The 72,089-nt window shown below is 44.1% G+C and overlaps 1 protein-coding gene and 1 non-coding gene across 2 annotated transcripts; both read left to right on the forward strand.

Annotated features, from left to right (window-relative positions):
* The first annotated feature begins 11,237 nt into the window (after positions 1–11,237).
* ONECUT2 (one cut homeobox 2) lies at positions 11,238–55,312 on the forward strand. Its single transcript, XM_090037178.1, has 2 exons — positions 11,238–12,249; positions 54,472–55,312. The coding sequence occupies exons 1-2, from the start codon at positions 11,238–11,240 to the stop codon at positions 54,756–54,758; spliced, it is 1,299 nt and encodes a 432-aa protein (XP_089893304.1). The 3' UTR covers positions 54,759–55,312.
* Positions 49,832–49,934, forward strand: LOC149868039 (U6 spliceosomal RNA). The gene has a single exon (XR_016441530.1). It is a non-coding gene; the product is annotated as a U6 spliceosomal RNA (small nuclear RNA).
* Positions 55,313–72,089: the final 16,777 nt, after the last annotated feature.

Consider the following 72,089-nt stretch of genomic DNA (forward strand, 5'->3'; position numbering starts at 1 on the left):
GCTAAGAAATCCAGTAGAGAAGGAAACAAAATGGGATGAATGGGGAAAATATAGGAGTAACCAGGTCAGACCTGGTTAGTCCCAGGATGTCCATCAAATCCTGTTTGCTGCCTCAGGCATTGTCCAACACCTGATGTGTCAGAGGAAGAAAAGATAAAGAAATTGTACTATACCTAGCAGTTGGCAAGGAGGGCGGGGTGGGGGGCAGGGAAATCCTCTTTACATGGGAGGAAAAAGGAAGGGGATGAAGAAAGAAAAAGGTAATAAATGGGATGGGTTCCCCAGCTCCTGCAAAAGCAAGAAGAAAAACCTCTGGCAAATTCATCCAGGCAGCAACAAAAACCCCTCTTCCCATGTGGCAGCACAAAGCTTGTTAGAGTCTCCTTATTCTGGGTTGAAAACACCACTTCCTTCCTGCCTTGCCCCACACTCACTGTCTGTGATGCTAGCAATGCTCCCAATATGCTGAGGAGCTTTACTGACTAGAAACCCTGGACCATGTTTTTAAACACAGGCTGGGTACTGGAGCAGCTGATGCTGAGTCAAAGTCTCAGGAATATAGGTGGGTTCATACTGCCCTTACATAAGGCAAGTATCACAACTCGGCCCTAAGTATGGATGGATAAACTAGTCCCTAATGGCTTGTCTACACAAGGAAGCGTAACATATATTGACTAACACAGTGCTAAGCACAATTTAGCAGTCATCATAGACAAAGATTGTCACATTTACAATCATGTCAGCTGAGCAAACTGTGATGCAAGTGACGCTCCTGTATAGGGTTTTGCTTCCTTTATTGTTGCTTAAGGAGAACTCAGTGGATGGCCTTCCAGAAGCCCCTACTGCACCTGTACTACTTTTGGGAATATTGTTAAATCAATATCAGTACTTTGAAAAGACTGCAGTGTCCACTCTGGGGACCTGGGGAAGCCTCACTGGTAGGATTAAGCCACCATTTTTGTAGGACCTACAATTTTTCATCCCAATGGTAGTTGTTACCACCCATACCCACAACCATGTGAGAACACGTGGCAAAAATCTGCCTCTTAGCACAGGTCATTGAAGTCAATTGACTTAAACCATAGAAAGATCAAAGAGCATGTTTTTCGTTAGAACTGAAATAATCCATCATATCTGTCATTAATCTCAAATCTGCCTCTTGGAGTATAAAAGAAGATATGAGCACTCTGCTTGCATCTACTAACTACAGACCCTTACAAAAAAATTGGATGTTTCTCCAGACTAAGGATGGGAGATAGTTGGCACCATGATCCTGAAATGTCTTGAGGTATAGCTCTTCAGAAATAAAAAAGTGCCCAGAACCAACAACGTAAAGGAAGCACAGTTAAATTTGTTTTTTTCCTAAATTGTTTTCTTTCATTTAAATTATACAGCATGCATTATTATAGTTCTACCAAACTATGGAAGAAACTTTCTTAATCATCTGTTGAAAAAAGTATTTGTTTGCAGTCTGTAGAAGCAGAACAATTCAAGCATCTTGCTACAGCTTCTGAAAAGTGAGCTCAACCCCTGCTCCAGACTTGTGCAAAAAGCCCTCCCTTCAACTCCAGCTATAAATAGGTACCTGGTCATTGGGACTAGGGGGACAGGTGTCTGGATCTTATGCTAGTTATCCAATTCCCTTGTATGCAGCTGGTCCAAAACCACTTTACCCTTTCTAGTTGGATGAACTGTTAGCCTTGGAAGAACTGTTGACCCCTGGTCGGTAGAAGAACATGCAGGGACTGTGAGTACCTAATTAACTAAGAAAACAAGTATTTATAATGTTGCAGCAGGTCAAGTGTATTTTTAGCATTCAGACAAATAATTCACCTTTTGATAACAAAGCTGAGGTCTTCAATCAACTTGTTCTTTTTATAGGAAGTCATGAGTATTATTGACTTAGTGGCCTTAAGTTAATCAGTTTTATAAGTCTTAATTTTCATGCAACTATGATGCCATATGCTCTGAATGAGGAAATTGTCCCAATGAAATAAATCCCTTATACTCATGCTTTGTGAGAGAGCAATCCCACTGTGGCAGCTGAGAATATTATTCAGGGAAGAGAATATTTGATCTGAGTCATCCCCCAACCGCAGTGGTTTTCATTTGTGGTGATGGTAATTAGCACAAACTAGACGTCACAATCTCTTCCTGAGATTTCCTTAGCTTTCTACAATGCCTCATTGCCAAAAGTCATCATGTTTTCTATTCCCATGTCATCATGTTTCCATGAGCAGTCTGTGTTGAAGTCCATTGCTTCTCAGAAAAAAATTGGGATTGATGCTGTCCTCATATCTATTTTAATGTTGTTGGATCTGTGGAGCTTTCCAGCTCAGCCCCCTCATATGGTGAACTGCTGTCTTGTTAGGCTTTCCCTGAGAGCACTGTGGGATGGGGGAGGGAGGCGGGGGAAGTCCCATACCACAGAACTCCTCCCCAGCTCCACAAGACAAAGTCTCAAAAAAGTGTTTGTCAAACAGAGAGGAAGAAGCCTGGCCCCACTGAAGTCAACTGGGAGTACACAATGGGGCCAGGATTATCTCCAGGGAAGCCATGTGGATAAGCATGGGTTGGCTAGCTAGCTAGCTAATGCTCTAACAGGCGTTGACGCCTCTTATTCAGATATTAAATAGAGTAATTATTGGCTCTCTGCATGGAGCCCCTAATTGTTATCCTAAGCGATTAAAGCTTTTTGCTTTCCGCCGTACAACTGAGGATGAGCTGCCTTTTTCCTGGCAGTCATGCCAGGGCACAGTTTGAGAACAGAATGTCACCCTTGCTCTTAGGAGCTGGGAGTGGGAGATTAGAAATCTCTCCCAGCACACACAATGTGCATAAAGTGAACTTTGTGGTGGTACGATATTAATGCAATGAACACCACGGATTTGTATTGAAAGGCTGATTCTTCACTAGTATAAAAGTTTTGTTTTAATGCAATAAAATTATTGATGCTGTTGCTCTGTTTTTTCTAGTTTCTTTTGTTCTTACTACAAATCAACCTTATTTATTATTAATACTTGTTTCTAGTCACAAGTATCTATTATTTATCAATAACAAACTGAAGTGTAGGGGTAGTGAATTTTTAATCCAACAGAAATCTATATAAAGATAATACTTTTTTGATGGTGAGTCTTGAGCACTTCCCTTAACCTCCTAGTTAAGGAGTTAATGCATTCATTTTCCTTCTCCCTGCTGCTTTCCTGAAATGAGAGCCCCATGCTAATACAAAGGCCAGTGCTGACCAGGCCTGGAGGTGCTGACCTTTGCTTCCCTCTGCCCTGGAGTCGGGGCGGAGGAGGAGAATCTGGCAGTCCATGGATCAAGCAACCTCATTAGATTGCCACCTCGGAAATGCAGCAAAGAGCCCTGAGCACAGCTCAGTGCTTCCTTTCCCATCCTGCCCCTCCTTTTCCAGAGACAGGGGGATATTCCCACTAAGGGTGACAATTTGACTGACATGAGTGTGTGCGGGGGGTTATATCTGGAAAGAAACACCCCCTTTATCCAAGCACCCTAACCAATGGGAATTTTTATACAGCTGCTGTGAATATCTCATAGCATGCTAGGATCTATCAAGAAATTTCCATTGGGGACAGCAGTTCCTGATTTGAAACAAAACAAATCTGCTTGTTGTTCATTGTCTCTGCCTACATATATGTAGGCATAAAGATATATATATTACGCACACACAAACACACACGTATGTGTATGATTTTAGCTCGCTCTCTCTCCAAGCCAGGGACCTTTCAAATATAATCTTTTCAGTGTATACACTGGGTGTGTATGTAGCTGTGTATTTCCTTAATGTGTTTATGTATAGATAGAGATAGTTGTTTTCAGTCTGTCTGCAGTCTATATATATAGTTATATCTCCCTATATATATATAGATATCTATCTGGGGTTGTACCTAGCTGTATGATTCTTGTGTTTATCTCTGTCTCTTTCTCAAGAATGGATATTTTAATATAAAACACATCAAGAATCATGTAGCTGCATACAGCCCCAGATATATAGATACACACACACATACATACACATACATACATATCAAGGAACACACAGCTAGATACATGCCCAGACATATCTGTGTATATGAAAATATGATATTTGAAAGGTTTCTGTCTTGGAAAGAGAGAGTTAAAATCATACGTGTGTGTAATATATCTTTATGCCCACATATATGCACATATATATACACACACACAGACTTTTTATATACACATCCTTGATGTGTGTGTATGTATATGTATATGTGTGTGTACGTATAAACACACACACATCAAGGATTACACAGCTAGATACTACCCAGATATATGTATGGGTACAGTATAGTATACTAGTATACATCTGCATACACACCCAGATATCTATGTGTGTGTGTGTGTGTGTGTGTATTCAGCTGTATCATGTGTTTCATGTGTTTCTATAACCAACAGGGATTAAACAGCTAAACATGCAAATATATAGATATAGATTATTGTTGTGTTCATACCATATACACATGGATCTGTGACACTTGTAACAGGCCTTGTCACTCTGCAGTTGGGCTTGATTCATCAGGCACCTGACACCAAGACCCAGAGGATGGACGCTTGCCCACAACACATATAGGCAATACATGTATCAGATATTTAGGCAATATATGCACCTCGATATATGTACGCATGTCTCCAGGTGTATAATCCTGGGTGTTTATATATGTCCAGCCGGGCGTCCAGAGCTGTGCACGCACACGCCCGCGCACACACGCAGGGCAGGACGGACGGGGAGCAGCGCCGGCGGGCGCGAATCGCCTTGCGCTTCCCCGGTGAATTTTGCCGGAACGAAATCCCCGCGGGCGCCCGGGGCCCGGGGCCCGGGGCCGCGGCGGGAGAGGCGCTGCCCGTGCCCGTGCCCGTGCCCGCCCCGCTGCCTCCTGCCCCTCCGCGGGCGCGGCTGCGGGAGCACAGACCGCGCCCGCAAGGCCGGGCCGGCTGCCCAGGGACGCGGGTGCCCCGGGTCCCCGCTCCCGGGGGGCGGCGGGGGCGCCCAGAGCGGAGCCCGGGGCAGCTCGGGGCGGCGACGCCAGCCCCTCTCCCGCCACCGGCGGCGCGCTGCGGGGCCCGGCGGACGGGGGCAAGAAGTACCAGTGAGCATGAGGATGCTCATCTGATGCGGGACGTGGCAGGCAGCACGGCGTCCTCCTGTTAGTGAACAGGACAGCTGAGAAGAGAAGAGAGCAGACAGGGCCGGCCGGGACCACGTCCTGCGACACACTGCCTTTGGTTCAAGGCCCCTGCGGCGCGCTGCCCGCCGCCGAGCCGGGGCCTGGGCAGCTCGGAGCCCCGGGGCCGAGGCTGCTTCCCGGCAGGGCCGTCCGCAGCCGCGCTTGGGCCGCCCTTCCCCGCCCGGGCGAGGCGCAGCGCTTCCCCGCCGCGTCCCGGCCAGGTCGGCAGCAAGTTTTGCCTCCCCCCCGCAAAGGGCACGGGCAGATTTCATGCCTAACTTGAGCCGAACAAAGGGGCCTCGCGCCGCTGTTCCTCGTCTCCAGGAGCGCCGGGGAGAGGGCCGCGCTCGGCGGCCCCGGGGAAGCAGCGCCGGAGCCGGGGCGCGGAGGGCGCCCGCAGCCCCTCGGAGAGCAACAGATGCCAGGCGCGGGGCCGGGCCGCCGAGCCGCCGGGGGCCGGCCGGGGCCGCGGGGCAGGGGCTTGCCCCCGGCCGGCAGTGCGCGGGGCCGCTGCAGCACGAGCACAGGGGGAAGTTGTGAGCATCGCCCTGAAACTCCAGACCGTCATCCCACGAGGAGAGGCTCGTGCCGCCAGCCGCCCGGCGGGGCCTCCTCGTGCCCCGCTCCCCCGCCCGCTCGCCTTTCCTTTGCCCCCTTTTTTCTTCGTTCCTTTCTCTTCTACTCGCCTATTTTCTTTTTTCTTTGTCTTTGTCCAGCTTTTCTTCCCTCACCCCTTCCCTCCTCTTCCTTTTTTCTTTCTGTCTTTCTTTCTTTCTCCTCGTCTTTGACTTGGTCCTTCCTTTTCCATTTGCTCCTCTTTTCTTTTCCTGGCCCGGGCTGCGCTCAGTGCCCAGAGCAAGCGGAGCTCTCTGCGATCCCGCCCCAAAGGTGACACTTTCACCTGGGTCACAGCAAAATTAAAAAGGGAGAGAGAGGGAGAGAGAGAGAGAGAGAGAGAAGAAAGTGGATGCCCGCTTCAAAAAAACACCAAACAAAAAAACCCAAGCAACGCTACTTATCAGGGCCCGAGATCAGAGGCACAGAAACACAAGGACAGCGCCGCGCCGAGTTATTTGCCCTCTGCGTTACTGATTAAAATGGGGGGGGAGGGGGGGCACTGCAGGGCACTGGGACTGGGCAAACTTGGTCCCGATGCAGGCGGGGGGCGGCGGGGGCAGGGCCGGGAGCTCCCAGCTTCTTCCTCCCTGATTCTCCCCTTTTGCCCCTCCTTGCCCCCCACCTGCCTCCGTGGCAGAACCACTCGGGCTGCTTTCAGCTCTCTCTGCCCCCATGTATCCCCCTCCCTCCCCCCCAGGTGCTGGCAAAATCCCACCGGCGGCTTTAGGAACCTCCCTGGGGGCACAACGGGAAAAAAAGGGGGACCCACGCTTTTGGCTAAAGAGACGATCCGGCAGGGCTCGGGGCAGAGCTGGACGCACGTTTGTCTGTGCCGGACTGGCCTTATTTCTGGACTTCGCCTTTGAACGGTTGCACATCTCCCCACCCCGGGCACGTGAGCCTCCCTTGGACATCGTGTGCGTGCCTGCAGGGGTTTGTGCACCCACACATCCAGCCCTATGCCACCTATTTCCCACTCTAGTTCCCCGGGTAAATAATAACCCCGGGGATAAAAGGAAGCCCTGCATTTGCCTGCAAAACTGGGATTCTTCCTCTCCTAAACACGGCTCCCCTGCAATAGGGAAACTGCATTTGTTTTCAGATGACTATAAACGCTTGAGGCCTTTCTTGGAAAGCCCCCACTATGCACTGGCTAGGAATAAAACGCCCGCATTCCTTACAAAGCAGCCCCAGAAACTTTCCACCCAACCCACGGTAAGAGGACGAGAAAGGAAGAAGATGGACTTACCCCGGAATGGATGCTTACGTTGGGGAAGGGGGACTTGGGGGGAAGGTATCTGTATGGGAGCTGTACAGACAGATGCAATTCATAGGCGAAGCTGATTGCCAGTAACGCTATAGATTAGCATGGGGTCTTTGCTGCACACGGATGCTGATCAATACCCCTGCACTCACATGCCAGATGGTTTTGGTGAGGACAAAAATGAAATAGTTCAAATCAACTCACGACGATTATGCCTTTTTTGTGCCTCTCTGAATCACCCTGTTTGGAGAATAAATGTGTTTCTGCGGGTCCGACATGCAAAGAACGAGGCACGTCTGAGCCCTGGGAAAATGGCTCGTTCTCTCCCATAGATTTTCTGTGTGTGTTCATGGCAATACTCCCCCGGCCGGGTGAAAACACCTGAATGCAGAGGGGTTTTTTTTTAATTTGTAAATATTTCCTATTGCTGATTAATTTGTCTTAATCGTGTTTGTTTTTCGCCAACATTTATTTTCTCATATTTTTAATATAACTGATCAAACAAATAAAGGGCTTTCCCCCCTCTGTCATGATTTTTTATCTGAAAAAAAATAGTAAAACATGCCACACCTGGCTTTTTTTTTAATTTATTCATAAAATCTATAACTTTCTAATTTCTCCCTTCGGCACACGTTACCCAGCCTCGGCTTCTTCTGTGTCGTATTTGAAGGGGAAGAGTAGAGTGAATTGTGTTGTAACACCGCAGCAAACTACCCCAGACAGGATGGCTTGACTAAATCATACTAAAGAACAAAAATCTGCCGGTCCCCGCTCTTACCTTCCGCAGGGTTTTTTCCCCCAGTTGCTCATTCAAAGAGAAACCAGTCGCCTGAACCCAGGGAGTAAAACTCGGAGCTTTAAGTTACTCAAAGTGCAGTGTCCGCAGTGGCAGCTGGACTTGCCCTTTGCAATTTAAACGTGAACCACGAAAGCAGCTTTTTAGCTATTCTTTTTTTTAAAAAAAAGGAAAAAACCCCTATTAGACAACTAAGCGAATTGTCAGTGCATGCAGGGCTCTGGACAGGAACAACCCCACCGCGTATTTAGGAAGGAGGGAGGACGTGGTGTGCACACAGTGCCTCTTCCATGTGCTGCGTGCAAAATGCCGAGAGCCCGGTGCCTGCCCGAGCCACCCTGCTCCCATCCGGCCCAGGCACACGAGGCACAAAGGGAGGCCAGGGACTGCAGAGAAGCCCAGGACTGTATTGATCAGGAGGTGGGAGCCAGCTACGACTCACCTTTAAACTCCAGCGCACGTGATCACTCTCCAGCCGGAGGTGCCGCTCGCGGGGTAGATCTTCATCGGGACAGAAAACGGGTTGATTTTTTTTCAAATCAAACCTTCCCCCGCTCCAGGGACCTCCCCCCACTCCCCAGCTCCAGCCCAGAACCACTCCCAGGGAAAAAAGGAGAGCGAATTAACATGCTAATGTATCGATGCAAGAGGAGCTTCTTATTTGTCAGTGCCTTGAGACTTTGGCTGTGAAGCTGGGATCGCAAGGGGCATTCATTGCACCGCGTGCCACAATGGCTCTTGACCAGAGCCGTGTCTGGACAAGTGCGAATCTGTTCAACTTCAGCACGGGAAGGTGCCGCTTCCTCTGTGTGCAGAGGCCAGTTGAAGCGCAGATTCCTAAGTGAGTTTCCCGAGAGAGAAAGCTAGGTATGGGGGGGGTATACCAGGGGGTCCCCAATTTTTTATGCTGCGGCCCAGCAGTCAGAGCCCACCGCGGCCGGAGAGACACCCCGGGGGACTCTTGCAGGACGGCGTGTCGAAGTCCCTGGGTCGCAGAGAGCACAGCAAAAAACCAGGGACTGGCAGAAGCAGCAGCTCTTGCCGTGCCAGACCAGACCAGACCCCAGACGTATAAAGGAGGAGGCACTTGACTAAGCAGGTTTAATGCACCAGGAAGGGAGAAAGAAGGGGAGCGGGGGGCGGGTGAAGGAGGGGACCCCAGTGCCCTCTGTGCCTTTCACGAGGTCCCTGGACATTCATGTGGCAAATCTCCCCGCAGACAGCGAGGGCAGGGCAGGATCCGGGGGTTTGGTTTTGTTTTTTTCTGAATGAATTAACCCTGGGTCTAGTCAAGATGGCACCTCCAGTGTTGCGGGCACTTTTCCTTGTTTTCTGATCAAGTTTTCTCTAACAGCTGGAAGTGGTTGGAAAGGGGCAGTCTTAAGAAGACCCCCTGCTCTTCTTTTGACAGCGGATCAAAAGAAAATAGGTCACGCTTTTCAAACTTATGTCCACCCTGTCCTTAATTACTGTCTCTTTAAACAAAGGCAACATCTGCGCAACCTCAGCCTGTTCAGAGCTTCGCGGCGGCGCAGGGAGCGACCCGCTCCCCGGGAACCGGCCCGGTGGGGGCCGCCGGCTGCGGGCACCCCGTCCCTTCGCCCGGGCTCTTGCTTCCCGCTTTCCAGAGGACGCAGAGCAGCCCTGGAGCGGGGCTGTGGGAGCCGGGCAGGAAAGCCCAGCCCTTGCCCGGCTGCACGAACCCACCGATCCGTTTCGGACCTGGATTCAGGCCAGGCAAGAAGTTGCCTGCGCTCCGGAGCGGGGCGCCCCGCGGCAGATGGCAGCTGGGGGCGCCCAGGGCGGAACTGCACTTCCAGGGGGGGACGACAAGTCTCCGCAGCTTTTTACCAAGTCAAATGAGCCCCGAGCCGGCTGCTCCCACGGGCGCTGCGGGGGCGCCCTGCAAACTTCCCGGCCCCGGGGCGGCAGAGCCTCAGCCCGGTGCCTTGCTGCCGGCCCGGCCTCCCCCGCACCGCCCGGGCAGAGCCCCGCAGGCAGCGCTGCTCAGCCTGTACCCATGCACCCCCCACCCCGGGGCCTCGCGTGCCTGGGACCAATAACGGGTGTCGGGTGTGCGTGTTGTCTTTAGACGGCTTAAGGCTGCGATGGAAAGCTGATGATAGAGGATGTACACACACACACACACACACACACACACACACACACACACACACACACACACACACACACACACACAGAGCCTTCATAAAGTCCTTGTGCGCAGCCTAAGGTATTGACGTTTAAAAGTGAACAAGGACTTTATGGCCCTGTATGTGTGTATATGTATACATATATGCCTAGCGTTAGGGGAGGGCAACCAGGTGACCACTGGTGGGCCCACACTTTAGGAATCCCAGTTCTTTTTTTTTTTTTGCGGGGGGGGGAGAGTTTTTGCAGGGAAGTGGCTCTATTTGCATTTTACCACCAGACTAATCCTGTAATCCCCCCAAAGAATATTAAGAAAGGGCCATGATACTGTGGGGGTTAATACTTAGCCGAGTACATACAGGTGTCCCTCACCAACCTTGGGGCTGGGCTCCTGAGCCTTCCCCTGGTGGGCAAAACCGTGGCTGGCAAGACAAAAGGCTTATGGGGAAAAGGGCAGGTGGTGGGCTGATGCGCGGCCACCCAAAACAGTGGTTACTCAAAACCGTATCCCGCGGTAGCCAAAATGAATATGAAGCGTGGATACTCGCAAGCGTGGTTGGCAAAACGGTGGTTCATGAGGGAAACCTGTACCTCCAAGGAGCCCCAAATGACTCTCGTAATACCTCCCCAAATCCCTACCTCCAAGGGGCCCTCAGTGACTCTCTTAATACTACCCCGAGTCCATCTGGGGCCCCCAGTGACTTTTGCCCAGCGCCCCAAATGCCACCACTGGGGGGAGGGGGAATTTTAAAAAATCTCCCCCTGCCGCGTTTGTATCAATCACGTCGGCCACATGGAGCCGAGGGGCTCTCGCCCTCCATCCCCCCACCTAAAAAGAAAAGGGGACGCGGCTCCTTTAACCCCACCCCCACCCCCGCACCCGTTGGAACTCAACAGCAAAGAGAAAGAAGCCCTGCTGTCTCAACCAAACTTGAGGGGGCCCCCAAGCCCCGCCCCCGGCCTGTCCCCATTGGCGCGCACCGCCGGCCTCCCCCCCGCGTGTGGCGGAGCCGCCTGTCCGTGTGGCGGGGTAGGTTGCGCGCCAGCCAGCCCCACTCTGGACAGCTCCGCGAGCCGGGCAGAAGCGGCGGCGGCGGCGGCGCGGGGCGGCTGCGGCGCGGGGCGGACATGGCGCGGCGGAGCGGGCGGCGCGCGCCGGGGGGAGGCCCGCGGCGGGGGTGAGCGATGCCGCAGCGCCATGAACCCGGAGGCGGTGACCATGGACATGGGCAGCCTGCACGGCGCGCCTGCCGGCCATGAGCAGGAGCTGCTGGGCAGCCCCAGCCCGCACCACGCGGGGCGGCGCGAGCTGGGCTCCCGCATGGTGCCCGGCATGGCCTCGCTGCTGGACGCCGGCGGCGCCGGGGACTACCGCGACCTGCCGCTGCCGCTGCACCACGCCATGAGCATGCCCTGCGAGGCGTCGCCGCCCGGCATGGGCATGAGCAGCACCTACACCACGCTCACGCCGCTGCAGCCGCTGCCGCCCATCTCCACCGTGTCCGACAAGTTCCACCCGCACGCGCACCCGCACCCGCACGCGGCCCCGCACCCGCACCCGCACCCCGCGCAGCGCCTGCCCGCCAACGTCAGCGGCAGCTTCACCCTCATGCGCGACGAGCGCGGGCTGCCGGCCATGAACAACCTCTACGGGCCCTACAAGGAGATGCCGGGCATGGGGCAGAGCCTGTCGCCGCTCGGCTCGCTGCACGCCCCGCAGCAGGGCCTGCACGGCTACGGCCCGCCCGCCCACGACAAGATGCTCAGCCCCGCCGGCTTCGACGCCCACCCGGCCATGCTGGCCCGCGGCGACCAGCACCTGCCCCGCGGGCTGGGCACGCCCCCCAACATGCTGCCCCACTTGAACGGCATGCACCACCCGGGCCCCCCGCCGCCCCACGGGCCCGTGCTGCCGGCCGGCCGCGACCGGCCGCCGTCGTCCGGCTCGCAGGTGGGCGGCTCGGGGCAGCTGGAGGAGATCAACACCAAGGAGGTGGCGCAGCGGATCACGGCGGAGTTGAAGCGCTACAGCATCCCCCAGGCCATCTTTGCGCAGAGGGTGCTGTGCCGGTCTCAGGGCACCCTTTCCGACCTGCTAAGGAACCCTAAGCCTTGGAGTAAACTGAAATCTGGCAGGGAGACGTTCAGGAGGATGTGGAAGTGGCTGCAGGAGCCGGAGTTTCAGAGGATGTCGGCGCTGAGGCTCGCAGGTAAGTCCTGCCCGGCTCCTGAGGCTCACTTGCCCCCGTCCCGCCGCCCGGGCTGGGAGAACTGGCCTCGCCTCCAGCTCCTCGGGGGCTTCCCGCTCGCCGCCGCCAGGTCGCGGGGAGAGAGGACAACAAGTATTTCTGGCCGTGGTGAGAGGACAAGGAGTATTTCTGGCTACGGCGAGAGGACAAGGAGTAGTGCGTTTTGTGGGCAGAGCGGGGGGCTTGCCCCTGGCTCTGGCGCCCGGGAGAGCTCCGAGCAGCGCTGCCCGCGAAGGGAACGGTCCCCGGGGTTGAGGCGCGGGGCAGTGCGGGGTCTCCGGCTCGCAGGTGTGGCCTCTCCGTGCGGGGAGCGGGGGGAAAGAGGCATCGGATGCGGTGGGAGTGCTGCAGAGGAGTGCATTTGGGGAGCAGCAGGCAGGACTCGTGGCCGGAGGTGATGATATCTGTTATGAGGCCAGCGCGATGTTTGCAAAACAATTCAGTGGGGAGAAGCTGGTTTCAGCGGAGCTCTTCCCCGAGCTGTGACCGCGTCTTTTGCTCCTGGCTTTTAAACCAGGATGACGATGATTCCTGCCAGGACCTTCCCTTCCTGGCAAATAAGGACCCCCCACGCCCTCGCCCTCGCCCTCCCCCTCCCCCAGCGGGCACTGCCGTGCAGAGCCCACCCGGGCCGCGTGGGAGATGCCGGGCGGAGGAATGACGCGGCTGGAAAAGTGCGAGGCTGCCGGGCGAGCGGGAGCCCGGGCAGAGCCGGCCGCGGCCGCACGGCGTCCCGGGAGCCGGGGCCCTCCCTCTAGCGGAAGCGAGGCGCACGGCGGCTCTCTATTGTTCTGCGAGGACAAGAGATCGCCCATGGAGGGCCGAGACTGACGAGACGGACCGCGAGCGGCCCGGCCCCGGGGGGAGGGGCGCGTGCCCGCGGAGGGGGGCAGGGCACGCGGGGCTCTGGGGAAGCCCTGCGGTGTGCAAGGCAGGGCAGCCCTTCCCACGCGGCAGGGCAGGAGCCGCGGCGGGCGAGGACGAGCGTCTGCGCGCCCGGCCGGGATGTGCTTCCTCTGCGCGGGCAGAGGTGACTCCCCGGCGCTGTGGGGGCGGCTGAGAAACGTGACAGCGCCGGGTCTAGACCCCCGGGGCTGGGCGGGGCACGCCGGGCCCGCCTTGCCCGGCCCGGCCGTCGGACGGGTGCCGCCGCGCAGCCAGGCAGGTACAAAGCAGGACGGGCCCGGGCCCGGGCCCGGGGCCACGTCTGGCTGCTGCTGCGGTGGTTCCCTCCTCCTCCTCCTCGCATCCGTAGCCCCGGGGGGGGGGTGCTGGACCGCCCGGCCGCCCTTTGTGTCCAGCTGTGCGCGGACAGATGTGCTGCAGCTGGGGGCCGCACTCCGCGGGGTCCCGCGGGGCGGCCCCCATCCCCGCGCAAGAGTACGCGCCGTGGGGGGGGGCTGATCCTCCCCCGACCCCGGGAGAAGACCCCTCCCGCCCCCCCAGCCACGCCGGGCTTTGCACCGCGCCCCCCCGGGCCCCGCTGCCTGCATGGGGACCCGGAGCCGGCTCTGCGGAGACGTGTCCAGCCTTGATGGAGGCCCTGTCTCGCACACGCGGACGTGTACACACGCACAGAGAGGCCCACGTGCACACATAGGCAGCACGCATGTAACCACGCACACACAAGGGAACACAAACAGGCACACGTGTGCAAACACGCAAGTGCGCGCACGGAGGCTCGCACCTATACACACCGGTGCGGGTCCCAGGCGATCCCGGCGCTGTCCGGCGGGGCTCCCGCAGCCTCCCCCCGTGCCCGGCCCCGGCCGGCGAGCCGCGGGCAGAGCCTCGTGCTCCCGGTGCCTTTCTTCTCGCGTTCAGCCCTTGGCCGAGGCGAGCACCCGTGCCTGTTCCCCAGAAATCCCCGCTTGTCTTGCCCCACACTTCTGCTCAAATGCATGTGGTGCACCTCTGAGAAGGCAGCTACCTTTCCTTCTGAAGGAAAAGCCCTGGCAGGCCCCTCCCGTTGCTGTAGGTGTGTGGATACACATCCACTCTTTTTTAAAAACATTATAAAAGAAGTCCACTAGATATGTCACATCACTTTTTTAAAAACATTATAAAAGAAGTCCACTAAAACAAGTCCGTGCTTGAATGATCACAATGGCTTAGCAGCTTGATATGGCTTTCTGGGTAACCTCTAGGCATGAAACGCCATGCAGCGTTTGCCCAGCTTGTGCCCAGGTATGAGGAGCTCTGGCCAAGAAGTTTTCAATCAGGATCACTGATTCCTTTAGCTCCATGAAGATAGCTAATCTATCTATCTAGATATATGTATGGCTTGCCATCCTTTAAGATTGATTTTAGACGGCCGAGATTTGGCCTTATAAATTATTGTTCATTAAATGGCTGAAAATACAAGGAAAAAAATGTGTGTTCCCATTGTCTACTGTGTACGTACAGCTCTTTCCAAAAGATGAAGATAGGATGTGTATTACAATGACAAAGCTTATTACAATAAGACAGTAAAATCCCAGACAAAAGCCAGAATCTTTAATCACAGCGTAAGACACCAACAGCTAGAGTAGTTTTTACAATGCGTTGTACACAAAGGGCCCAATTTGCAGCCCTAAAATAACACTAAGATAAAGCTCCTCAACAGGATTTTTTTTTTTTCTTTTTTGCTTTATAGCAGTTACAGGATTGGGCCAAAAATATTCAGAAGGACAAAAAATATCTGTATTCATCCAGGGCTGCTCTATAGCATTTTCATATGAATTAGTCTAAAAAAAACCCACCCAGACTTTGGGTTATAAGCCTACCTCCTCTGATGTAATTTAATCACACTTGGATCTTGGTGCATGTAATTGAATATACATATACTTTCTTCTGCAGGAAGAAAATAATGTAAATGTATAAAGCCTGTATTGACTTTGAACCATGTCATAAGTACCAGTCATCTGAAACTGTGAAAGGAAGAGGCAACATTAAGGAAAAGAAGATTTTTTTTGAGGACAAAATACATATATTTGTTTTTAGTAAGAAGGGAATGCACATTCCTGTCATATCTAATTTTTCCATGTCTCTTGTTCAGAATCTTTACATGGAGGTGCCCATAATAAATTCATTGCTCTTATTATTTTGTTGACCGTGAACCTGCAATCTTTACTCAAACACAAGTTCCACTGAAGTCAATGGGAGTCAATGCCTGAGTAAACAATTCAGGACCAGGTCTTATGAATAATAAAGTAGCCATTTACAGTTGGAGTCCTGCCTGTTCAAAGACTCTGGGATCCAGAGTGGCCAAAGTGCTGGTTCTATCGTGCTATCCAGCAACTTCTCTGTTCACTTGCTTTTTTGATTTGGATCCTGTAGGTACGATTCAAATCTCCGTTACACCAGGTTAATGCAGGAGTCACATTGCTAAAGACAATGGATTTAAATGGGTATAAAACAAGCACGAGAACGGATATAGGCCTGGTACTTTGCTTTTAGCACTCAGACTGTCACTGTTCCTTCCAAAGTCGTTGCCAAAACTTGAGTCCATTTAAGTAGGAACAGGAGCACAAGTGGGTTATTTATTTAGCAGTTGAGCATTGCTACCTTATTAGAAATTTACTGCTTTAAATACACTTGTATACAGTGCCACCTTTATAAAGTGAACAGCCAAAGTGAATGTATAAAGAAAGCCCATTATTAACATTTTTATATTTAACGTGTGTTGATTGTACCTCACATTTTCCCCTGTCTCTGACGGTATGTCCACATTAGAGATGAGGCAGCAGTATCAGCCTGCTCCATTTTATGCAATTTGGATGTAACCCTGGAACTCCTGGCAAATCTCCAATTGAGGCCCCTCAGCTGGGCAAAGTTTTTACATCTCAGTCCAAATTGGCCTTTGCTAAGTTGAGTCTGTTAGAAAAATCTGTTGTAAACACGGATCCATTGATTTGCATTTGTCAGAGAGGAAAGCTAAACCAGCGAAAAGAGAAGCCTTTGCTGTTTTATGCAGGGCCAGGGAAACCTTTCATATTGATCCCATTGATCCAATCTTTCCCTTTAAGGAAACCACATAGTTAAAGACCCCGGTCAATAGATTTACCCTTCATGCTCTCAATATTCTTTTAAATGATCTCATCTAGGGGAGCGTGGTGGCATTAAACCTCAGGTCCAAGCAAAAAATAAGAAAAATACTGTGGAACCCTAAGCATAACCAAAGTAAAGGCTCTGTGCTGCAGCATTTGCTCCAGCAAAACTCCCACCAAGGTCAACATTGAAGTCAGCGGGGCTTTTTACTAAGAAAGGGCTTGCAGGTCAAGGACACAGTTACTGCCAACATGCAATTATTTCCGTTTAGAAAATAATATTTGTATTGAGTCTATATTGTATATTTGCTTATGGAAAGTATATGCGCAAACACCAGTGGACGGGGGACAGTTGCAGTAATACTTTTTAAAAACCTATTTCTAAGCCCAAATTCTGGAGTGTTCTAGTTATGTATAATTGAATACCTCGAAGCTAATGGATTTGCACCAATTCACATGGTCTGGTCTGATGAGTTAACGTATTAAAATAATGAAACATTTTAACATTAATGACTATTGGGGGCTGTACGGATTTTAAATAGGATGTGGGAATAGGGCAGAAGTCTATAAGAATAAGGTTGTATAGAACAGAGCTCAAGAATAACTGCTACATTTCTAGAGTGACAATAATGCCTGTGTTAATTCTAGTAACTACAGAATACACAATGCACTTTCGCTTCCAGCACTAATCTGCTAAGTCTCACTAATTCTATGGCCTTTTAACTGCCTGGATAACAAATACGGAGGCATTTTGATTTCATTCTCTATTTGATCTGGGCTTAATTGTTCAGTTCCTAAATTTTTGCCAGGTGAAAAATATAAATGATCCCTAGGTGAGTCAATGTATTTATCTGTTTAGTGAGTTCAAAGGGCAGAGTTCAACTATGGTTCAGGTTAATTGAACAGGAAGCAATGTCCTAATGTCTTTGTTGCCTGAAAAGTACCAAACATAAGAATATTATCAGTTAGAAGGTGCACCAAGTGCATGTTAAGCAAACACCGCACCAAATCTATATTAGGTAGATACAGAAAGAATGTAATTAAAATTGCTCTCTTTATGAAGTCTTATTTATGTTACCCAGCTCAACCTGATTATGAAATGGCTTCTAAAACATTGGAGCCCCCCTTGGGTCAGAAGTGTTTTCTCATTGAATAATTGCCTTATTGGTACCATTGACCTGTAGAGCAGCTGCTGCAGCTTGGACTGAGAATTGGCCCTCAGAATAATGTGCTTCTATTAGAATAGAGCAAGACATTTGTTTACACACTCAGGGCTTGCAGCAAGTGCATTTAACCCCATCCAAATTGTTTACTGATCAGAAAAGTCAAAGGTCACAACTAGCCCTACTGTACAAACAATCATAGTTCATAGGGAGGGCAAAAGATAGGCAAACTAAGCCCAAGCTCTGCAAATACCTATTATTTTTCTGGACTGATCAGTGAAACGCTTGCATAACTTGTTTATATTTCCTGATTGCTGAATCATGTTATTGATGATTAAACAGTTTTGTCCCAAAATGCTATCAATGATTCATTTGTGGAATATGGGACTACTGACCTCTTTTTATTTATATTCGCTTGATCAGTGCATATTTCAGTAAATAGGAATGAGCAAACAGGGCTTTTAATTGAAATATAGGCTTGACAAATGCATGGATGAAGATGAGACCATTACTGGAGATGCACATTGAATTCTGAGCTAGTCTTTTCCCAGCAGTGGTGGAAAGGAGTCCCTCCTAGCTCTGAAATACAGCGCCACCTACTGATTGCTTTATTTTCAAAGCTACACACGGCTTAGTTTAAGAACATAAGCCAAGAAAGTTAGGCACTAGGATTCATACTCAAGCACCTAAGTAAAAGAAGTCTGCTTTCCAAGTAAGCTGAGAATCCTCAGGTGCCAGTGACTTTAATGAAAGTTACTACTTGGCATTTTGGTAAAAGTTCCTGACAGCATCTATTTAAAACAAAAGAAGTTGTGGATGGCTGACAGGAAGCTTTTAAAAGTGCTGCCACTTTTAGATGGGAGCCTAAATAAGGATGAGTTGACTAAACTATGAATTCTGGTTTGAAAATATCAGCAACACTTGTTTTGTTCTTTTTGTTTCTTATCCTTTCTTCACCATGGTATCACAGCATATTCCAATAGTGCATTAAGAGATACGATTAACATCTGCCATGTGTGGTTTGTTCTCTCTTGCAATCTCTCTCCAGGGGACAAACTGTGCATGCAGTGGATTTTGTTATTGTTGTTAAAGTACTTGTGTGAATTGTGCTGTGCACTTGTAGTAACAAAGACAAGGTCAAACAAGTACACGTGGCAGGTGGTACAGCAAGTAGTGAGTGAGCTTTATGACGGTGGTTGGCTCCTGTAGCAGTTTGTTCTGCTGTCTTGGAACAGCACTCAAGAAAGCTCTTCTTTTACCTGCTCCTGTTTATCTGCTACATAGAAGTGGTACTCAGCTGAAAGGCTTTGTCCACTGCTACTCTAACTGCTACATGATACGTTCATTTTATGAATGAACAATATTTGGGCTTTTCTGTGGCAAATAAGTAATATTCAGCAAACTTATAAGAATCAATATGAAATTCTTTGTCAGCAAAAGAAGAGCTTAACAGGCAAATAGGGGTGTAGGATGGCAAATTAAAATAACTTAACATTTTTAAGACAAATTTAGAGGAGCATGCTCGTGTTTGTGTTTGGCATAGTGGTGTTTTTGTTTGGCCCCGTGAACTAACACCCGCATCCCAAAAAGTTTTAGCCTCCTGTGAGTTACCTGCCTCAGTATCCTTAAGGACCTGGGCCTTGAGTTGTGATGCAGCATGGAACAGGATTACATGCATTTTCTTGGAAAATAATAGAAAGCATAGATCATTTTGCAGCAGGATTGCCTTGTTGCTTTCAGTACCATGAACAGTTACTCCTTTGCATCCTCAAGTGTATCAGGCTGGTGAGACCCAGCTACTTTACACGCCAGGCTACAGAACAGGCAATCGGTTTAATTCACATCAGAGTTTTGTGGCCACATCAATCCAGAGCTTACAGACAACCAAGCTCAAGGTTCTGTATTAAGTACCTGTGAATTGTTTGAATTAACACTTTGCCTCAGAACTGACTGTGGCAAATTGGACTTACTAGTCATTTAAGACTAGCGTGTAAATGGCTGGGCAACACCTTTTGGTGGTAATCAGGGTCACATCAAGCTAGCTGTCTGTTTTCAGCCCTGAGTATCATGTGATTGGAGGGCATCAGATCTAGAAGGGGCTCTGCATCAGCAGAGGGTTGAGTGCCTGAGGTTTCTTCTGTTTGGAATATGGAAGACCAGTTATAATAAAGCCCCAGGAAAAGGCTAGGAATGATGGTTAGGATGGTGGTATGTACTTAGGTAAGGTGAAACCTAAGGGTGCCATTTCTGCCACATTTACGGAAGTGCATATTTGTTTGTTTCTCTGCATGCCATAACAAGATTAGGAATATAGATATTTTACTATTACTTCCTTAAAGTCTAGACAAACTTGGAATGCATCAGCACGTGTTGGTTCTCTTTATCAAATATCCAGTACATGCCTGTTGGTACATGCATCACTTGCGTGTATATACCTCCACACACACACGCATGCACACACATACTGTTCTTACACTAGCAGCTTGAAAACTTAATAGGCCCATCAGATCCAAATTAATAGTTATTCATCTGCTATTCATGTAATAAACTGAAGTACCGTTTGATAAACTGCATTTATCATGGATCTGACATGACACTTGTACCAAGTTAACCCTTCCCTCCCGTGCAAACAGACTGGTCACAATTCAAGTCATAAGGATTTGAAGGCAGCAAATTGTTTTCCTGGCCATACTTCATAATACTAAAAGGAATGTTTATGCAACACAGTATTCTCAATGTGTAGCTAATATCCTTCTCCTTGCATTAAATGGGGATGTAAATGAAGCACGGAGTTCTTTTTTCTGCAGGGTGCTTTCATGTGCACTCGGAAAGCATATTAGGATCATAAGAAAGTAGGGCTGGAAGGGACCTCATGAGGTTATCTAGTCCAGCCCTCTGTTCAAGACAGGGTTATTCCTGACTAAACATTCCCTGCCAAGTATATATCTCTCTTGAACAGTTCCAAAGATAGCAAGTCCATAATTTCTCTAGGTAGCCTGTTCCAATGCTTGACCACCCTCATAGTCAGAAAATCCATACTTTCCTCTAACTTAAATTTCCCCGATGAAGTTTGAGGTCATTGTTCCTAATCCTAATCCTATCCCCTAGGGTCACAGCAAAAAAGACAATCTCTATCCTCTCTAGAATCATCCTTCAGGTATTTGAAGTCTGTTATCAAATCCCCTCCTCAGTCTTCTCTTCTTCAGACTAAATAACCCTGGTTCTTTCAGTCTTTTCTCATAAACCTTGCCTCCCAGGCTCCTAATTATTTTTGTTGCTCTGTACTGCACTATTTCCAAAGTGTCCACATCGCTCTTAAAATGTGAAGTACTCCAGATGAGATCTGACCAGTGCTGAATAAAGCAGAAAAACTGTTTCACTTGTTTTGCAAGTGACACTCCTGTTAATAGGACCCAGTATGTTGTTGGCTTTTTTTTTTTAACAAGATGACGCTCTTGGTTCATATCCAGCTTATCATTTTATGTAAACCCCAGAGCCTTCTGGGGAATACTGCAGCCTAGCCATTCATTTCTCAATCTGTATTTGTCCATGCAATTATTCTGTCAGGAGGACTTGATGCTTGTGCCTGTTGAATCTCATCTGATTGATTGCAGACCATTTCTCCAGTCTAGTCAGATCATTCTGGATCCTAGCCTTACTCTTCAGAGTATCTGCAAAACCACCTAACTCAGTGTCATCAGCAAATTTGCTAACCATGCACTCAATCTTTAATGAAGATGCTAAACAATACCATACCCAGGACAGACCCCTGGGAAAACCCACTCGATATCTTCTCCCAACTAGACATTGAGGCATTGATGACTATGCATTGAGTACAGTGATCCCCATTACAGCACTTTCATTTGGTCTGTATTTTCTTAGCTTGTTAATGATGATGTTGTGAGAAATATCCTGACTTGAGCAAAGCTGTTGATAGTCTATCACATCCACTGTTCTCCCATCATCTGCAGAGCCTGTCACCCTATCATGGAAGGAAATCATATTTATCAGGCATTACTTTCTCTTGGTGGCTGTTCCTGATCACCTTGTTTTTCTCTAGGTGCTTCACACTGAATTCTCTGAGGACCTGTTCTTTAATCTTTTCAGGTCAGGCTGACTGGTTTGTAGTTTTCTCGACCCTCCTTTTCTCTATTTGCTCTTTTTCAGTCATCAGAGATCTCTACAGATCTCCACAAGTTCTCAGAGAGGATAGCCAATGCCTCTAAAATGACCTCAGCTAAATCCTTCTGTACTGTAGGGTGCATCTTCTCTGGCCCAGATAAAGCATGTAGCTGTTTTAAGTAATTCATAACCTGTTGTGCCATTACTCTAAGCTGTTTGTCTCCTTCCTTATCTTCACTGCCAAGTTCATTGGTCATCTGATAACTGCTCCTATTTGTGAAAACTGAAATAAAAATGGCATTAAATACATTAGCCAATACTCTTTTCCCTTTCATGTTCTGCCAGGGAATGACAGTTTCCCTAGTTTTCCTCTTGTTTTTGACTTGCTTATAGGATCATATTTTACTGGACTTTGTCCTTGGCCAGCTGCATCTCAAATGGTCTCTGGGCTTTCCTAATTTTTCCCCTGCATGCCTATGCAATACTCTTATGCTCTTGCATAGAATTTTGACCAAGTTTCCACTTTTTCTAGGATTCCTATTTGAATTTCAGCTCATTGAAAAGATTTCTGTCTTACCAAGCTGATCTCCCCCTTATAGTTCCCATTCGTTTGTTGCACTGGGACATCTGGCTCCTGAGCCTTTAAGAAGGTTTCCTCAAAGTACAACTAGCTCTCCTGGACTCTTTCCCTTCAGACTTACCTCCCAGGGGATGCTGCCTGCTAGTTTCCCATCCTGCCCACCAGTTCCCTTTTCGTGGTGGTCTTTGCTACACCTTTCATGTGTGCTGCTTCCAGGCACTCACAAATAGACAGCTGTAGCCAGCCTTCCACTACATCCAAATACTTCTCCAGGGCATAAATGATTAGCAGTAGTACTCTCCTCCTCCATCCAGAGGGATAAGCTGTTCTCTTATGGCTGTCTTCAGAGTGGAAGCTATCATGATAGCAAGGACTCCTTTAGCAGAAAGAGGGCATGCTTTAGACATTAATGCATGGAAAATATGGTGTGTGTGTGTGTGTGTGCGTGCATGCCTGATATTACAGATTTTACCGTGGTGGAAGACCAACTACCCCATGATAGGAAATTCAATCCAAATTTTAATTAGGCTAAATCTATCACAGTTTTTTAACTGAAGGAAACTGTCATGACTTTGAATAGATGTGATATTATTTATACATTTGCATAGATGATCTATACAAAGGGAGTCTGCTGTACAAACTACCTGAAGATTAGCACCACAGTAACAGAGTACTGCATCAAGGACCTGGCTGAGGTAGCAAGTTAATAGTACCAATTCTTGAATTCAGTAGATAACGGTCCTTGCAATGCAACCACTTTTATAAGGTTTTACTCATCTCCACATTCCAAAGCAGTTTGGTACCCCAAACCCGTGAGCAGATCTTTGTAACCAGGATCAAATTATCTGTCTTGTGTCAAGTATGAATAGCGGAGCTATGCACAAGGTTTATGTATGTATAGGGGCAGAAAAGAGAAATCTTTCTCTCAAAGCCACAGGAGAACTGCGGAGCTGTTCTGTGAGAGTTAATCCAGCTCCAGCCTCGGCTGAATCTCACAGTTTACAACCATTCAGTGGCAAGAAATGCAGTAAAGGATATTGTGCATACATCAAGAATCAATTCATGCTTGTACTAAGGGGTAATTAATCTAATATATTTACTGGTATTATTATGTGTGTGCATTAGTAATATATGTAAGTATTATGTGTTCATTAATGCTATTAATTATTAGAATTGATTTATTAATTGCAAGGATTCATTTATTAATTGATTGCATCATTACTTAAGTTGGTTAGGCAGGGAGCAGTGTCCTTGTATGACAGTTGTTATACATATGTACAGGGGGAAAAACCACCTCTGCCCCAACAAATGTAAAATCTAATCTGACTGATTGATCATATTTATGGGAGATTTAACACTCATTTCTTGGAGCATACTGTATACCACACATTGATTTAAAAATAAACAAAAACAGAACCTCAATATCCATCTTTCTCCCCAGGAAATCTTAAGCAAGATCCCAAGGGGAGGGATACTTTCTCTCATTAAATTTAAAAAAGGGAAAATTTGGGCTGAGAATCAAGAAAACCTCCATGACAGATAGATCTCTGAGCCTGTGAAATAATCTCCCAGGGACAGTGACGGAATCCTAAAATCTTGGGACATTTAAAAGAAGCATGGTCGATACCGAGAGTCTACTGGAGGAACTGTTTGTGCATGGATTGTGTGGGTTAAAAGATCTGTCCCATTCCTAAGGTGTATAGCTTGATGTACCTTGAAATAGTACAGCTTGGATTTTATGCTGCCCTTTTCATTTGTGTGCATGTTTTATCACTATAGATAAGTGCTGTTAGAGGGCATTCATAAGGATAAAAAAATCAAATAGGTTTAATGTGTGTATAGTAGGTAGAAATGGCAGATAAATGTGTCTATAAGCTGCACACCCTTACAATGTGTTTATTTGTGTCTTCATTCAAATTGTTTCTGTTACATAATGGTTCTGTACACAGTGGAGTACTTAACCTAATTTGTATTGATCTCAATTGCTCTCATTTGTGCATACTTAATTCAGAGAGGTAATCAAATTGATTTCTAAGGCCTTCTTTTTAAGGGATTGTAGTAACAGAGATATACAAGAGGTTGTTCTAACTGAATTATATCAAAAGAAAAACATTTTAAATCTTTGGAAACCACTTCCATGGTCATTTCATTGTGTTCAGTATTACTAACATAATTAAATTGCCTTCACACTGAGGTCTGTTTGAAATCATATTGAGAAACATTTCTGAGTTGCATAGGACAGATAACTTGGTTTAGCTGACTGTACTGAGCATATATAAAACAACATCTAAGAGATCAATATGCATGGCTTACCTTTGCAAATGATATGGAGACCAGAATTAGAAAGATATTTTTTCCACAACAGGTTTGGTTCCTGTACCATTTATCGCTTAGTTTGTTTATTTGTTCCACAGTCCAAAAAAGTTGCAACCCCCTTTTTTCAGATTATTGTACCAGCATTAAAACAGTGAGTATTTGTGGACCTAAGCACTAGGAAGAGAAGGGATTTGTTTAACAAAACTGAAGGAAATAAGTTAGGATTGAAAATACTAAAGGGGATTTTTGGATAAGGATGACGATAATGTATAGATATTCAAATACTCTCCCCAAGATGCATGGTTAAGTGCTTTGCTTAATTTGTTTAAAATAAGAAGTGGGTTGAATAGAAATTCAGAATCAAATTAGGTTTATGTTGGAGGTTGTGTTTAAAGCAGAATTTGAATTAAACTCATGTTTACCTTTCATGGCAGTGAAATCATGTGAGTTTTGGGCAGTATGCCAAATGAACTGGAAATTAGGCCCTCATACTGGACACATGATGCACTTGAAATTCCCAAGGGTCCTTTTCATGTCTAATGTTTATTGTTCTGTGTTTTCAGAACCAGGGTCGATGGTGCTAATTTCGATATTTGAGGTAAATTTCCCCATATGTATTGTTAGCCAGCTTTCCTGTTACTGATTTGGGCTAGGATTGTAGCATGCCCTGTAATTCTCAAAGCACTGGCTCCTGGGAATGATTTCGCATTGGCATTATCTACTATTGTTGAGGCATTATTTATTTATTTATATACTTTTTCAGGCATTTAACTCCGGGCAGTGATACCTTTGTCACTGTCTGCCAATTAGACTGGATCTACTATACCAGCTCGCCTTTTCCAGGCATTGTGTCTGCAATCTGGAAAGCGACCTGTCCCCTGCATCCACCAACCACTGTTCAGACTAAATAGCAAAACCTAAGACCCTAGTCCCATAGCCCTTCCTGTCACAAATATTACTAGTGAAATCATGACATTATTCATGGAGGTAAGGCCTGAAGGTTTGGGTCTACAGAGCTTCTAGTTCAGGGGTAGGCAACCCCTCGGCATGGGTGCCAGAGCGTGACATGCAAAGGCATTTTGCTTGGCACACGCACCTCAGGGCAGACAGCAAGGATGGGGCCAGGGCTGCACTGCCACAACAAGGATCGGGCCCCTCACAGCTTTCCCACTGTTTGCCCCTGACGTGCCAACATCTTACAAGTCAAGGTTGCAGATGTTTTTGCCACTCAGCCCAAAAACTTTGCTGACCCCCATTCTAGTTGTATAAACTAGTCCTTCTATCTCTTGTCATTTCTTCACCAGCAAACTCCTCACTCTGTTCTTCCACAGGAGCTCTACAGAGCCTTGTCCTGTCTTCCTTTCACCATGTACCTTTTCTCTATTGATCTCCTGGGCTCACATGGCTACAGCTACACCAGTAACTGATACATTGACCTCTCCCCTCCTGACCTGCTTCATTCCAACAATTATCACCATCTCCACAGCTCTTCTTTGGAGACTGCCTACACGTGATAACCCTTGAAAGTACCACGTGGCCTATTCTTCCCTGTAGGAAGAAATGATGGACTCCAAACCTCTGATTCCCACCAACATATGGTAGAACGTGCACCTATTACAAAAGTGTTGTGTATTCTGTATATGTATAAATAGTTCATAGATTCATAGATTCATAGATGCTAGGGTCGGAAGGGACCTCAATAGATCATCGAGTCCGACCCCCTGCATAAGCAGGAAAGAGTGCTGGGCCTACCTTACCCCAGCTAGATACACATCCAACCTTCTCTTGAATACCCCCAGGGTAGGGGAGAGCACCACCTCCCTTGGGAGCCCGTTCCAGACCTTGGCCACTCGAACTGTGAAGAAGTTCCTCCTAATATCCAATCTAAATCTGCTCTCCTCTAGCTTGTGGCCATTATTTCATAATTAGTTCATAAAATAGTCTGTGGATACTGCTCAAGAATATGCAGTGTTGTGTACGGGTTTTGTAGAACTGGTTTTGTGTGCTAGAAATGGCTTCCTCTGGGCATCTCTTTACTTTACTTTAACTTACAATACTACATCTGGCTAGAAGTATTCAGACAAATGCAAAGTTTTGGCAGAAAATGCCAATTTGTTGTTCAGAGATCTATAGCTCTGGGAGAGACCTGCTAAAGGTCCTGCCAAAGGACCCGGCCTCAGGGCTGGGTACTTTCAGGATCCTCAGCACTGTGGCTGACCACAGAGCTGGATATTCAGTCTGAGGCTCTGGAACAGATTGCTTAGCAGGGCTGTTGGGGGACCATGGATCCTGGGTGTCTCTTCAGCTGCTCAGTAAAACTGGCTGCATTTTTGATGCATACAGAAAAAAATCCCCCTTTGCTTTTCTTTCAGCTCTATTTAGCAGTACCCATGGCACAGCTATATCCACCGGCATTTTCTAGTATCCTTTATTACGACTTCACTTGCTAATGACTAGAATTATGTTTCATAATAATACATTTCTGAAACAGATGTTTTACTGTTGCCACTTATGCATTTAAAGGTTTCTACATATTTGTCAGGATAGATAGTTATTTGCAATTTATGGGCTGGATTAGACCTGTGTCTTTCTGAGGAAAATGGAAAATGAAAGTTGTGGTTGCAGTGAGTACTTTTAAACATTTAGAAAGTAAAAATTAGAGTACTGATTGAATGTTTCAGTTACTGATATTCAAGAAATGAGATTTAAGCCAAAATTAGAGCAGTGTGAGACTTTCATAACAAAACTAAAACACTGGCAAGTTTGCTGAAATACATTTGAGAAAATACTTTGAGAATGTTCTGCAAGAAGAAAAAAGATTACATTTGCTGGATACATTTTTTTATCTAATTTGACCACCTGGCTTCTGACCTTGGCCACTCCAGGTATGTGGCTGCATTTCTGGAATCAAAAGTGAATGTCTGTTCACTTGCTTATCAGTTCAATCTACACAGCTTAGACTAACCTATGAAGATTGAATCGATTCAGCCTCAGGATTTTGGACTGTCTGTACTTAGCTGAAGTGTGGGGCTCAAGACAGGCCATATTGTAGGGCTCAAGACAAGTGACAGACAGGGGGGACAAGGCTGAACTCCTCAATGAGTTCTTTGCCTCAGTGTTCCTAAATGAGAGGCAAGACAAGTCTCACAATGGGATCGTAGGGAGACAACAGCAGGGTGCCAGACCACCAAGCAATGATCCTGAGATAGTGCAGAGTCACTTGGTAGGACTGGATGCGCTTAAGTCGGCAGGCCTGAATGAGCTCCATCCGAGGGTACTGAAGGCACTGGCTGATGTCATTGCACAGCCACTGGCAAGAATATTTGAGCACTCATGGTGCACGGGCCAGGTCCCAGAGGACTGGAAAAGGGCCAGTGTGGTCCCTATTTTCAAGTAGGGGAGGAAGGAGGATCCAAGCAACTACAGGCCAGTCAGTCTCACCTCCATCCTTGGTAAAGTCTTTGAAAAAATTATTCAGGCTCATATGTGAGAGCCCAGCAGGAAAAATTATGCTGAGGGGAAACCAGCATGGGTTTGTAGCAGGTAGATCATACCTGACTAATTTAGTATCTTTTTATGACCAGGTTACAAAACACCTGGATGCAGGGGTAGGGGTAGATATCGTTTACTTAGACTTCAGGAAGGCCTTCGATACGGTATCTCACCCCATACTGGTGAACAAGTTAAGAGGTTGTGACTTGGATGATTACACAGTCCAGTGAGTAGCAAATTGGCCAAAGGGTCATACCCAGAGAGTGGTAGTGGATGGGTCGGTATCGACCTGGAAGGGCGTGGGCAGTGGGGTCCCGCAGGGCTCGGTCTTTGGACCGATACTCTTCAATGTCTTCATCAGTGACTTGGACGAGGGAATGATATGTACTCTGTCCAAGTTTGCGGATGATACAAAACTGTGGGGAGAAGTGGACACACTGGAGGGCAGGGAACAACTACAGGCAGACCTGGACAGGTTGGACAAACACACAGAAAACAATAGATTGCGATTTAACAAGGATAAATGCAAAGTGCTGCACCTAGGGAGGAAAAATGTCCAGCACACCTACTGCCTAGGAAATGACCCACTCGGCAGCATGGAAGCGGAAAGGGATTTTGGAGTCCTAGTGGACTCCAAGATGAACATGAGTCACCAGTGTGATGAAGTCATCAAAAAGATAACTGCACTTTATCATGCATCAGCAGATGCATGACAAACAGAACCAAGAAGGTAACACTTCCCCTCTATTGGGCTCTGGTCAGACCGCAGTTAGAGTACTGCATTCAGTTTTGGGCACCACACTTCAAGAGGGATGTGGATAACCTGGAGAGGGTCCTGAGAAGAGCCACTCGTATGGTTAAGGGCTTGCAGGCCAAGCCCTACAAGGAGAGACTAAGGCACCTGGACCTCTTCAGCCTCTGCAAGGGAAGGTTGAGAGGCGACCTTGTGGCTGCCTATAAATTTATCTTGGGGGCGCAGAAGGGAATTGGTGTGGCTCTACTCACCGAGGCACCCCTGGGGGTCACAAGAAATAATGGCCATAAGCTAGCAGGGAGCAGATTTAAACTGGACATTAGGAGAAACTTCTTCACAGTTAGAGTGGCCAAGGTCTGGAACGGGCTCCCAAGGGAGGTGGTGCTCTCCCGTACCCTGGGGGTCTTCAAGAGGAAGTTCGATGGGCATCTGGCTGGGGTCATCTCAGCACACTTTCCTGCCTTTGCAGGGGATCGGTCTTGATGATCTATTGAGGTCCCTTCTGACCCTAACATCTATTAATCTATGAATCTAGTAGGGTTAGTTCAGCCACACTGGGGCCGGCATTTCCTAACTTTTAAGTGTTTGACTTTGCCACCTAAGTAACATTCTCTTATAGTGTAATTGCTATAACTAAATATGATTTTTAACTGAAATCAATAACATCTAAGGATAAAAATACATGAAGCCACCTTATATTATTTTTGTTTCTATGTCCAATTTTTGGCATTCAGTGGTGGCCTATTTCAAGCCTTTCTATAAGGTATTCCTCACACTCATTGCTTTAAATATCCAGTTAAAATATATATTTTTATAAATCATTAGTCTCTGCTCTTTTTTGCTTATGTGGTCACTATTTTGTAATGTATCCAAGAGGTAACAATGTAGGGGTTTTTTTTAACCTGAGTAAAGGCTCCACTCTGTAAAGTGTTGAGTATTTTGTGCTTAATCCAGAAAAAACTCACACATGCTTAACATTGCACACTAGGGCTAGGGACAGACATTACAGATAAAATGGTTTAAGTGATCAGAAACTGGTTTAAACCTGTAACAGAACAGATGTTCAGTGCACATAAACCAGTTTGAAAATGACTGAAACTGGTTTGAGATAAACCTGGTTGAATGTAGTATCAGACTTAACTGATTTGGGTCAAACCAGTTTATTCAATGTCTGTCCCAGACCCCTCGCTGGCTTAAGATAAACCAGACACCCCCCCGGCATGCTCTCTGGGCTGGGCTCTCTGCTCCACAGCAGATCTGGCCCCTCCCCTCTGCTCCCTGACTACTGTGTGAAATTTCACCAGCAATTTTGTTTCAGTGCTGTTTTGACTTGTTTCGAGCTCGAAACAGCAAAATCAAAATGAAACGGAGAGCTTCGAAACATCCTCAAAACAATATGCTGCTCCGTTGAAATGCAAGTCAAAACAGAACGGTGCCATTTTGGTAATTACCACTGCACTACTGGTAATGTCCCTCTTAATGGAGTGATAAACATGAGTTAGGGAGTGATAAACACTGTTATCAATTCTCTCCTGGGCTAATCAGGGTGTTCTGCCTGGGTCTGGCCATGCCGCCCCTCAGCTCAGTACTGTAGAAAGGACAGGATGACTGCTTTAGCACCCCCCAGCTTCTAGCCTGAGCATGAATGGTGCATGCCCCCTGCAGCTGGCGGGGCATAGCTCCACTGGTGCTGGCAGGAGTGCAGCGGTGGCAGCAGGAGCCCAGCAGCAGTGAGCAGGGAGCTCCCACAGATGCCGACAGCACTATGGGGCGGGGTGGCGAGCAGTGGCGGCCAGGGGTGATCATGGACCACCACCATGGGGTGGTAAGCGGTGACCGCCTGCCATGGGGTGGTGACTGCAACTGCCTGCGGGCACTGCCGACAGTGTTGGCAGTGCCTTTTTGCAGGGGGTGCACTGCCACGCTCAGGGGAGGCACATGCACCTGTGTGCACCCCCTACATGTCACCCCTGAGCCTGAGTATATCTGAGCATGGCCGTGCATATCTGGGATGTCTATACAATTACAAACCAGTTCAACCTAGCCAAGTTGGACTAACCTGCAAAGATTGAATCAAGTCAGGCTTTTTGAATGTCTGTCCCTAGCCTCGAGGACTATTGAAGTCAATAGGATTTTTGTCATTGACTTCAGTGAAAGCAGGACTAAATCCTCTGAATAGTTCCATTTACATATAAGCTTAACGATGAGCATGTGCTTAAGCTCATTGATGTATCAAGGGCAGAGTTTTTAGCACTTTGCAGGACTGAGCCCTATGTCAGTAGACACTGGTGCAATGGTTCCCAACCTTTTCAGAGTCAGAGCACCCCTTCAACTTTCATGAATCAAACAGCACCCCATATCATTATTTTTTTTTATTACAGGGCTAATCTTCTTACAGAGGGGGCAGGCAGTGCAGACAGGAAGCAACTAGGTAGGGAGAACTTGAGGCTGCCTTATCTGCTTATCTGTCTCACACCTGAAGCCTGAGCCTGCCTTTATCTGTTTATCTCCTTATGTCTTGCTCATCTCCTCACACTTCCTGCAGTACCCTTCAAAGGATCTCACAGCACCCTAGGGAGCCCCAGCACTCTTGTTAAGAATCACTGCATTAGTGACAGAAAGATGGGATAACTGTGGGCCCAAGACAGCTGCCACTGAAATCAATGAGAGTTGTTCTATTGCTTTTAGTGAGAGCAGGAAAGTCCACCTACTACTTCACCCAGTGGGACAGGATGATGGTAGCTGTATTATACTGAAGAGATAATAGCTTGCACTATGGTGAGCTCATTACATGTACACCCTTAAGATATGTGAAGGAAAGTAAACTGAAGGAGACAAGTAGGACCTAAAGGCCAAAGTAAGCAAGATATGAGTCTCACAGGAGATGCTCCACCACTTATAAATCCTCCTTTGTGTAAACCTTGGATGGCTCTTTGCTCACTAGGGTACAGACCACCTACTTTGCTGCCTTTCAGCAGGTACCAAAAGAAAATCAGTAGGTAAATAGACATCCACTGTGTGGTTTCTTAAAGAAATAGGTGATATTTGCAATGTGCAAACATGTGAAATTCAGGATGAAGTTTAATGAGCCCAAAGCAGTATCTCAGGGCACAGACAGAAGTTATATTTACTGTGCTATCATCCCCTTGAAAGCACGGTACTGCTGTTCCGTACCTGAACTGCACAGCTGCAAAGCTCTTTAAAAGTCTCCAATTGCATGACAAATTAGCCCTAATTATAAGAGAATTGAAATGAAAGTGCTCCAAAGCAGAGTACCTTCATTAATTTGTGTCTGATTGGGCAGCCCACCCCCAGTGCTGTCTGTACATTGGGAGGTGGGAAGAAGGAAGGGAAGGGAGCTCAGGCTGGGCAAAGCCCAGCCTACACTACAGGGTTTGGGTGGATTGGAGCCTCCACACTTTAGGGTGGATTGGAGCCCCGCCCCGCCCCGCCCCACCTTAGGGTGGCTCCAATCCATCTACCCCCACTCCAGTACAGGTTGGGTAAAGCCCAACCCAAGCTCTCGCCCTTGCCTTCTCCCCTCTTCCCATCATACAGACAGAACCAGAGCTGGGAGGAGGGGGCAAGGTTAGGAGAGAAAAGCTGCATATCTGCAGCTTCTCAGCTGAATCCACTCCAAATTGGAGCTCGAGCCCTCACATTCCTGACCCAACAGCAAACGTCTGTTGGATCAGGAGGACTGGTCTAACTCATGACGCTTTCTGTGAAGTGCCATGAGTTAGACTGGGGAGCTGCATGTCTGTCAGCACCCTCATAAAGGTGCTATATCCCAGTATATTTAGCAAATAGAAATCTAACATAATATGATAAAACACCAAGAATAAACTATATAAAGCAGAATTTTTACCCATGAATGTTAGTAAACTAGAATGACCTAATTAATAATGTCAATAGGAGTTATTGGCATAAGTAATCATGTCTTAATGTTTTACATTTTCAGTAAACCATTTTACTGGTTTTTTAAATCAGCTTTATGGCTGTGACAAACACATTCAAAAACAAGGAAGTAGTATGCCATGTATTCATTGACAGTGTTGTACTCTTCTTCAAATGCAAACATCTTAACAGGACATCTAGATATCACTAAGATATTTGTTTAGGAGTATAAAATGGACTTTTATTCCTTTAAATAAAATATAAGTCTCAAATATCTAATGTGGAAGATATACTTAAATCCCAAGTGAGTAGGAACTGCCTTTACCAGTACTAATTTGTCATACGGTATTCTCAGAAAGTAATATATGGCATTGTCATAAGAGAAACCATCCACAAGATAATGGAGACTGGAGACAATAATGCTCCGTTTCATATTTTACCATAGGGAAGAACATTCCAAGATGACATATTTTTGTTTTTGAGCTCAGGAAATTTCTGTTTGAAAAATAAATTTTCTACCAGGGGTGATATCCGATTCCTTTTCTCACTGTAAAGGGTTTCACCAAGTCTACAAGAGGCATGACATGGCATCACTCAGATAGGCTGTTCCAGTGTAATGGTTCACACACTTGCTACCTTCTTCTATTTTTCAATGTGAGGCACATTATTCTCCGAAGTCTGGGTGGCCTAAACCAGTGGTGTGATCTGAGGAGAGACATTGAAGTAGCAGTGAAGTAACTGACTCACAGGTATTATAAATGCTTATTCAAGCAAGGCTCAGGTTTTGTTTGTTTAAAAAGAGTTTTATTGAATGTCCAGGCCTGTCAAATTTCTATGTGGGAGATAAACTTCATCCTCGGTAGAATAATACTTGATACTTTCTGCTCCCACAGTCCCTTTGTGCTCTCTGTTTAGATTACATGCCTTTCTGAAGAGGACCCCACCCTTCTGTGTATATATTCAGCATCTAGCACAGTGGGTCCTGATCTCACTTGAGGCCTGTAAGCACTATTCTGGTGAATAACAAACAGGAGGTGAACGTGTATATACAGTGTTTCTGACAATTAGTACTGTGCTACTCTTTCATAATGAGTAGTTCCTATGAAGAATTATTGCTTTGTAGATTATGCACAAGCAGCTTGTTGTGAATATGCAGCATTCAGACTTTGAGCAGTCTTGATTATTTTGATTGGACAGGGTCTGGTGTTATGTTCCTGTTCTCTTACTAGACCCCTGGAAGACATGCAGGTAAAGGCAAGATGAGATCTCGTATGTGATCCACACAATCACATTTCCTGTCATACCACACGTGTATGGCAGGAAACGTGATTATGAAATTGTGCATCAGATCCCATCATGCTTTATCATCGCACAACCCCATCATAATCCCAGGCTCCCTGTGCACAGGCAAGTAGCAAGTTCCCATGGCTGGGAGTCCCTTCAGCTGATCCAGACTCCCATCTGTAGGGTGCACCATGCGCATGTTCAGTTAATGATGTAATAGCTCAAGCTGAACTATAGAGTTATTACATGTATTTTGTGGAATAACTTTGTGGCTTATTCCTTGTTTTATGAGGCCAGAATATGAGCTACCCTTGAACTCCTCAAGGGGGTCCTACCAAGTCAGCTCTGGTACAATGAATATAAGCATGTATTGTTCATACTAGATGCATCTACACATGCCATTAAGGTGACATGACAAACTCTGGCTCAGTTTGCCTATACATGTGCCTTAGTGGCACATGTATATGCTCAAATTGCTGTGGTCCAGGGCACATGTGAAAACACTATGTCCAAGACTGACAGGGTGGAGCAGCCCTGGGCTGGCAGAGGACCCAGGTGGTCAGCCCCAGGCTATGAGAGGCAGCATCAGGTGGCATTGGGGCTGGCTAGGGCATGAGAGTGCTCCAGCATGCAGAGTCCTGTGGCCTGGCAAGGGCAGGGGTCTGGTCCCCTGCATTTAGGTGCAGTTATTTTTGCCATCGTAAGATAGCACTGTCCCCAACAATACTCTCTTATGGCAATGAAAATTAGTTTACTGCACATGTAGACTGATGCTTTACATTGCAGTAAATTAATCTACTGCACAGTTAAGTGCATGTGTAGATGCACCCACTGTGCCTTTCAGCTGATAAACATGAATCTATAAATCTTTTTTTCCTCTTCAAGCATGTAAGTGACACTTGGATAGTGGGTACCTGCAGTTCTGGGCTCTTACGCGCAGTTTGGTAATAGAAATTATTTACATATACATGCCAGAAGTGAAACAATGGAGAAGGCAACAGCCGCTCTCCTCTCTCTTGCTCCAGTGCCTTGTGGTTAGGGCACTTGTCCAGGGAGTAGGAGATCTGGGTTTTAGCCCCTGCACACACACCCAAAAACTACATCTGCTGGGGTTGAAACTACATCTGCTTCCTAGCAAAGTACTCTACCTACCAGGCCATGGCTAAGTGTTGCCCATAACACCCTTCCCAGTCCTTATATCCCATTTTACCTTCATTGGATAACATGAAAAAAAATTGGAATAGCTTCTGCTCCATTAGGTGCAGGGGCCTAGGGCTAGAGGCTAAAGTCCCCTCCCTTTCAGGTCATTGTCCCATCTCTGCCAGCCAGTCTCCTTCTGGTTGGCTTGCTTCTGTGCTACCAGTTGTCCAGCTTCAAGCAAAGGGCTGGAGAGCATCCTAGGCAATGCCTAACCCATGACCTAGTGTGAGTACTGTGTTGAGAAGCAGGAGGTGCAAGTTTGACCCTCTCTACATGAGGAAGGACCTTAGAATCTGTATTTCCCATACACTAGAAAATTCCCCTAACCACTAGGCCGTTGAGCACCTCCTGTGAAAAGTTGGAATAACTGGGTGTGTCTACATGCTCATTAATGCTCAATAAATATATATCTATAATTTGTGGTATACATCCACATTTCTCTTTTGAACTGTTCTTGCTTGCAGCTTTCAGTTATTACAAACTACACTTTGTGTCCTACAGACTATATTCAGTATTAAACTCCCTTCATAAAATCAAGATTTTCCTAAAATCAAAATGGCTCCTTCCTCTCTCTCCCTTATTAAAATTCTCTTATTCCTAGACTTTACCTCACAAGACAGTGCTCACTCCATAAACGCACAGCAAGGAGAACATTTGCCTTTATGTTTCCTTTTCAAGAGCAAACTTAACAGTTCAAGGAAAGTATTTACTGAATGCATTGAAAAGCACACAGCTTTGCATTATTTATTATTAGATACCAATAAGTGTAATACACAGAATGTCTTTGGACATAAATTAGTGATGTTAGAAAATACCATAGTCTTCCCAGTGCCCCAAGACCTATTAGGAACTGCAGCAAATATGTAAGAGCTCATCATATTCCTTGCCTTTTGTTGGCACATCATGGAACTGGACTTGAGACAAAAGACTAAGTAAAATACTATTAATGGAAAGTTCTGGTATGACTACATTAAAATCTTCTCGTTGCTCTCAGACCTATAATAAAATATTATCTGTGGATAGCATTATCTGGTAACTTAGGGGTGGAGATAAAGAGCTTCAGGGAACTAAAGAGATCCCAGGGGAAAGAGCTTGAGAGAGATGAGGGAGGTGGTAGAGAGCGAGTTATAAGGAGGTTTGGAGAGGATTCAGAGGCAACAGAATTTGTAGGGGAGAGAGTGCTCAAAGGGAGAGCCAAGTTACTGGGCTACATCCTGGGCAAGGAGAAAACTCAAGGCAGGGCAGGGTTTGGGGAAGCCTAGAGCAAGTAGATCCTGAGAGGTAAAGAAGCTTGTGGGGTAAGGTTAGCAGTCACTGGGAACCAGAAGGCAAATCAGATTTTTACTGTGAGCCCTGTCCAAATTACCAGGGTGAGGCAGTGGTTTTATTTCTCTCTCTCTCCCCTTAGTCTATTGAAAATTATTCAAATGCCAGATAGCACCTTTGGGTATCTTAGCTCTGGTGTACGATTGAAATCCAGATACAGTGTAAACAGTTTCATTCACCAGACAAGTCTACCATAAGTGGAAAATCAGCTTTACCTTTAGCAGAGACTGCAGACCTCGTAGTCTCCCTTGCTGGTCTTCCTGTCAGTCAGAGAAAAGTGTTATGCTATAGCAAAACTGCCATAATGAAATCTTCAGTTTTTACTGAGCCTTTAACTTACTCCAGTATAAGTCAGGAGTAACTCAACTGCAGCCACCAATGTAAAACCAGGGTAAGTGCATTTGCAAAATGTGGCTCTGTGCATTTGCAGAGAAATAGCACAGGAAAAAGTTATACAACAAGTCTAGAAAGTACTTTTTGGGCTGTAGTTTGCATGAAAGGGGCCATGCAAAACAAAGTTTGTGTACTCTCCTGTATGTGAGAATTCATGCAAGGTTCTGTATGAGGATCAGAAAGCAAGTGATGTCTGCAGAAAGAGGGGAAATGAGAGAGAGAGCAAATGACAAAAATAAGAGGAAAATGTTCAAAGAGATAAGAAAAGAAAGAGGTAGAGAGCATGTAGAAACTACAGAAAGAAAGGAGAACAATAAAGAAAAAGAGGGAAAGAAAGGGTGAAGAACAGCTGAAGAAGTGACGAAACTCTGGCAAGGGATAAACGAGAAATCAGAAGAATCAGAAAAAAGTTGGAAAGGGCCTCAAGCAACCATCCATTCCCCTGTACTGAGACAGGATCGAGTAGACTTAGACAAGGGTCATAAAGATCTGGCCTGTGGAACGCTTTCATCCAGTTTGTGGTGCTGCCTCTCTCGGACCAGACTTGCACACTGCATGCAGCGTGTCAGATTGGCTTTAAATGTCAGATCTGGCCAAATACACTATACAGGCACATTCAGATGAGCATGGACATTTGTTTCCCCTGGGTAGCAGTGGCACAGCTGGCATGCAGCAGATTATCCCGGGTAGAGCAGGGGAGGCTGGGGCCAGCAACTGTGCTGGTCCCAGCAGCCTTACCTGGGGTCCTGTGGGCTTTCTGGGGCGGCAGCAATGGCAGGAAGCCTGGCCAGCAGCTGGAGTGTGGTTCCAGCTGGCCAGTCTCTGGTTTTAGGTGGCACACACTGCTGCCATGTGCACCACCCCACTTTTTTCTATAACATCTGACCTACATTTCTCCTACTGCAAATTAAACTGCTTACTCCCTGTCCAATCCCCACTAGGCATAAAGAAAAATTGTTAAAAGAGGACAGTGATCAATCTTGAAGACTATTGTCATGTATCCTATCAGTCTTCATGTCTTAGAACAAACCCAGCTCTTTCATTCTTTTCCCTAAAAGTTATGTTTCCTGACACTAGAACTGTTCTTTTTCTCCCCTCTGGACCTTCTCCAATTTTGCCCACACCTTTCTTAAAATGTTGTGACCAAAAGTGTACACATAAATCCAGCTGAGGCCTCCCCAGCGTATATTAGAATAATTACCTCCAATCTCTAGCCTATGACATTCCTGTTATTACATCCCAGGATGAGATTCACCTTTATTTTCATAACAACATTATATCATTGACTTCTCTTCAGTTTGTGTTCACCCTGATTATCAGATCCTTTTTTGCAGTTCCCTTGCCTGGCTAATTGTTTCCAATGTTGTGTTCATGTACTTGACGTTTCCTTACTAGATGTGGTACTTCACACCTGTCTTTATTGACTTCCATAATAATTAGTGATAGATCCAGACTACCACTCAAATTCAGTCTGAGATGTAAGGTTCTGGGGTGTTTGGATCTTGATTTATCCCATTAGAGCAGAGGTAGGCAGCCCCTGGTATGGGTGCCAGAGCATGGCACACAAAGGCATTTTTCTTGGTGCACTTGCCTTGGGGTGGAGAGCGGGAAAGGGGCCAGGGCTGCACTACCACAATGAGGACCAGGCCCCTCATGGCTTCCCCGGCATCCACCCCTGGCTTACAAATCAAGGTTGTTGATGTTTGTGGCACTCTGCCCAAAAACCTTGCCAACTCCTGCATTAGAGTATTATTGGTCAACCATAAGGTTTTGGATCCAGATCTAAACTTTGCCAGAATTTAAGCATAAGGTAATTGTTTGGCTCTTTTATAGAAAAGAAGCTGGTTGCAAAGGTCTACATGGAGTTCGATATAAATTTAAATTTGATTTTTGCCAAAGTGCAGACATACGGATAGAAAGGAACATCTTGTGGTCAGACACAAGACTAGGATTCCTTTCTTGGCTCTTCCACAGACTTCCTATGTGACCTTGCACAGAGCATGTGGTTTTCAAAAGAGCTCAGATTTTCAAGAGTACATTCAGGACCAGAGAAGTTCAAAACAGCTCACAACCCAGTAGCTACTCTCAGAATACATACATGCAGACTTTCAAAAGCACATGTAGGCTGAAAATCTCTTGAAAACGTGACCCTAACTGTGAGAGCTGAGCTGCTTTGAAATTCTGGTCTTTAGTCTCCCTGTGCATCTATTCCTCCTCTAAGAACAGAAATAACCCAGTGGCTCTCAACCACTGGGTTACTGAATCTACAAAGAGGTACTTTGTAGATTCAGGGTACCCCTTACTAGACTTTAGGCAATTTCAGAAAATGCTAGCTCTTAGCATTTACTTTTTTTTTGACTATAAAAAAATAATAGAGCAATTCTTCTGTTGCAAAGACCTCATAAAGTCCACAACAGGCAGTGTTTTTAACACTGTGAAATCCTAGTTGAAATCTCTGGCCACGTCTAGACAAGAACAGCTGTGCAGTGGGTGGCATGGCAGACACATCTGTGGTGCCACATACCACATGTTCTCTTGTTCTCCACACTGCAGGGGAGCAGCGTGGAGGGTTCTTTTGACCCCTGGATGTCCAGGGGTCAGAAAAACCCCATGGAGCAGCACATGCACAGGCAGCGTGCACTGCTCAAAAGTGGAGCCAGTGAAGCTTTGCTGAGGCTGTTGGCTAGGCTCCGCACAGCAGAATCACTGCTGCTGCAGCCCCAGAAGACCCCAGGACCCCAGGTAAGGCTGCTGGGACCAGCACAGTGCTGGCCTCAGCCTCCCCTACCATGCCCCAGGGACAACTAGCAGTGGTGCAAGGTGCACTGCCGTTAATTGTCTCTAGGGAACCAAACATCCATACCATGTGTGGATGCAGCTTCTTGGCTTATTTTGTGAATCATGTATGGACACCTAATAGTGGTGCCATGCAACACCCTTCAAAGGATCTCAAGATATGCCAGGGTTCCCTGGCACCCTGGCTGAGAATCAGACTATTGGTCTAACCTATTAAGAATGTAGGTTAGCCAACATAGGGCCATACTATATGCATATGTACAACTATGTGCATATGCTAGCACAATGGTACTCCTGACCTTACCATTATTTGTATTACAACAAATCTGGGAACTTGTTCAGGCCCAAGCAACCAGATAGTAGAACAACAACATTATACACCTTAATCCCAAAGCATATGACAAAATATATGCAAAATCACCTCTTTTTACTATTAGACACATAAGGAAAGGGTGGGGACAGGTTGCTGGCTTTGTGGTAGGCCTCTGAGCTACCTTGCTGAGACAAGGTAGGGTGACTCACATGAGGGTGTACGTGTTGCAAACCATGTCAACACTGCCCTGAAATAGCAAATTGTTTGTACCTGGTTTGGTCTGTGCTGCCGTATGTACACAAAAAGATAAGAAACCATGGTTTCCAGCCAGAAGACTGCCCTGGGGCCTACAGATCACCAATGGACTTGTTAGTAAGACCTCCCCCAGCAGTCAAAAGCTGCTGGAAGGTTCCTAACTTCCATGACTGTTGTGTAGATGCTATGTCTTAGGAGAGGGGGTCTCTGAGTATCATTTTCCACACTTTTCCATCAGGCTTCAAAAAAATTGCATTCTCAAATGAAGCCAACTGTAGAGCAAATGGGTGGCCAAGTGGAGAGGAAGCACTGTCTCAACAGTAATTGTAAACTTAAGCAATTTCCTCTTTGACTTCCATGCTGCAAACATACAAATATGAACTCCCTATGACTTACACTGACATCTGCATATGTTGCATAAAAAGAAGTAATACCATGTGGGCTACCTTTCTTTGTTGACGCTTCTTCCTTAAAAAACATTGCCACTTGAGGTCTTTTAGTAATATGCACTTTGCTGTCTCTTCCCTGGACATGTCAGTTCTGCATTAACTGACTCAGGATAGCGACCTGGATTTTACTTACCCCCTTCCACAGGCCACTGGAACAGGGGATGAGAACAAGTCCAAATTTGCTCTATGAGTCAGATTCTGATCTCAGTTTTTTTAGAGGTACTAAATTTTCCAACAGGGGTATTTGTCATTCAGGTAGCACCAGCAGCATATCTGACAATCCACTCGCATATATACTGTGAACATTTTTGTCTTAGCATGTTACCTAAGAATGCTAAAAATCCTACAAATGTGATTTTTTTCTTCTTATTTTCATGCAGACTTCTCTATACCAGTCTAATTTTCAGCTCTCCTTGGCTGATGCACTCTTCCTGCTAATAAATAAAGAACAGCTATTTATACTGTGCTTGGTTTGCGTGTTTTTTTTTTAAGATCCATTAGCAGCTTTTACTATCACTGGTCATGAGGTGTTGCTGACCAGCCTACTCTGACAACAGTAGATGGAATTGCTCTTTAGGTGATTTCATCCTTTGCTTTGTGAGATGTCCCAGAGGGAAGTGTTAGGTCATCCTCACCAAGAGTTCCCTTATTTCAGGTCCTGTATATTTGTATGCAATTACTGATCTTCAGTGTTTCTGTGAAGCTGCCCGGGTTGTGAGATAGTTTGATCTGCAACACAGTTTGGTTATTTTATTTCCTGTTTATCTAGTCAGGGATCTTGGATAGCTTCGTGTCTGAATCAGATAGGAACACGATGAAGTTTGGTTTGGTGAACCTCAACAAGACAGATAAAATAAGGGTGTTACTCTGGGGCAGCTTCAGAGCTGATGTAATATGAGCTCTCTCAGACGAGGTAAGATATTCACTAGGGATGTGTGAAATTTCGACAGACGTTTTGTCTCAAAGCTGGTTTGACATGTTTTGAGCCCAAAACAGCAAAATCAGAACAAAACAAAAGCCTTCAAAACAGCTTTGAAATTAAACGAGGGCACTTGAAAAATTTCAAAAGCTTCTAAACATTTTAAGTTTCGAAGATGGGCTTGGCTTCAGCACCAGTCCCAACCGGCAGCAGCAGCCTACTGTCATCCCTTGCGCAGACCCAGGGGCCGTGCCCCCCGGGAGGAGTCTGGCACCGCCCCGCCGCCCTCCTGGGGGTGTGGGCCCCTGGATCTGTGCGCCGGATGACAGGAGGCTGCCACTGCTGCCTGGGACCGGCGCTGGGTGCAGCCTCTGCCTAGCACTGGGAAGATTGTTGCTGCCATTGGCCCCAAGCAGCAGCAGCAGCATCCTCCTGTCATCCCACGTAAAGATCTGGGGGCTCGCACCCTCAGGAAAGCTGTGGGGCTGGAGGAGCTGGTTGGAGTGTAGCTTAGTGGCAGGAAGTGGGGGAGAGCCAGGGCTGTGCCCCACCAGCCCCATGGAGCTCAGCCCAGTGGTGGGAGGGGGGGAGAGCCCGTGGTGGAGCTGCTCAGAATACAGCCCTGGCTCTCCCCCACCTCCCACCACCAGGCTGCCCTTCGAGTGGCTCCGCCAGCCCCACAGAGCTCAGCCCCCCAGGGGTTCAGGCCCCCAGATCTGCACACAGGGTGACAGAAAGCTGCCTGGAGCCACCGGCAGTAGCTGTCTTCCTGGTGCTGGGTGTGGGCTGCGCCCAGCGCTGGCCCCGGGCGGCAGCAGCAGCCTCCGGTCATCCTGAGCACAGATCCAAGGCCCCGCACCCCCAGGAGGAGTCGGCACAGCCCCACAGCCCTCCCGGGGGTGGGGGCCCCAGAGCTGTGCACAGGATGCTGGGAGGCTGCTGCTGCCAGCAAGTGACACGAATTTTGCCTGTCAGCAGCTTGAGGTGTAGTTTCCCAGAAACACTTGCACTGATCTCCTTGAAAGCTGGCAGGCTTCATGGCCTCAGCAGGGGCTAGCATGCCTGCAGTTTTCACCCCACTTTATCCAGAGACAAAAATAAGGAGCATGAAATATAAGAGATTTGGGGAGATTTTTATGCATTAATTTTTTGCAGGCAGTGCACCCAAATTGGGATTTTAGATAGGATTTGCATGCTAATGTACTACCAGTGCAGGAAAGCACGAAAAGAGCTAGCAGTGGGAACAGATGGAGCATGAGTACTGGTATCACTGACTGATCAAAAGATGTGATCGGAGTATAGCAAGAGACACAATTTGTGATGAAAGCCTGGGTGAAACTGAAGAAAACCAGAAAATATGCATATATTTTAGTTCCAGACACACAAATTAGTGGTGATATCTGATGGAATAATGCATCATTTTAAGATTCCTCCAATATGGAGGCAATAGATACTGGTAACTGTTTATATCCAATATTTCTAAAGTCTGTCAGCTTTTAAACTTCAGAAAAGCAGTAAATTGGTGGATGACATTTCATTAATTATTGATTCCCCATTTGTAAGCCAATCCTGATTAACTTGCAGGAAAACATAATGCTGTGCAAACAAAGCTTGCTTTCAAGTGTTAGGTTCTGTGCAAGCAAAGCATGCCACCAGCATCTGCTTGTGAAAGATTAAGAAATATTGAGGATCTATTTTTAAAATTATCTCACAATGCTATTTACAAATGTAATCCACAGAAGTCTCTGCAGATTTCTTGTATTTATCTAAGCTCCAATACCTGCACTGTGATTCAGATATTCACACCTTGGCCCCAAGATGTATCAACGGACCAGATTTCCACATGATGTAAGTGGCCATATCTACACTGAAGTTAACAGCTAAAGAGCTGGTCTACTCTTACGTGGATGTGACATCCTCCAGAGGATGAAGGATGCTGGTTTTATGAGCCTCTAAGTGTGCATTTTCATTGAAATCACAATAGTAACTTGTGAAGTGCAGAGATACCTGAACTTGCTTTAAAACAGTTGCCTTGGGCATCAGTAGTGGTCTCGCCACAGCAGCCCAGATTTGCCTGCATTAACCTACTGTGGCTAGTGTGTTACTAGCATACACAGTAGCAGTTACAATCTAGACTAGTGGTTCTCAACCTTTTTAGACTCAAGTCAGCTCTCAGTAGACTCAAGGAACCCCCACATAACATTTATGAATTAAAGCAGCTCCCCATTTCAAAAATGAATTTAGTTATTGCAATGTTTACCTCCTTGCAGGGACAGGAGAATGGCCAGGCAGGAATTGAGCCTGAGCCTGAATGTATCTGCTTATCTCCTCACATCTGGCTTGTCTCCTGGCACCCTTCAGAAGATCTCACTGCACTCCTGGGTACCCTGGTTGAAAATAATTGCCCTAACTAGTTAACCTTATTCCTATGTGATCTAGTTTCATCACAGAATTATGTAATCCTGCTTTTCTTGTTTTCATTTTTCTTAGCTTTTTAAAAATGTACTCTGGGAGAAAGCACATGAGAATTAAAATGGATATAGGGTTTTGCCTTTTGATAGGTCAGGCATAACAAATGCTCCGATTACTTTTATTTGATGCCATAAACAAAAAAATTAGGATGCAAGAAAATACAATCCTGCAGGATTTGCATTTCCTAATAAAGTAAGCATGGGCTAGAAACCAAGTGGTGTTAGGGAAAGGCGGACCATATTGATCTGGACTGTGTTTTTTCCTGTAGTTCAGCAAATAAGAGATCTCTTAACAGCTTTATCTGAAATGAATCATATGTGTTGATTGTCAGATATGATTTTACAGGATAAATATTTACCTGCACTAGCACTGAGTAATGTACCAACTGCAGATAACAGTATCTGATGGATAATCAATATTCATCTGAAATTTTCGGGTATATTCTAAGATATTGACTATGAATTTCAACATATCCTGATGCTCTTGGAGGTGGAGATAAATTTGTTGGCCTATGATGTACTTTTTCTGTCCTCACAAAGAAGGGCTATCTACTTCCCCTTTGCTTCCACCTGCTGCAAGTTGCTGCAGAGATTTTTTTCTGAAGGACGTGGGACAAGATATTCTTGGGGTACACATAAGAAATCCCTATTTGAAACTAAGACAGGCATATGGGGCTACAGCCTCATTTTTCCTTTGTGGAAGGCCAGCTCTCACTTTCTTATGGTAGAGCAAATGCGCCAGGTGTCCAGAAAGAAAAAGTTCCCTCCTTCACATGCAGACTGAGGTGTTACCATGCACAGATTGTCTGTATGAGAGATCTGCCCTGGATCCCTCCTCAGTCAGTAACCTACAAAGGACAAGAGGGCTCAGAGAGGGAAAAGCCTGTGCCAGTTCCTTTGCAAGGCCTGAGCCAAATGTGGATGTAGCGAGGGTTCCCGAAAGGACTGTGACTAGCCTCAACTACTGATGTTGCTGACCATGGTCCTGTCGAAGGAGTGCCCCCGCTCCAGCGCAGGCAGCAGAGGCAGCTGAGCCCTGCAGAGGAGGCAGAGTCTGTTTCCCTCGCCCTCGACTCAATCCAGCCAACCAGAGATGCTCACTAAGTGCCTCTGGGAGGTCCCCATCTCACAGACAGTATTTCCAGCTCCCACCAGGCTTCACCAATACAGGTCCATTTCTACAGTTACCAAGTACTGCACCAACAGTTGTATGGCACCCTGATAACTTAGATGGACCATGTACAAGGTGCCAGATGAGTACAGAATAACCTCTACAGTTCAGTCTGTCCTACAGTTTCAGACTACAGTCAAAGTCATGACATCTCTGCATGCCTTCTTCCACTCACCTCTATTGGTATAAAAAAAAAAAGATGGCCTTTCACCAATATAAAACTGGTGTGTGGGGAGACTCAGGCCTCTGTTCTCCCCAGGTTACTCCTGCTATAGTCTGACCTATGAATAACAAGGCTGGGGTTAAAGACATGACATTTCTCAGAGTCCCATCCCATAGCTGCCTTATCCAGCCCACTGGAATCAGCGCAAGTCCAGGACACCAGGAGCCTTCTTTGACTTGTAGACTTGTGATAACATTTGACCATTAAAGTGTTTTTTCACCCTTAAAAATACCATTGTTACACTAGTTTTGTGTGCCCTATATTTATTGTAATACATGCAGGCTATGTCAGACACACCAGTGTTAGCATATTGTCTTCAGGTTGTGCCCTCGGTGACTTGTGGGCAGTCCCACTAACTTTGAGTATCTGAAGACACTGGCTTTTCTGAAGGACCTGCAATAGCTCCAAATTGTTCATCACACTATAACTGGTAGATTATGTTAGTATTTGACTATACTTTATTCTTCCTCACTCTGTAGGAATTAACCAGTGGGATAGGTTATTGATGGAGGGAAGGGAAGTTGTAGGGAAAAGGACTGCTGCTCACATTGCTAATGGGCTGGAGGCAGACCAAAGAGAAAGTCCCTTCTTAGGGTACTTGTGGTGATTTAGCCAAGGGAGAGTAGTGCTAAATAAAGCTAAACAGGAAAAGGTTTAGCTGTCCCGTGAAAACTCCTGTGTTTTGAGGGAGGGAAATTCCATTTGGCGTCAACCAAGACTTTTCACTGTGCTTTGTGAAAAAAGCAGAAAGAGAAAGACGAGGCTTCATATGCTCCAGAATAACCAGTTGTGCGCATGAAAGTCAGATTCACTTCACAGCTCTGTATCAGGAAGACCTAATTCTGTTTCCCCATCCTAAAGATTTTCTCGAGCCACCAGGCTGTTGGATATTCTGAGAAGGGTGAAAACATCTGTCTAACAAGAAACTGCTTTCTCATCAAACAAGTACGTGCAGTTTTTTGCAGCACCTTCCACAGAAAGCTGTGTTGAATCTTTCCACACTCCCCCACAAAAATCTTATTTGCTTAGTAAGTTCCTCACCCAGTGCCAAACCAGATTTCCTCATAATCACACAGAGCTGATGCTGCTGACATTGCTCCTCCACACATAGTTTATGTTTCTGCTCCCCCTCTTCTCCCCTTCACCGCATAATAGGGCTGCTGTCCCTTTCCCTAGGCACAAAAAGGCTGCTGACACCCCTCCATACACTCCAACTTCTACACACCCAGCAGGAGAGAGAACAACTTCAGCTACCCTGAAAGTAGTTCTTCTATCAGAGGGAGCTGGCTGAGCCAGTACATTTTTCATGAGAGAGAGAGGAGCCTGGTAAGAGCCTTGCAAAGCAGGCCGTCTCATTTAAAAATTGTAGCCAGATTACTTCTGCTGTAGTCTGCCCTATGAGTAACAAGGCTGAGGTTAAAAAACTTGAAAGTCCTCAGCTATCCCACCCCATAGCTGCCTTATCCAGCCCACCTTCGAATCCTCCCCTGCCCTGCTCTCATGTGCCTTTCCTTGCCAGCTGAAGGAGAGAGAGAGCGAGAGAGAGAAGAATAAGCCAAAAGCTGCACAGTAGGTATTCCTCCTCCTCCCAGCCCCATCTACCAGCCAATGTGAATGTGCAGTAACCTATTTTGCTGTGCATTAGAACGTCGTGGGAAAAACCATAATAACATGTTAATGCACAGTAAAATTAGGCTATTGCACATTAAGTGTGACTAAAAATGCAATCAGAACTCTTGGTAGAAGTGATATCTTTTATTAGACCAACTAGATAGTTGCAAAAAAATAAAAAAGCATGCACTTTCACTACTGCTCATTAGGGCAGCCTAATGCACTTTCAGTTAGACCTCAGACTAGAGGTACTAAACTTAATGTGCAGTAGCAAAAGTGCATTAAATGAATGTGTGAATGCACCCCCTAAGAACCAGAAAGACTAAAGCAAAAGGCAAAGTGAAACATACCTCATAAAGACATGTTTAAGAGCAAATGTGGTGTGTTAGTCAGTGAGGACCAGTGAATATGAAGCTGCCCAAAGCTGTTTCCAGTGTAACTTTTTAAGATGGATTCATGCTTCAAATAATGCATCAGAATGGAATCCTGCATCCTGAAGGTGATGCACTTGATAGAGATTGCATTTAGTGAATACAAAAAACACCCATGGTTTGTTACCTTGTTTTTTGGGTGGGGGTTGGTTGTTTGTTTGTTTTTTTACTTTCTGATTGATAAGCTTGAAACTGAACTCAGTCTTCATACATTCCATATGTTGTCTTCTGCTGCACCCTGATCTGGTTGGGCAGATGGAGTTACTGACATTGATCTTTCCTGGTTTGATGTTTAAAGAGAACTAGTGCTTAGACATTTTGGGAGAGGGATGGTTTGAACTGACACACAAGTTCAGTCCTGTAAGAGGCTGAGCATTCTGGTTCAGATCCAGCATAGCACTTAAGCACGTGCTTAACTTCAACCACGTGAATAGTCCTATTGTCTCCCATGTCACTCCTGCGTACAACGTTGAGAATGTGCATAAGTGCTTTGCTGGACCAGGGCCAGAGTGCACTGCACCTTCCAGGAGCAAAGCAAGAAAGAATTGCATGGACTCTGTGACAAACAAGAAGAAAAGGTAAGATGAAAGCTGGACCTAGCAACCTTGACAATGTTCCTTTCAGTGCTTGATCCAAAAGTTGTTATTTTGAGACTGTATGATCCAAGGGCATATTACTTTTCTAATACTCATCTATCAAATACCTATCTATCCAAGGGTTTTCTCACATGTTCAGGGCCACATGAGCTACAAGCATTGTGTCCAGATCACCTCAGATTTAAAAAATAATTATTTACTAATGTAGGATGCAATCCTGCAATTGGGGCCATGAGGGTGAACCCTTATGACCCACGTAATCACATCAGAATCAGTACAGAGAAAATTGTCTATGCTTTAAAATGGGAAATATTAAAAGCCTATGTCTAGGCCTCCATCATATCCACCATTTACATCTGCAATAAAAATGAGGGGGGTGGGGGGTCCTTCAGAAGATGTAGGAGTTCAGGGGTTAGTAAGCATCAAGACTTTTGATCACTACCTCAGTTGGAACTTCTTACATCTATACAACTCATCTGGAAATGTCTGGAAATCTCAGGAAATACATTTTCTTGAAAAGATTTCTGTTACTTGTTATGAGTTGGACTATAAATAACATTAAGGACTTTGGGGATGTTTAAACATCTCTGTTTCTTGTCCCAGCTGATACAGAGGCAGATATAAATGACACATAATAGGTTATGAGAAAAGACGTCCAAATGGTTCTAAACCTTTTTCTTTAATTCACTTGGGGCTGGAGTGAAAGTTTGTATTACTAGTTACAATTTTACTATTACCACTTCAACCCCCTCTACATTGCATTTACCATAAGCACTCTGAATGGTGTGAATGAGCATTACAAAAATACTATTAACTTTACTCTTCTGTAGGGACTTCCACCTGAGGAATTGAAAGAGCCTCACAAACTTTAATAAATTAAACCTCACAACCCAACCATTAGGTAGGTATCCCCTTATTGCCAATTTACAGGTGGCAAAGCTGAGCCACAGAAAGACTGAGGCCAGAACATAATCAATTTCTAAGATGCTTCCACTTAGGCAGTTCAACGCTTGTAATTTATGCATGGCCTGTGGGTGAAATCTGGCCCACAGAGCCATTTTATCCAGCTTGCAGAGCCAGTGAACTTCAGTAGCGTTCTGTTAGTGGGGGGAGGGAGACTTCTCCTATATCACAGCTGGGCTGCAAAAAGATATGGTGGCAGTGGCCGCAGCAACAGCTAGGTTAGTAGAGACACCCTGCTTTGGACCTCAGCTCAGTTGTTTCAGCCAGCTGCCTGTTTACTATCACCAACCATTGCCCTACATAAGTTATCCTAGCCAACAGGATTAGGCACCTAGGTTTCCTATCAAGTGACTATTAAGTTCCTCCCAAAGCTGATCTGTATCACCTAGATTCCTATCAGCGGGGAATTCCTGGTTTTTTAACTAATCACTTATTAATTTTAAAAGCAAACAGTCTGGCAGCAAAGACTGAAACCCAGGATTTCCTCCTCCCAATGAAGTGCTATAAACACTTGGCTATGGAGTTATGCTTCTTCTTGATCAGGCTTTCCTAAGAAGTAGATGTGGGGAGACTTTAGAATGAGTGAAGCCTAGAAACCACATCTCCCACTTCCTGGGCAAGGCTATAGGGCAAAAGATGGGCTTCTCCTCCTCTTCCTCATCAGTCATTTTCTGCTGAGCTTTATGCATACTCTCAATACTAAATAACCACTAGATACAATATAGTCTGTCCTCTCTTAGGCATCAAGGACTTAAAAGCATAACAAATTAGGTTGGACAGGACCTCAGGAGGTCATCTAATCCAACCCCCTGCTCAAAGAGGAACACCAAGCAAAATTAGTATGGCACATGTGCAAGGATGATGTGCAAATTCATGAAGTATTCTATATTTTTCTACATCTCAGGAGGAATAATCAAAACCACAAATATAAAATGGGTGACACATGGCTGGATGGCAGCACTATGGAGAAAGACTTGGGAGTCTTGGTAGATCACAAACTCAATACGAGTCTTCAGTGTGATGCAGCCGCACAAAAAGCGAGTGTGGTTTTGGGATGCATCAGAAGGATGAGGTGCAAGACATGGGAGGCAATAGTGCCTCTCTACTCAGCACTGGTTAGACCTCACCTAGAGTACCGTATGCAGTTCTGGGTTCCACATTTTAAAAAGGACGTGAAGCAGTAAGAGAAGGTCCAGAGGCAGACAGCAAAGATGATAAAGGAACTGGAAAGCAAGTCATATAAGGAAAAGCTAAAGGAGCTAGGCATGTTCAGGTTCCAGAAAAAGTGCTTAAGAGGGGACATGATAGCAGTCTTCAAATACTTGAAAAGTTGCCATGAAGAAGCAGAAAAGCACTTTTTCTCTCTTACTGTATAGGAGGATGTGGACCAATGGCTTGAACTTGCAGCAAAGTAAGTTTAGATTGGATATCCAGAAAAAACTTATTCACTGTTAGAACATGTGTCACAGTGATTTTAATCAGGTGTTAGCTACAGCCAAGGCTAGAGACTTTGTCTTGGTTATGCCAATGCTCCTGCTGGGAGCAAAGCCAGCGGTTCCTGGCTAGAGGGTCTTGCCCCTCTGTTCAGGGTCAGACTGAGTGTCATATTGGCGTAAGGAAGGAATTTTACTCATGGTCAGATTGGTATGGACTGTGGGGGTTTTTGTCTTGCTCTGTAGTGGAGGGCATGGCCTGCTATCCATGATCTGATCATATATTGAAGAAGGACATTGGCTGCTGTGGCTCCCCTGCTTTACCTGTGGCAGGTTAGGGTGTTAGGTCTATGTTGTATCAGGGTTGATGGTAGTCTTCTGTAGAGTATAGTTCATGGTTTGTATGGGATGGTTTGATTGGGATGGTCCTGCCTCAGGCAAGGGGTTGGACTAGATGACTTCTGGAGGTCCCGTCCAGGCCCACTTCTCTGTGATTGTATAATTCCCAACTCTATTATCCCAGTCAAGGCTTTGTCTACCCAGGTCTTAAAAACCACTAAAAATGGAGATTCCACAACGTCTCTGTGAAGCACGTTTCAGTGCTTTTCTATTGTTCTAGTGAGAAAGTTTCCCTAATATCTAAACTACACTTCCCTTGCTGCAACTTGAGACAATTGCTCCTTGTTCTGATATCTGCCACCATGGAGAACAGTCTAGCACCATCATCTTTGGAACTATCATTCAGGTAGATGAAGGCTGTTATTAAATCCCTCGTCAGTCTTCTCTTCTCCAGACTAAATAAGCCCAATTTCATCAGCCTCTCCTCATAATTCATGTTCCCCAGCCCTCTAACCATTTCTGTTGACCTCTGCTGGACCCTCTTCAATTTGTCCACATCCTTTCTATAGTGTGTGGGGGGGCAAGCTGGACGCTGTACTCCAGATATGGCCTCACCAAAGCTGAATAGAGGGGAAGAATCACTTCCCTCAATCTGCTGGCAACACTCCTACAAATGCAGCCCAGTATGCCATTAGCCTTCTTGGCAACAAGGGCACACTGCTGGCTCATATTCAGCTTTTTGTCCTCTGCAACCCCCAGGCTCTTTCTGCTGCTTTAGCCAGTCAGGTTCCAGCCTGTACCTGTGCATGGGATTTTTTCATCTTAAGTGCAGAACTTTGCACTTGTCCTTATTAAACTTCATGGCTAGGTACAGACATTACACATAAATCACTTTAAGTTTAAACCTGTAACAGAACAGATGTTTGGTGCACATAAATTAGTTTGAAAATGGCTGAAACTTGTTTAAGATAAACCTGGTTGAATGTAGTATCAGACTTAACTGATTTGGCTCAAATAGGTTTATGCAGTGTCTGTCCCAAACCCCTTCCTGGTTTAACTTAAACTGGAGTCTCCCAGAATCCCAGATGCTTTGCACCCCTGGGTGGGGCTGTCTGCTCCAGAGAGCTGAGCTGGTCCTTCCCCTTTGCCTTCTGTTTGCAGCTTTGATAGAAGCAGCAGGCACAGCAGGATCTGCCTGGCTTCCCCATTACCCAATCCCCCCTCACCAATCCCTGCTTAAGCAGGGATTCCCCCTCCCCTCTCCCAGAGCATGGACTGTAGCCAGCATGTGCTATTCCACCTAATGCAGAGACGTGTCTGTGTAAGGCAGACAGGACAAAGGCAGACAGGACAGTGTCTGCTTAGGGCTTTTTGGAGTAAATCAACAGGCAGCTTGGTAATGTCCCTCCATTCCTTTCTTGGAAAAAGTTGTTTAAGAAGAGTTTGAACTAATGAGAGAGGCTTTTGTTTTCTTGATGGGCTGATAAACACTGAGTTAGGGGTGATAAACACTGTGATATCAACTCCCTGCTGGGCTGGTCAGGAGCAGTGGGGGAGGCACCCCTCCCTAATCAGAGCATCCTGCCAGGGCTTAGCCATGCTCCCCCTCAGCTCAGCACTGTGGAAGGGAAGGGACAGCTGCTGTAGTGCCCCCTGCCACTGCAGGACTAAATTTCTTCAATTCAGAGGGGTTATCTGTACGGTTACAAACCGGTTCAGCCTAGACAGGTTAGATTAACCTGCAAAGACTGAATCAGTTCAGGCTTTTTGAATGTCTGCCCGTAAGATTTCTTTTGGTCCAATCCTCCAATTTTTCTAGAACTCTCTGAATCCTAGGCCTACCCTCCAGCATGTCTACTGTCCTACCCAGCTTGGTGTCATCCACAATTTAGGCAAAGTTAGTTGCTTCTCAAAGCCAATTCCAGTGAAATTAGATAAATTGGGTGCATGATCTGGTCAGTGCAGTAGCTCAAGTCTCAAAACATGGGGATCTTTTAAAACCAAAATGGAGGTGCCTAATGAAGCCAGTGATTTTCCAGTGAAACAGCTGTGTCAAGTTGGATCTTTTCTGATTTAGGTATCTAAACTCTACTTACATCTTGTTAGGGGACTGATAAGATTGATTAGGATCTGGCCTTAAATGACTGATCCAAGATCACATAAGAGCTAAGTGGCAAAGCTGGAAATGGAACATCTCACTGTACCTACTTAATGCCCTTGTTTTAACCATTAGATAATGTTTTCTCTCCTACTATATCAACATATCGGTCTGACAGCATTTGGGGCCAAATCATCTTCTCTCTGCAAATTACAAAGACCTGTCAAAAGCGAAAAATTAAAGAAAATTTTGTTCCAAACAACAACCAAACAGGTACAGGTAGGCATCTACTGGGATTCTCACACAAAGAAGCCAATAGGAATTCAATGTCTGGATGTTTTTGAAAACCCACTAGGTAGCTGTGTGCATTGTCAAGCACAGAAATACCTTTAAAATCTAGACAGAGGTCCTAATTCATGGTAGAGGTATTGGATGTTATCTTGTGTCCAGACATACACCTTGAGATAGGGAGGAATAGCCAAAGATTTTAAAATATAATGTGCTTTTGTGTCAGTACGAGCATCTTCTCAATCCTGGCATACTAGTGCTTTACTACTCCCCTCTCAAGCCCTGGAATTAATGTTAGAACTGTCAGTGCTAATCTCTCTGGAATTTCTTATGGAAATGGGGTTGATTTTCTGACAGATCATAGTAGAAAGTGGTTGACTGCTAGCTTCAAACTGCTACACCGTACTGACATATCTTTCAATCCGCAGAGCCCCAAATGAATGGTGAGGTGAGGCTTTTGTGGAGCAGTGGGTTCTGGCTTATGCATGGTCAGATCTTCCAATTTTATATTAACATGGCAGGCTTGTGTGTTTAATGCCTTCAGCATCACATGGTGCAGCACCCTCTGCAGTTCACTGGAGTATATTTGAAATTTTAGGGCTAGGAAAAGGCTATCTGCTCCAAATCTGTTCCAAAAAGGCTGTACACTTCAAATACCAATTGGATATATACAGATAGGCTTGATTTTTCTTTTCTAGCCTAAATTTTTGTGTTCTAAGTCTTAATGTACAGCAGATTTTACAATAGAATTATGTGTTTCTTAGAAGGTATAATTTGTAATAGGAAGACTGATACATCCAAGGGCCTGTATTTTCAAAGTACCTAGTGATTTTGAGTGCCTCAATTTTGGCAGGCACTGTAAAGAAGAGATGTGAAGAGTGCCTGATTTTTTTAGAGGGCGTATTCTAAAAATCAACTCAAAATTGTTAGTCACTTTTGAAAATGCAGACCTTATCAGCTGTGATTGGGATCATAGGCAACCCTTATTTACCATTCCTCTTAGAAAGCATTTTCCAGTACTAATTGTTCACTCGGTATTAGTTCAGGGTGTTGATCTATATGGTTTTACTGCCCACAGTAGCCATATTAGTGACTCGCCTTTTTAAGAGATGAACCTGAGGAAGTTAGTTATTGACAACCTTGCAATTTGCACAATAAAGTTTAACAGTTTACATCCACTCTAAAGCTTTATCAATGTTTTCAATGTATCACCTGCTCAGTTTATTGGTACTTATGCATACATTGATTCTTTCCCTCTCTTTTTTCCCCAAGCATGCAAACGTAAAGAACAAGAACCGAACAAAGAGAGGAACAATTCCCAGAAGAAATCTCGCCTAGTTTTCACCGATCTTCAACGCAGAACACTTTTTGCCATCTTCAAGGAGAACAAACGTCCATCCAAAGAAATGCAGATCACCATTTCCCAACAGCTGGGCTTGGAACTTACCACTGTCAGTAACTTCTTCATGAATGCTAGGAGGCGCAGTCTTGAGAAATGGCAGGACGATTTGAGTACAGGGGGATCCTCTTCAACCTCCAGCACTTGTACCAAAGCATGACTGAAGAAAGGAATCTAAATTGGGCACAACTCAACTATAAAAAAAAAAAGAAAAGAAAAAGAAAAAAAGGAAAAAAAGATGAAAGAATGGATTCTTGGTGGGGCCCTTCACTGGTGATTGGAAAGCACAATTCTCTCGGAAAGTAATTCTAGCCTAGCTGTAAACATAGGACACTTTTTATGACTATTTAGTCAGTTTTGGAAGGCTAAAGTCACAAATTAATCTCTTTCAGTATAATATTACACTCAAGACAGATTAAGCAGGTCTGAAACGTAAGTGGGTCACTCATGACACAGATTTCTCCTTGAAAACTGAAACAGACTTAAAATATGAAAAAGCAACAAAGTACTGCAGATCACACTTGGAGTTGGTTGCTACACGGGAGAAATGCAAACATGTCTGACCTCATCTTTTTCAGAATGCTTAGCTTCACCACATCACACTATACCAAAGTTCACAGTCATGATACAACAATATGAGAAGGGAGCACAAATTTTAAGACAGAGAAATTTAAAAATCCAAGAACCTGTTTTTTAAACTCAGGCACGGTTTTATTAAGCATTTTATGGGGGAAGGGGGGGAGGGGCAGGGCGAATGATCCAGTTTAAGTTTTGGGTTTTTCTAAAATTTATCAGTAAAAACTCGCTTGATCTTGGATTAGTAATAATCAGTTCACTTGAGCTCAAAGTATCAAGCACAAAGACAATAGATATAGAAAATGGGATGGTTCTGGATTCATTACATCTGTTCTTTCAAAAATGCTCTAATTTGTGAAGTCGTTAGTGAAGAGTATGTGACCACATAAGCCTCAAGCACACTTTGCAGTTTGTCACAAATTCTGTGTTTGTACATAATGCAGATGCACACTCAGGAGGTCAATTTAACTGCTACAGTACATGGAACAAACACAAAATTTTGTAAGAGCTAGATTTTTTAAGGTTGTTAATATGCCCTTTTTAGTTATGCTTCTTGTTTCTCGTTTTTTGTGTCATTTTCACTGAAGAATACTTCAAGACTTTTGTTGTTTCATCTGTTCTGGATTAGAGTTCTGTGGTATACTTTCTTGCAGAACAAATAGCAACCTCTTTAAGGATATCATTGACCATTTTAGATATGCTGCATATGACTTAAATATGACATCTAAATTCATCACATTGTTAAATCCTCTCCAACCACTTCATCTAACCTGATAAAAACACAGCACACCAAAGATAGCATACTGCAAACCAAAGACTATTAAACTTGCCATTATCTTTCATCATCATCATCATCACCACCACCAGATTGTGGTTATTTTAGAAATCAGAGTCTTGCATACACCAAACAAAGCATAAATCTCTTGTTTTGATTTGCTATATAATTGAGCAGAAAGTGAATGCTGAAAAAACAAGCAAAGTTGTAAGTGGAGTAGCAGAGCTAACACAGCCACACTAGCTGCAGTTACCGTAGTCTTCAATACCATAAGCAATCCTTATCACTGAACTTGCCATGGTCACTCGATGTGCATATTTACCAGTGAATGGCCCCTTTTGGAACACCAGTTGAGTGTTCAAAAGCAAGCCAAACGCTGTAATGATTCTTTAAAGACACTTGAGACTTTTTTTATGTACTACTTAATCGAAACCAAAGAAACTTTTTCTGCACCTACTTCTTCTGCAACAAACTGTTCCATTTAAAAATAATAAAATAAAATTAAAAAAAAAAACCAAGGAAGCACGTCAGGAAACAAACAAATAACACACTGTGTTTTGACAGACATCTTGGACATTTTAGGAAGCAGATTTCAAAGAAAGGGTTGACAAGAATGAAAACAAAGTAAAGCCAATGTGATTGCTGCTTCATTTGACAACTCAGTTATCTTAAAGTTGAAGATTGTCTTTAATTTGTGCCTATGCAGTTTTTTCAAAAGAACAAGGAACAGAGCAACCGAAACCTCAACAGCTACAATACCAAAGATGAGGCTTTCTCACAACTTTTGTTTCAGTTCGTTATCTCCTCTTGCACGGCTAAAATGCTTATAGCACCATTGATCTGTATAAAGGTAATCAATTCTGTTTCTTTCAGCAACAAAAAGAGTGGTTTTATTTATTTTGAGTTTTTTTCTGTTTCTAACCCCACATGGAAGCCTTTGAAGGTTTCCATGGACTCCAAGTATAAGATGATGGGATACTAAACTAATCTGTCTTCTGTATCCATATGAGTATGTTATAATGTTATTTCTTTTAACAGGTAGAATTGGTCTTTTATATGTGCAAAGATTTAAATACCATCGCATATAGGAAAAAAGGGTTTACTGACATGATCCTCTTCTCTTTCCCCTTGTATGAATCTTGAACTATAGAAACTGATATATTTCACTGTAAGTACTTCTTATCACTAGAGAAGAGCCTGAATCACAAAGGTCAGATACAGAATTGGGACAAAAAATATGAGCTTCCAATAATCATGGTTCTTTGGGTTATTTTGCTGGATGTAATAGTTATTAGACCAAATTCGGAAGTCGGTCTAATAAGACCAGCTGAGAGCTGGTACAGATCTCAGCTTTCTCAGTGTTTTGTAGTAGTCTGAAAAACAATGTATCTAGTTTTTCATTTCAGCTCCATCTCTACTCAAACTTAGGGCTGCTTTTCAGATAACATGCAAAAGTAATACCACCAGGTAATACTTCTTACATAGTTTAAGGAAAAAAAGAAAAACAGAAGATCTCCCTATATGAAAGGATAGTTAAGAAACTTTTCTAAAAAAATAAACTCAAAGTTGTTACCCAGGAACACTGGGATCAGCAGTCAAATTGACAGAAAAATATTCTTAACAAGTTTGCCAGAGAGCAGATCATACCTGATTCTACAAAGAGCAAGAGACAGAGACAGAGCTGAACTGCAAAACTCATGTATCGACTACATGTTCCCAAAGTATCAAGGTGTTTGGGTTTAAAGATCTGAGTTGGCTTGAGTAGAAAAAGGGTCCAGCTCTGAAGTTTTGATTCAGACTTCATCTCCAAAGTTTGACCCAAGGTGTATTTAGATCTGGGAAGGTTGGTTCAGGCCTATCTCTAAGCATATGTTTAAGTATCATATTGACCAAAGTGGTAATTTTGCATCTTTATGGTGTTATTCTACATTTTATGGTAGTATCATACAAAGTTGTTTCTCAGAATCATTTTCTTAGATTCTGTTCCATAACACTGCTGTTTTATAAAGGGGACAAACAGTATTTTTGTTAATCCACAGTCCATAATTTCTTGTCCCAAGTTTACTGTTTTTTTTCTATGATAACAAACAAAAAAAATAAGATCTCAGGCATTATTTATGTAGTGTGGTCAAAGTGAGGTGGCTATGCTAGATAAGTTTTTCATATAGATGGGTATTTACTCATTAAACACACTGACATGTGGATGGGTTCTGTCCTTTGCATGCCATATCCCTAAAATCAAAGAGAATGTGCCATATTTTCCTCATATTTATACTGGAAAATTGGAGTGATTCTTGATGTTTTAAAGAGTAAAAGAGAAGTGTTGAATAAGTAAAATTTTACAACTCCAAGACTGTTTTACACCATGTGCCGTGAAACCCAATGGATTTTCTAAAATCTCTTGGCAGGCAAGGTAAAATCTCTTATCACTTCACTTTCATAGTCTGAGGCAGCCACTAGTAGCCTTAGGTTGATTGATAGTATCACAGTCTGTAAGTCTCTACATGACATGACTAGGGGAATTGGGGACTGGCCATTGGATTGCTTCGAACCAAAGTAGCAAAAAGGTGTTAAAATTTTTACCAATAAATTTATAAGTGTTGTTCTCCTCATCTCACCAATAAAAATGCAGAAAATGGCCAATCCTCAGTAGAGAGACAGTATGAAGTATGGGCTAGAAATCAATTCCTAAGCTTCCTCGCTTCTCAGAGCCCCAGTTAGGTAAAAACAGTCAGCTAAAATTATTTTAAAAACATGTTTTTAATTCAAGAATCAAGGTAAATCTTTTTTTTTCCCATTTGATTCTAGGCCAGTAGGTGTAGGTAGGGTAGTTAACTATGAACAATGAAAAATAAATCCTCTAACTCAAAAGGAGTATTTTAAAATTGCTTCAAATGTTTGGATTTTCTCGGTACACAAAACAATACTTTAATTACAGCCTTTACATTTAAAATACTAATCAACCTTCACACACTTAAGACAATATGATATCCCAGATAATCCTGTTATAGTAAGGTTCCCAACCCTGCATCCTTTTACTAAGGCAAAACTTCAGTTATCACTTCCTGATTCTGTAATGTCCACGTCATGCCATGTAATACGTCCATTTGCCAAAAATGAATTTAATATGATCACATGAAAATACTGCTGCATTTTTTGACCCCTGCTTCATTCATCACCCCATGTTAAGTCTTTCATTTCACTGTCAGTAGTAGCAGGCTTTTTATGTAGCATCTCTCTCAGAAAAAGAGTGTTAGCAGCATATACTATGCGTAAACTTATATGTGTATTTGTATGTACACATATAGACAGTATATGGTATATTCTGTTCATTCTAAAAAAAACCCCAAATGGATTACTTTTATATACCATATGTTTATAAATCTATACAGCTGTATACTGCAATTTGTATCTTTTTTATTTATTCTCATACCAAAAACCTAATATGTAAAAATAGTATCCCAGCATCTTGTTTACCGTATACTTGGAGTCACTATCATGGGCACATCCAAGATGAATTCAACTTTCAAGAAACCTTGGATATTGTTTAATCATCTGTGAAGGAACAAAGAATGTGCTTGATTACTTCGGTTGAATAGCTTTATTCTAGATCTCTCTTAACTAAAGCTAAATCCAAAGACCTGAGAAGGACTAAACCAGCAAAGCAAAGCTCAAGCTTACTTAAGGGGATAGCGGTTTCCTCTTCCAAAAGGAGACACAGTAATGACATAGCTTTTGAAAGGTTGTGCTAGCTATGGGGGGGAAAAAAACCCAGATGTTTTTCCTTGCTTGTCACGATACCTAAGTATTTTTAAGAAGTGGGGTAACTTTATAGATTGTACTTGGCCTACTTTATATTTATTAAGGGTAATTTTTAGTGTTTAAATTTTTTGAAAACACAAATCTTTGAATGGTTTTATTTTTTCCTGACAATTTTGGGTTATGACCCAATATATTTAACTATTAATGAAGTAATTTATTTAATATAGTCTCAGAGCCATCCTGAAGTCTTTATGCAGTCCAAACCCCATTTAGTTTCATATTATTTTTAAAGTGTGGTGGGAGTTTTGCCTGGCTAGAGATCTCAGGATCAGGCTCAAATGGTAGTCATTTGTAACTTAATTTATTTAATTCAATCATTCCTGATTTACTTTATCATTTGGGTTAATTTTACTTATTTATCAATTTTAGAATTGTAGCACATTGTAGATGCAAAGCATACATTAGTACGTATACTTTAAAATTAGTATTGCTTCATAAAGCAGCCGCATTCTGTTACAGATGGGGAAAATAACAGGTTACATAAACAAGTTATAAAATTTTATTTCCTCTTTTAATTGATTTAATGGTTTAAATATCAACAATTAAATTATTTAAGTTAATTCACCTTCCTATCTCAGTAGAAAGTGGGACGTATAATTATTATGGCACATAAAGCCTTCATAATGTAACTTATTTATTTAACTTATTTAGCATCTACTGAAGATGCCTTTGTATAGTTTTTGTTTTTTATTTAGAATAACTTAAAGCACTACAGTTGATTTTCTGTCAGAGCAACAGAGCGAATTTTGTGGACAAGCAATGAATATTCAGCCTAAAACTGTGCATTCAGAAACAATAGGGGAAAAAAAGACACTGAAATACTTTGCCTGAACTTTGTGGCTTCTTAAAATTTAAGCTGGGGGAAAAGAAATACAATGACAAGCAAAAAGAGAGAAACCCTTAAACTAGCTGCTTCCAAGAATGAACTCTGTGTGTGTAAAAAAAAAGAAAAAAAAAGAGGAAAAAAAGAAAAAAGGAAAAAAAAAAGAAAAAACCTTTCTATTTCTAGTGAGAACCAAAGAGGCTACCTCACTGACTTTTTCCATTTGTAATTTTAATCGTGTTGATGATACCAAAGATACCAAAGATTTCTTTCTCTGTGCGGTCTGCATTTTGCTTGTGCTCTTTATAGTTTTAACTTTTTTCTTCTACATACAGTAATGTACAGCTGCAACTCAGATACCCCAAAGAAATAACTGTAGTGGGGGCTGCCAGTTCTGAGGAAGACATTTTCTGTGTTTATCGTATCCCTTTCTGCCCGTCAAAAATGTCTGAAGCAAAGCCAGGCGAGTTTAGAGACTTATGGAACTGTTTTACTTTCCTTACTAACCAAGTTGTGTAAGTTGGGGCAAATGTGTTGAATCTCAGTTGAAATCTGATTTTTGGTCTTCAGCTGTTACATTGAAGAAATCTCTAAAATCTTGTCAAGTGCAGAACTCCCACTGAAGTATTTTGGGTTTTTGTACAAGAATCAAAGGCAGAATAGGAACCAATGTCTCCATCTGTTTTCCTGTGTACAGTGCTTGCAAGACACAGTCCAGTCCATAACTATTCCTCCATGGGCTACAGGGAGGCTACTTACATATACTCACACAGAATGGGTACATGGACGGGTTACAAAATCTGATTTAAATAATGAGGGTGGGATTGTAGCCACTCATATGAAATGCATGAGAGAAGAGGAGAGCCCAAGGAGCTAGAAATATCAGCCCGGTTCATGGCCATGAATCAGCCCTTCCTAGACTTTAACTGGTGGAGGCTACAAGAGAGAAAGGGACTGTGGAAAAAACCCTGGTCATACCCAGTTCCCTCTCCCTTTCAGCATCCACTCTCTGCCACTGTGTGACACATGATACTGGGCAAGATGGACCAGTAAATGGTAATCCATATGTTCTAGCCCCTCTATAAGTATTAGCTCCATGAAAAGAGGGTGGTGAAGGGGACTGTGGACCAATAACACCGCACCCTTCTTCCCTTCCTGTGTCAGTAGGAGCAGTCATGTGTATAGGGAAAACTTATCAGATCCTTTCCAGGGATGGCATAGCTGCCAAGTCTGTCGGGGGTCCAAAGGGCAAAGAACAGCTCCTGTCAAAGATTCTGCTTACAGCATGTCTGCATCTTCTCTGGTGCACCCGAGACTGCAATAGATACAGTCTGCCCTGGGCCATTTGGTGATATTCTTCATTTTGATTTATTGAGCTGTAGAGTAGTAATATTTAGGTACAGACAGAGATAAAAAGTCAATGCAATGATTAGCTTAGAAATAACAGCCTATAGCTGCAGCTAGATATGCTTGAGAAGCATAACACTATTTTTAGTAGATTGCTGAAAAGTTTGGAAGGAATTTCTGCCCATTCAAAACTTTGCACAAGTATTGTGGGATTTTTTTTTGATTATACTTTCTCTATAACATCAGGTACTGAACACTGCTAAAAGCAGACCCCAAATAGATCAGGTTCTGACCCAGGTGAATCCTGCAGACCAGAAGCTGATCACAGATGGGTCAATACAGAGAGGGCAAAGGAATTCATAGAATTATTCTGGCTTTCCACCGGTGAAGCTAAGATCCAGAATGAGCCTGAGTTCCTAATTAATATATTAGCTGTATGAAAAAAACAAGACTGCTCACTTGTGTTTATTTTCTTATAATTACATTTTTCACATCGTCATCAATTAATTCTTTTTCTCAAGTTAGCAATGAAGTGAAGATGCATTAAGCTCCATTAGTATCATGTTCCTAAGTGATTCCTTTGAAGTTGGTTGCCTCTTTTTTTGTCATCAGGGAATAAAAGATGACCTTTTCCATTTACTTCTTTTAGCCTGTTGTGCAATTGAATCATTGCTTTTAATGTGGGGAAATATTTTACAGCTTTATTTCTAGCAAGTGTGGGTATAAACAAGAGAAAGTACTTGGTTTTGTTTTACATAGAGCATGGTGAATTTGTAGAACTTTTTGTCACAAGAGGTTGTAGAGGCAGCTAGCATAACGGGGTTCAAAAAGGGATTAGACAGATTCATGGAGGGTTGGGATATTGGGAGTGCTTTAATAGAGTAATCAGGGATGTATCCCCTGACATTCCTAAATGAATGCTAGTTTATGCCAGAAAGTGTAAATCTGGGGATGGATCACTCTAGACATGTCCCAGACATACACTCACCCTTTAAAGCATCTACTATTTGCTACTGGAGACAGGATACTGGGCTACATGTACCACTGGTCTGACCCATGGTCGACATTTCTGATCGTTTTATAAAGGGCCAAATTCTGCATTAATTTTAACCCTGTACAATTCCATTGACTTCAGTGGGAGTTTTGCCTTAGTAAAGGAGGCAATAGTATGCCCATTACAAGTAGATTCACAGAGAAGTGCAGTCACTTTTTTGTTCACCAGGGTCTGTAAAGTCCATGGTCCCACTAAACAGAGGAAAACTCCTTGCATTGACTTCAATAGTATAAGGGTCCAACCCTGCAGAGATACAAGAGCCTGGATTCTGCAGTGAGGATCAGAGCAGGCAGACCCTCATACACACGCAGAATCTCTTGGACTAGGATCCTGCGCAGACAGACAGGGCCGCTCGCACCGGTCCCATTGCAGAATGAAGGCAGCAAGACTGCTGCACTCGCACAGTGCAGTGACCATTTTGCTTTTCAGCAAGCTGTTTTGCCTCTGCAGAGCACTGGTGATTCACATAGGCAAACTATTTTTGTCACTAATTCAACACAAAAGCTCCATTTTGGTATAACCTTTGCCTTTTTGTTCAAAATAAATCTTTTCTCTCTTGGAAAAGATAGAGACTTGACAAGTGTGCTTTCTCTCTCTCTCTGTCCCTCTCTCTCTCTCCCCATATATATATATATAAATATATATATATATATTCCTTTAACAAGAAGCTATAATAATTCTCAGGATGCCTTCTAGGTGTGGAGGAAACGATATATACCTTGTGCTAAGTAAAACTTTCCATGCCATGCCTCCCTTTTTTTACCTCCCAGTGTACACTTAAAAGTGGCAACAACTTGAACACAGAAAATATTCAGAATTGGCAGGATCCTCTACAGGAATTGCATCTCTTACTAAACTCATGCTTCACTTGCAAAGTGTGACATTACCACGGGACGAGTGCCTTGCTTGAACCAAAGCAACGATTTTGCCAGTCTAGACCTCTCTGTGCTTTTTTTATTCTTCCTGTGAATACCTCAGCTTCAACTGAGCCGCCATAATGTAGCTGGTGGGCTTATTGTACTGTGGTGCTTTGCAATGCAACCCTGCAAAGAACAAGATTTCTAATAATACCAAAGGTTCCTCCCCTCTTTCTTCTTCCTCCTCCTCCTCTTCTATTTCTTCATGGTTCCAAAGCTTTAATATAAAACTGGGCATGTTGGCAACGCAGACCGCACAATTCCTTATCGAATTTTCTCAGATATACCTCATAGAAAATAGTGTTTAGAGTAATGTTATTATAGCGTATGTAATAAATTATTCACTGTTTCTTTTTGGTAACTGTGATTTTAAAAAAAAAAGAAGCTTTATACGTTTTAGGTTGTGCTTTTGTAATAGACAAAAAGGTGCGCTTAAAAATGTATGTCAGTCTTTTTTCCCTTTGGATTTTTGTTTATTCTGGATTGGGAAAAGTTGCAGAATGAGCCCAAAGTTTACAGTTTCATATTTTGCTGAAGAAACAATCTGTGTTAATTTGCTCTGTTGAAAAAAAAATGATTATTTTCTACATTTGTGCTACTTGGTCTGAACAACTAATTGTTCTGTGTTACGGTGTAGTACTATAATTAGCAACTGCCAAATCAGTGCTATCATTTTATGCATGAGGCAAACCCCCCCCCCAAAAAAAAAACAAAAAAAAAACCTTAGCAATGTGATGCATTGTGTTTCTTAATGGCAACTTTTTTTTTCATTTGGAAATAGATCTAACTCTTTGGTTTTATAGTATTTATTTATGCATGGGAGCCTGTTATCTGTTAGCAGTTGTGGAGCTATTGTGTGTACATTTTATCTGTGAAAACATGCACAGTTCTGCCTTTGACATTTGAAATACAGGTTTATATGGGAAGATGCATTGCCTTTTAAATCTAGTCTGATCAGTTTATGCTTTAAAAATCAACCAAAGCAAATTGGATCGCGGGTACAAAATAGTAAATTTTATTTAAATCAAGTTTTGACCAATTGGCAGTTCCCTATGGCCCTGAATATTTCAATTATGAGCTGGACACTTGAAAGTACATGACATACTCACAATTGAGTCAACTGTGCATCTTTTCCAAAGAAAAGGAGTTACTTTGGCTTTATGGCAGAGACCTCAGATATAGCATGTAATACCCTCAAATAGAGATGTAGATGTAATGATGGAGCTTCATAAGGATTCCATGCCTCTTCTGTGGATCTTGCTGGAAATAATCATTTAATTCATTTTGTGCTTGGTTACTTCTGTATTTTGTAATGAGGTCAGCACTCACCATGAACAAAAAGACTTCAGTATTAGCAGATCAATTACAGCCATGTTGCCTGTCATGACCGAAAACAATGCAGACTTTCAGCGATTCAGTCTCAAAAACACAGCTAGCCTCCCCTTCCATCTGTCTTGCCTATGCAACTCTATCTCAGTTCTCTCAGCTCTGAAGTGCACACATTACACTGGTTGCATCTGAATCTGATTTTAAAAAATTCAAAAGCGCTATCTTTTTCAGTCACCGTATGATTCTGACCTCCCCCATTGTCTTCAGATCAGGGCTAGTATTTACCAACATACTGTGTACACTGAATTTAAAACCACCTCTATCTCCTAAGCTATTCTGGCCTTAGAAAACCCACAAAAATTAATTTTATAGTAGAATCATTTGGGATTTATCAACTTATTGTCTTTTACATTTGGTCTACTTGCAAATTTTCACAGAAACCTGTCTTAGTGACCATGCTAAACATAAAGCCAAAACAACTGCTATACATCCTTTACTTTGCATAGGAGAGTGCAACTAAGGAAACCGGTGGTACAAAAAAGTGGCAGTCTTCTATACAAGACATCTCAAGTTAACATCAGTAGAGTGTTTATATTGTCTGTCATTAAGAATATATTGGAGATGTGCTTTCATTAGTGCAAAGAAACATATTTTTATTTGGCCTTATAAAGTAGATTGTGATAATGAAAGCTTTGTAATATAGTCTGTTTATTTTTTTTCATATTTATTTGCCAAAGATGGTAATGGATACAAGGATTTTAAATAGGTTTTTGTAAGACAGTTAATGATTGTAATAGTATTTAATCTTCCAAAAAGCTTTATATGTTCTTCCGCAATAAGCAGAATCAATATTTGTTTCAGTAAATTCAACTCATGCTAACAGATCCACAACTATTCCTAGTGAATGCAGTTGCTGTAATATCTAGACATTAAGTTCAAATTCATTTTTCAGTCCAAAGGAAACAAGGGGTATGTGAGACAATGACAATGTCTACTACTGTTAATAACAAACAGTAGATGGTCCAGCTCGCTAAGATTTGCCAAGGTACTTGTATTATGAAATTTAAGGTATATTTTATTATGCCATTTTATGTCATTTTTTAACTTTGTGGAAGGTGATATGTTGAATCGCGTGTAAGCTGAGTTTTCCAGACAAATAAAGTAGCTAATGAGTGAATGTTATTTTATTATTAAATGGTTTTTACTGAATGATTTGTGCCAATAGATGTCCTTTATCTTACTAACCAGTATTGTATAATTTTCAAAATTTCATTTATAGCTATTGATGTAAAACCCACACACACGTATGATTTGCCAAAGTTCAATAAAAGAGGAAAACCCAACAGTTTTGCTTCCTTGTGCAATGAAAAGGTCCTACATTGGCAGGTGCCTTTTATACTTAGAAACCCACGTACTGTCTGATCCTGAACTGCTGAAGTAAAAGGGAGCCTGGCTGTTGAGGTCATGAGCCCATCATGTGGCCCTTAAATACCACATTCTGTAGAGTCTCTAAAGCAGAGCTGGGCACATGTGAAATCATATAAGGCCTGATCCTGTGAACTGGCATGTTGCATGCAGGAGCAGGTCCAGTATAGATAAATGTACTTTAAAAAAAAAAGTCTTTCAACTTCACCTCTGCCTGTAGCTAACATATATAAGACTGTGGTGTCAATAAGAGCAGGATTATGGTCCAGTGCACCCCCTTGCCAAACTCCTCTGCAAAGGAGGCCCTGTTTGCAAAGACTTAGAAATGCACTTAGCTTTCCATAGCACTGTCCTCAGAGTGGAGAATGTGCATAAGTGTCTGAAGGATCAGGAGCTCAGCATTAGGCTGGATCTCTGATTTTCATTGTGGATCAACAGTGGAGATGAACAAGTTATGGATAATGCCAGTGGATCCTCTTTTTATACATTACTAACATCTGATTTTTGAGCTTGGACTTCATGGCTGGGAACACTCCCACTTATTGCAGACAGGAAATGAATGCGGGAAACGCAGACAAGTCTAACAGATAACGATTAGAGCAGAGTCATTGACCCCACAATTGAGCTCCTGAATTACCTGCAGATTCTCTGAAGTTTTCTGGGGATACTGGAGAAAAGAATATAGGTAATGGGGGAGAATAAGACAAGACCAGATAACACTGCTTCAAGTTTTATTGTTTCTTTTTGGCCTTTGCAAAGGGCGATCACTGTCAGTTCATTGGCCCAGGTGCTTGGGGAAAGAGGAAATGAGCATGTCCCAGGATTTGTAATCACCTGAGGTGTTCCCACAGAGAAGCTACAGGATTCATGCCCTCTTTTAGTCTTTTTCAACTTTTTTTCTGAAAGTCTGCATCACTTAATTTTTTCAAGCTGAAAAACCATTTGTAAATTGTAGTGACTGTCAATTATAACAGCTAAATTATACGTATGCCAAGTCCTGCCACCACCACAAACAGCGTGGTCACATGGACCAAGTAAAAGGTTTCATGCATGAAAGAGCAAATATACCTCTAGAATCAGAACCATGGAAATGTTTCACCCCAGATGCTGATCCTTCAAGGCTTTTGCCATTATTCAGGACAAGTCACTTCACAGAAAAATATTAGGGAAGACAGAAATTGTAACAGTCATTTTTATATTTGCTTCTTCCAGTGTCTGCTTTTTTAACGCTAACATTCCAGCCCTCACTTCACATGGACCTCGAGTAGTGCTTGTTTGCCACCCAGATGAACTGGATTAGAAATACTTCGGTTACAACCATTAAGAGCAAGTCACCATACTGCCCCACATTTGCTCTGAAATTGTGGCCACGTAAGTTAACACCAAAAAACAAAGCAAGTTAAACAGAAGCTCATGCCTTAATGCAACCTTTCCTGTATTAGCAACAACAATAAAAGCAGGAGAGGTGATGGAAAGTCCTAAGCAAGTTCCCTGCTTAGAATGCCTTAGTGGGCTTTGTTCTCATGAATGAAGTAACTTAACCTTTTTTTTTGTGAGAGTCGTCTTTGTCTGACCTTTATTCTAGATTCGAAGGAACTGTTAGTCTACATCTTCTTGAATGACCTCTCAGATGCACTAAAAGAAGAGGATTAGGAATAGGAAGGAACAAGTTTAGTTAACCTTCATTTTACCCAAACTATGGAAATGTCTTTTATTTCCCTTCAGTGGCCTCATTCTGAATAGTTCAGATACAAAATAAATGAAGAAGGAAAAGCACTTTCCTTTATCTCTCTGCCTCCAAGTAAATAAGCATGTAAAATTAGCCCTTCCCTTCCTGAGTCCTTGCTCCATTTTACTTTATCTCTGAAGCAAGTAGACTTATGGACAACATCTGTTGGCAAATAGTCCTGCTGACCCCATGCACAGCAGTTGTACTGCTAGCACAACTTGAGACTAAAGGGTGGTACCAAGTTTGAAGGTGTGCTGCAACTGTACTAAAACCAGTTTTGCCCAAGCCATTCAGATAGTTCTGAGTACAAGCAAGTTGTAATGTTGCTGACAACTGTTGCCAACAAAAGGGGATTTTGTACTTCAGTGCCTAGGGAATAAAAGCCTATAACACTACTTTTTGTTGCTTATTCTTTTAATGTTTAATCTGAACCAGATTCTCCCCTCAGCTACCCTTACACAACATCACTTAACTTCATGGGATGTCACAGGTATAGACAAAAGCAGACATCAGCCTCAGTGGTTTCTTTTAAAGACCATCAAGTTTTGTCTTAAGAGCCTCCTCTCTGGCTTTCTCTTCTGGTCTTCTGGAGGCTTTGAATCTTGTGGAGAGATAAAGAGACCTATTCTCTCTTTTCCGCATCAGATTTCACAACCACTCATCCACTTGCCTTATGGTGCCATCGCAGTGTGGTGCTTTTGATAAGCCATCTATGTTTGCTGCACTGCTCCACACTTCCCTTGCACAACTTGACCCCAAATTTGCCTTTCACATGTAAAAAAAGGCAGAGGGGTGGGGGGGCATTTCAAAGTAGAAATGGCATAAGAGTGGTCTTTGTACTTGGCAGCTCGATGTGCTTCCAGCCTGTACAAGACTTCCTTTAACCTAAAGCAGCAATTTGCAGCATCTTGTTTTAGTACTCTCCTTTTTTCACTGCAAACCTGCTGTCTACCTGCAGCACGGGGACAGAGAGCATCTCCATTTTGTGAGAACAGCAGCTTGGTAGGCTTGCAATGTGAGAGCAGACGGGAAGCCAGGAAGCTGCAGCTCTGCTTTAGAGCTCTGGTAATTTCTTTTTTCAAGTACTGAGAAAATGTACCTATATATCAGAAACAGAAAAAGACCTATACCACCTTCTCCTGATCTGATGGCCCCCTATAAGTTTATCAGGGGTGACCACCAGAGCACCCCAAGGGATGACTAGGTTGAACGGTCATAAACTCCTGCAAGACCGTTTCAGGCTGGACATAAGGAAGAATTTCTTTACTGTCCCAGCCCCCAAGGTCTGGAACAGTCTGCCAGCGGAGGTGGTTCAAGCACCTACATTGAACACCTTCAAGAGTAAATTGGATGCTTATCTTGCTGGGATCCTATGACCCCAGCTGACTTCCTGCCATTGGGCAGGGGGCTGGACTCGATGATCTCTCGAGGTCCCTTCCAGCCCTGATGTCTATGAAATATATGAAAACATCCATTATCCATTGCCTGATCCAAAGTCCATTGAACTCAACTGGACAAGCCAAATAAAAAACACAGCCAAATGCTATGCTCTGGGGTACTGGGTTTAAGCCAAGATAGCTCCTTAAACACTTTATAACTGAAAACCATCGGCATCACCTGGATTTTTTTATTATTCTGTTCTCATTGAAAAACAAATCAAAGATTGATACCTTGGGGCGAGACTGTGAGTCCTGTAAGAGACAAAGGTCCTACTGCAGCGCTGGGCTCTGTGATAATGCAGCTTCATGATTGTTCTCTGGTCAGTGCACTGCTGAAACTAGCTTGGACATCAGCAGGAGCTGACAGAGCCAGGAACTAACTTCCTAAGGTTAGTCAGATCTGTTACCTGGTGAGCACGCACCTGTAAGAACAAGCCATTTTGTCACATTTCCTTTACCCTAACAGTATGGAAATCCCTGCCGAACTTTGTTGCAACAGTATCCATAAGTCAGCAAATAAAAAAAAAACATTTTGCAAAAAGCTGTTATCAGTATTAAATGTTTCAACTTCCACACTGACCAAAGCTTAAACATCATTACAGTTGTTGACATGCTGGGGCACTTTAAACCCTTTGCTAAATTCCCAGTCCTTTTCATAATTCAGTTGAGTGTTGAGAAGCTATTTTATATTTGCTGCGTCTTCAACATGATACCATTAATTCTCTCACTCTGGTGTTTTGTCTACAACGCTGCTTACACTGGATTCTTTATATTTTTATCCTATCATCAAATGGTAGTGCTGTAAATTCTGCAATTAATGTCAAATAAACTGCTTTAATTCACCTACAATGAATCACAATTCCTTCTTTCTTTCATTTTGAAGTAAATTTAGCCAACACTTTCTTAGACGATGGTTAAGTCACCTTTTATGCAAAGTTGCCAATAAATAATATACAATGACCTGGCTACTGGTCAATACACATAAGTACAAAATGATAATTTTTCTTGTTTTAGTGAAATCTGTGTTCATGTCAGTAACATATGGAAGAAATCATCAAAATGACTACAGCCAAAAGAACACACTGTCAACTAACAAGGATCAGACAATCCTATCAGTGCCAGCAATGAAACATGCAACCCTGTGCCTATGGACCAAGTGAAGGAAAGGATTGTGCATGTTTGCCCTACATGAAGAAGCAAACCTTTTAAATCAGCCCTCTCCTCAGACCTGAAATGATAGCTATAGTGAAACCGTTTCAATATGCCAATTAAACATTCCAGTTCTGTATTTTATCCATAAAGGAAGTGTGGTATTGCTTCCCCAGATAGAACTAAAACCTGAACAATTTGATGTTTTAATACTAGAAGGAAAATCTCATGAAAAAAAATGCCAGCACGTGGACCAGTACTTGGCTGCTTGATTCAGACACATTTTATTTCATAAGAGGGCAGGGAAAAGGGATCCTCTATCAATTTTTTCTCTATATCTAAATCACTTCTTTCTGCTAAGATATAGTGGACTGTAGGGCCGCATCCAGACATACAGGAGCATGTGGTTTGTGGTGCTGCAAATCTCTTTGTGGCTTCACAAATCACATGTGGTGAATGTTAAAACGTGCTGTAAATTTGCAAAAATTTGCTACCAGGATTTCCCGGTAGCAAAAAAAAAAACAACAAAAGAAAAAGTGGCGCAATGCATGCACAACAAGCATGTGCCAGCGCACACAGAGCAATGCTCTGAATGCTGGCTGAAAAGCTGGGAGGAGCTGAGCAAAAGTAATTTTCCCATTACAGGACAATTTGCCCCTCAGTGAAGTGCATGTGCAGGTGCATGCACTGTGGCAATTTGTGCTGCTGCAAGCGCACGCCCCTTCATGTCTGAAAGCAGCCAAGAAGTACAACAGATTAGTACAAGACTCCCTAGTTCAAGGGTATTCCGTTTTTTTTATCAATACCATATCCCATGCAGGTACTCAGGTCCTCTGGTGAAGAATGACAGAGAGCAACATTAAATAGATTTGTTACAATGTGGATTCTTCCCTGGGTTGAGATCCTCAAAGTACCCCTCTAAAAATTTTTGTTCTGGCCCATTTCTAGTTAAATGGGTTGGCAAAATCCCAACACTGAAAACACCTCCTTAGGATAAAGTGCATCAACCTGAGTGCTCAAAGAGGCCTCCACAGCAGCAGCTATCAGGATTCATGAAGAACAGCTAGAAGAATAGTTGACAACTTGTAAGGATAAAAAATGCACTG

The sequence above is a fragment of the Crocodylus siamensis genome, chromosome 3, assembly GCF_052110815.1.
Source record: "Crocodylus siamensis isolate JL-2025a chromosome 3, ASM5211081v1, whole genome shotgun sequence".
NCBI lineage: Eukaryota > Metazoa > Chordata > Crocodylia > Crocodylidae > Crocodylus > Crocodylus siamensis.

Coding starts and splice junctions, on each gene's coding strand:
- ONECUT2 (XM_090037178.1), top strand. CDS start 11,238: ATGAACCCGGAGGCGGTGACCATGGACATGGGCAGCCTGCACGGCGCG. Junction 12,250..54,471: donor GTCGGCGCTGAGGCTCGCAG/GTAAGTCCTGCC, acceptor TTTTTCCCCAAG/CATGCAAACGTAAAGAACAA.